At 42.7% G+C, this 72089-nt stretch overlaps 1 protein-coding gene across 1 annotated transcript; it reads right to left on the bottom strand.

Moving 5' to 3' along the window:
* Positions 1-15680: 15680 nt before the first annotated feature.
* LOC147626637 (uncharacterized) lies at positions 15681-49640 on the bottom strand. Its single transcript, XM_086816701.1, has 4 exons — positions 49162-49640; positions 16792-16872; positions 16447-16538; positions 15681-16229 (listed from the first exon to the last, which is right to left on the bottom strand). Exons 1-4 carry the CDS (start codon positions 49577-49579, stop codon positions 15948-15950), a joined length of 873 nt encoding a protein of 290 aa, XP_086672827.1. The 5' UTR covers positions 49580-49640; the 3' UTR covers positions 15681-15947.
* Positions 49641-72089: the final 22449 nt, after the last annotated feature.

Below are 72089 nucleotides of genomic sequence, written 5' to 3' on the forward strand. Positions count from 1 at the left end.
CTAATGGACCTACTCAACATGCAATCTCATCGTCTTTTTTGGCATGAGATTATCTCAACGCTCTTCCAAGATACAAGAATGATGGAACCACAACTCCAAGAGGTTCTGGAGTGCATTGATCAAACACTTAGCTATACGAAAGGTAGCAAACATTGTGACCTCTGCTCAAGAAACCTCGATGCCAATTAAGTCTTCTACCACAAAAGAACATCACACCTTAGTGCAAGAAGAACAGTAAGTGACAAACCCATCATATGCTACTTTTATCATGCCACCACTAGGCTTCCCAAAAAAACAAGCTCCAAAAACAATTCCACATGAGGGGGATGGCAACAAGATGCTCACTACTAATGTGGCTATGGCAGCCAGGGAGAGTGAGTTTCCTAGCTCAAGCTCACAAGCTCTGAAAATGAATGATATCCCTAGCTCAACTGAGAACTCCACCATGGAGCCACAAGGAGGATCAATTGGTAGTGCTAGGTGCTAGGTGCTCAAATGCTAGTTCTATTGGCACTTTGGACTCTTCCGTGGTGGACATAACAACTTCCCCTAAAGATAGCCCAAATTCTCCTCAATCACCTACTTCAATCTCTAGGGTTATTCAAAAAGAGACGATTGGTACCATAGAAATGAACCCTGAGCACAACCCTGAGCAGACTTCTCAAAAAGACCCTTGAGCACATGGACGGAAGGAATTCTAAAGGGACAAGATTGGGAGTATAACATAGCAACAAACATGCTTATGGATCTTGTCACCGAGAAATGGTATCCTTTGGTTTGGCAAGCACTTATGAAAGTAGCCATCAAGGACCTTGGAATCAAACTTAGTCTTCATTTGATGATATTGGGACTGGATCACTCCGTGAAGAAATGAGAAAAGAGCAAAACATTATTACTCATGCTAAGAAATGTCAAGATCTATCAAAGGCAGATGCACCAATCGTTGCTCAAGCCTATAAGGAAAGGGACAAGCCATTAGCCAATTCACGAATGGCATCTAGCATGACATCCTTGGGATTTTTAATAAAGCCATCAACTGCTCCTCCACAAAAGAAAGAAAAAGTCCAAGAACCATCCAACACAAACATGAATAGAGCTCTAGATGAAATCCTAGCTAGTGATCCATATGTTCCTCTAGCTAGTGGAACCATGGCCATGACCACATCTTTGAAAAATTACTGCAATGTTTCCACATCTTGGCACTCTAATCACACATGTCAGATTATTCCAAAAGCTTCTACTTCATGTGTTGAAGCACCCATGGTCTCAACTACAATAGCTCTGGAACCAAAAACAAAATGCATTAAATTAGCTAGTTCCTATGGGAAAGTTCTATTTATTGCTTTGATTGATGGGGGGAAGCCATGCACAACTTAATCTCATTTGCTGCTTGGTGCCAACTAGGAAAAACCAAGCTTGAACCAAGTGAAGCTAGAGTGATGGCGGGTAACAAGAAGAAAAATACAAAAGTGTTTGGTTTTTTGAAAATTGAGACCTATTGTGATAATGAGCACCTTGTCGGTAACTTCCTAGTCTTGCCTAAAGGTAATTTCAAAGGGCTAATCACCCTTGGTTACAATTGGTTGACAAGTGCAAAAGGTAAAAGTAACTCTACAAAAGAGATTGAACATATGGTAAAATATTCTAAATGCAAAACTTTGGTCTTTATGCAACCTTTAGTGAAGTTGCTAGCTCTCAACGATGATCACAAGGAGGAAGCTTTACCATCAAATTAGTTCCTCACACCCTTGTACACCATTGTCAATGGAAGATTCTTCGACCTCAACTTCTCCATCAACTGCTCCAAAAAAAAAAGAATCAAAGAGCTTATAAATGAAAACCAAAACGTTTTGTAGAGTCCACATATGAATCTACTAAAAGGAGCAAACTTCCCAAGAAGTTCCAATAGTTTGTCCAACCCATTGACTCCTCTCCACCAAAACCAAAACTTATAAGAAGTAGGAGAAACAACAGTAACAAATGGAGGAGGACAAGGCTACAGACTCCTACTCGGTGGATCCAAAAAGAGCTTTTACAAGCACAAGGCTATAATAAAGGAAATTCTTGGATTTGGGTCCCTAGGCAAAAGCAAACCACCATCTTACCCCAACCCAAGTACATCAAGGTTTCTTCATCAATGACCATGACCAATGTGTCCCAATTTCCAAATCACACTTAGAAGAGGAAACCTATCCAAACAAAGAATGTGACAACTCCACCACCAGTAGCAATTGCTTCACTAAGAGTAGAAAATAGCAAGGCACTTATGGATGTGTCTATAACATCCCCACCTCTCCAAACTTAGCTACCTAAAAAGATTTTGAGGGTACAACACATAGCTCAGGAAGGGGGGAGTCAAATCATGCTTCAACATCAAAAATCTGTAGACTTGGTTTCCAAGAGGCTTCTTCACCCATCAAATCATCTACTCATGCTATTGAACTCCAACTCTTTAGTGCAACACCCCCTCAAGAGGAAATAGACATGCCAATACATCATGAAGAGTACCTAAACCAAATTCACTCTTATGAAAGCACATTGCCACCTCTTTAGTTGGATGTAAGCACTCACATCTCAACATAGCATTTGGAAAGAATGGTTTCATCAAGCTTACACCAAAGTGAGTAAAGGAAAAACTTGAGGTGGATAGTTTCATCTTGCTTAAAACCCTCTACAACACCTTACTACCAAACATTTCACTATCTTCATTGGGAGGGAGCTTGTTGGACAATTTAATACCATAAAAATTGGTATTGACCTAGCATGTATAGCATTAATACTTTGTACACAACTTAAACATTATTTATTTCTTTCATAATCACAAAAATACAAAAAAAAAGTAAGAGAAGAGAGCACTAATCAATGAGACAAGCAGGCATATACTTCATAGTCTTGGCTAATCAACATGTGTAGAGCTTTTCTTAGGATTTTTACAAGTTTATCATGATGCAACAACAAAGTCTTCTACAATGGCACCTACACAAAAATCTTTATTCTCAACAAAGTAGCTACAAAATCTTGATCAAGAGCAAAACGATAAGCAATAACTTCACGAGCTTCAAATTAAACAGGTGTATTCGAAATTAGCTCTTTGTAGGTACTAGCTCTTTTTTGCTAGCATCTTTTCTTTTAAATCATCCAAGTCTTATAATTTTGTATCTAAAGATATAGTATGCCAAAGAAGTATGCTAAGTACTCCATTTTACATTTATTAAACCATCTTTAGCTATATTTTGGCCCTCTAGGTAGTGTGTGAGAAAAAAAGATGGTTTTGTTACATTATAAAAAAGCACAAAAAATTTGTTAAGCACTGTCGCGAAGACTCTGTCAAAGACTTCTATGGCACCGCGGTTGGCCACCACATATTTTTCACGTTCATTGGCCTAGGCACTAGAGAATTCATATTTCTCTTGTAATGGATTATTTTACATGTGCAATCGCTGCTTGTATATAAAAGGTGCACCATGGGATAATAAGGTTAGAGTTACTAGCTAGCACAAGGTGTTTGCACTAGTGTAGGTAGTCTTTGATGTACTAGGACCTCATTTTTAACATTGGCCAGCCAACAAACCTTGCCTATCTCTTGCCTTTAATGCTTGTGTGAGGGAGGGAGTGAGAGAGAGCAATGGCTACACTTAAGCCGTGGTGGTGCCGGCTTTGTTGAGCTACTTCAGCGTGCTTTTATTGACGTAGCTACCACGAGGAGTCCCCAATTTAAGAAAACGAGATAGAGGTAAGTGAGAGTTGCCTCACTAATGCATTACATGTTTCCCATGGCATATTGGTCGGGTTGGAGTTTAAGCTCCTCGAGGCATGAGAGAAGAGTCCCATTGAGTGGCCAAAAGGCCCAACACCCAAGGAGACAGAACTTCTCTTAGGTTGTACATGAAGAAAAACCATATCACCTTCATTAAACTCCATGTTAGATCTCCTTATATTTGGCATACTGCTTTTCCCTATCCTGAGCAGCTTTAATGTCATTCTTTATAGATCTCATCTAATGGTCTATCTCATCTAGCATCTTCTTTGATACTTCTACTTTCTCTGATGAGTGGATTGGGCTAATTTAATGGTGTTAGGGAACCTTATCCATATAGTACCTTGAATGGACTCATCTCGATGCTTCGATGATGAGAGGTGTTATAAGCAATATAGGTGGTCCATCAATCTCCTAGGTTCTCATCCACCACAGAATGCTCAAAGGATATCCCTAATCACCTAGTTTACCTTTTCTATCTGGCCATCCGGGTAATAAGCAGTACCCACAACTTCACAAAGAATGTAGTTCAAAATCATGATGTAAACTTAGCATGTCTATCGCTTATAATCCTTCTAGGGAACCCATGCAATCTATATATATCTTTGACAAATAATTTAGAAACATCCAAGGCTTTTTCATTGGGATTAGGGGAGTAACCTTTGTTAGATGATCCACCACTACTAGGATGGACTCATACCCCACATTCACTGAAGGTAGTTCCATGATAAAATCATGATTATACATTCCCATTTTGTTTGCGAAATATCTAAGGGATCTTTACTCTTTTAGCCTTGGTCTTTTATGGCACTAAGCATTGATGAACATGTTATAATGGGCCAAAACAAATTCTTCTTTACAGCCCATGAACATTTTCACATATCCAAGGTGTTCCATCATAGGGCTATCATGAGCCTCATTTAGAATCCTTCTCTTCAAATCTCTTCTTTCGAGAACTCACAACCCACTTTTTGAAGTGTAAGCCATCATCCTCTAACATATACCCTTTTATTTTCTTCATTTCTTGGGCCATCTTGCTTGCATGCTTAAGCAAGGTAATGACAGGGGCGAAGAATTTATCTAATTCAGTTCTCTACTTGATCTCGATGGGTAAGGGATTTGAAACCATCGTATTGTGAGTAAGGAGGCTTTTCTACCAAGTGCGACCACGTTCTCTTTCCCAATCTATATTTGTGAGTAAGGAGGCTTTTCTACCAAGTGTGACCACGTTCTCTTTCCCTATTGTCAAATCCCCACGGATCTCCTCGTGATCGTTCTTGGTTCGAGACTCGAATCCTGCAAACAAATGAACAAAACAAGCAAGGGGGTGCAGGCCTGACTCACCTCCCAACCATGACAGCCATGGGCGAGCCCACAGTCTTGGCTGTCCCCACCGAGCCACAAGCTGAGCTAACTAGGATGACGTACCGACCAACCTCGGCTGCATAAAGCAGGTGCACGTCTGCACTAGATCCAGGCTCCAAGACCATAGAGCTCTCATAAACTCGCGAGATTCTCTATCTCTCAATAACTAACCTTGGCCACCCTTTTATAGGCTCTTGGCCGGTCTCGATGGTCCACACTTGGGTGCCCGCCTGCCCATACTTGGGTGCTCGCCCGTTAGTATATCCCTAACTCAGCTCGTCAATCAGCCTGCCTAGTTCCAAGCTTCCCCAAGCCTCGAAACTAGTCTTGCATGCGTGTAGCACACGGTAGATACACAGTGTGCACATGACATACTCCCCTTCCTCTAAGAGCTCACTCCTGAGCTCACTAAAACACCAGGGTAATCTCTCTAAAGAGTAGTCAATGTCTCCCATGTAGCATCCTTCTCAACACGATCCTTCCACTTGATCTTGTATTCCGTGATAAGCGTATTATGCAATCTTGTATTCCGTGATAAGCGTATTATGCAATCTTCTTTCACGAAATCCAAGAATCTTTTCAGGTTTATGCGGAACAAATGTCATGTCCTCGACATCTATAATTTCTTGAGGAGTAACTGATCTACTCCACCCAGTACTTCCTTAAGTCTACTGACATGAAATACAGGATGAACTTTCACATGAGAAGACAAATCCAATTCATATGCAACTGAACCAATCCGTCGTGTAACACGAAATGGTCCACCGTATCTAGGGGATAATTTCGGAGATCGACCTGTCCATAAAGTCTCAGAATCTTCATCGTTCCTTCAGAGAACTCTCGAGGTGAACGATGTCTATTAGAATAAAACCTGTCTCGGTCTTGAGCACTTCTAATAGATTCCTTCGCAACTTGTTACATTTCCTACCTATCTTGCAAAAAATTACGTGCTGCATCATGCTGAAGTCCTAAGAATCCTACTGTAACAGGTGATCTAGGTTGAAAACCGTACATAAGCATGAAAGGACTAAACCCTGTACTCGTATGCTTAGTACTGTTATAAGCAAATTCTAACATAGGAAGATAATCCTCCCATGAACTCTATCTTTTGGATACATATGCTCGAAGCATATCCTCCAAATCTGATTCACTCTTTCAGTCTGGCCATCAGATTGAGGATGATCCGAGGAACTCAAATTCAAAGTTGTTTCCAACTTCTCAAAAACAAGTTTCCAAAAATCACTCGTAAACTTAGAGTCCCTATCACTGACTATGTCCTGCGGCGGCGGTAACCCGTACAGTCTAAACAATTGCTCGATAAACTGCCGTGCTAATTGCATAGCTGTAATAGTCTTTCGGGTCGGTAAAAATCTAGCCATTTTTGTCAAGCGATCTACCTCAACCCAAATAGAATCATGGCCTTGATGTGTTCTTGGCAATCCGGTAATAAAATCCATGGAAATACTTTCCCATTTATTACCTGGGATTTGCAAAGGATGCAACAACCCAGCCTGTCTAAAGCGTTCAGCTTTATTTGCCTGACAAATCTGACACTTGAGAACATAATCTTCTACATACCCTTTCATCTTTGGCCAATAAAAAGTGTGTTTCACTAATGATAACATCCTGTGTACCCCACCAGGGTGTCCAGCAGAAGGGGTGTCGTGACACTCCTTAAGAATCTTGGACCTAATGTCCGGGATATGTGGTACACAAATTTTGTCATTACGGAATAGTAAACCATTCCGAATCATCCACTAGCCTGCTGCCTAAATGGTAGACTGCTCAGTCATCGAGTCTTGGTCAATCAATGAGCTCCCGTCCTGGATCTTCTTCCAAAATGGACCAAAATAACTATTAGTCCTGCAAAGCCCTCTCAATGACTGAAATAAGTCAATAGAAATCTCGATGAACGACAAAGTATTCACCTCTCTAATCCGACTAAGCGCATCTGCAATACTATTTATGGACCCTTTCCGATAACGGATCTCAAAATCAAAATCTTGCATTAACTTTGCCCAACGAGCTTTCTTGCCTCTCAAATCATCTGCATCTCACACATACTTGATTGACTGATGATCAGTCAATACCACAAACTTGGAGCCATATAAATAATGTCTCCAAACCTTGAGAGCATGAATCACAGCATAAAGCTCCTTCTCAAGGGTTGGCCAACGAGATTGAGTGTCCTCTAGCTTTTTACTTTCAAAAGCAACCGGTCTACCATCTTGAAATAAAGCAGATAGCATAGTCACTGGCATCAGTTTCAAGAACATAAGGCCGACTAGGTGCTTCCTTGACTTTGTCTTTCAAAAGTCTGAAGGCCATATCCAAATCGTTATTCCAAGTGATAGGCTAATTTGACTTACGTCCACGACCTTTCAATAAGTCAGTCAAATCGGTAGTGTGAGCTGAAAGTACTCCCGTACAGATTTCCAAAGAAAAACAACAAAACCAAGAAAAGAACAAAGTTGTTTCACTGTTCATGGTATAGGCCAGTCCAGAACCTTCTGAACTCGGTCATAGTCAATGCTCAATCCATCTCTAGTGATCTTGTGTCCCAAGTAAATGATGTCGGTCATAAAGAACTCACATTTACTTAACTTAGCATATAGTCGATTCTGTCTCAAAAGAGATAAGATCGTGAGGTGTCTGACATGATCCTCAATAGTACGACTATATATCAAAATATCATCTAGGAACACCACCACAAATTTTTCCAAATGTTCACGAAAAAGATCGTTCATCATTTGTTGGAAAGTGGCTGAAGCATTGGTTAACCCAAAAGGTAATACGAGAAACTCGTAATGGCCATACCTAGTCCGAAAGGCGGTTCTTTCGACATGCCTTTGATGAATACGTATCTGGTGATAGCCAGTACGTAAATCTATCTTCGTGAAATATTTCGCTCCTGCTAACCGGTCAATCAGGTCATCTGATCTAGGGAGAGGATAACGGTTCTTAATGGTCAGCTTGTTCAATCTCTTGTAATCTATACACATTCTCCAAGTATTGTCCTTCTTTCTCCTAAGTAACACAGGTGCACCCCAAGGTGATTTACTTGAACGGATCTAGCCCATCCTCAAATAATCTTCGAGTTGTTTAGCCAACTCATCTTCCTCGGCTGGCTCATCCTATAAGGTGAAATACTCACAAGATGAGCACCAGGGATCAAGTCAATACGATGATCTACTGCCCGTTCAAGTGGTAAACCCGATGGCAGTTCCTTAGGAAATACGTCTTGAAACGAATCAAGTATCTTCTGTAATTATTTGCTTTCAAACACACTGAATTCATTCACATCCATGGAAGGGATGAGAAAAGAAGAAAGTGGAATCAATACACAATGGAAAGTGGTATACAAAGAAGAATCCATTATATTTCCAAAATCAATTGTATTTACAAGAGGTCCCTGAGAGGGATGAATACAATCACCTAAAATACTATACTTGGTGTCCTTATGCTGAAAAGAAAAAATATGACTAGACCAATCTATCTGGACTTCAAGAGTCTTAAACCACTCAATCCCTAATAACGTCTACATTTTCCAGATGCATTACATAGCATTCCAGAGTGTCTTCGTAGTCCTAAATCTGGATTGGAAGCATCTCCACCTTGCGATCCCAAACTTGTCTTCGCGCAGGTAGACGTACCTCATAGGTATGGTCGCTGAGTGTCGTATCAAGACTCAATTTCTGCACAAGTTTGTAGTTAACAAAGTTATGTGAACTGCCAGGGTCTAAAAGAATGTGAATTTTATGGCCATTCACTTCTCTATAAACTCAAAGAAGATCATGCAAGCCAAATACTTTAGAATTAAACAGACAATCAGAACAAGTACTAGGGCGAGAAAGTACAGTAATTGACGTACCTGTCAAAGACAACTGGTTAGCTGCCTTTGTCTTGGGTCCTGCGTTTGACTTGGTACCCTTTTGCTTTGGGCACTCGTTACGCATGTGTCCTTTTTCTTCGCAGATAAAACAATGTCCTTCCTTCTTGAGCTTTAAAGCCCTAAGGAGTCGTTTTTTCTTCGCTGGTGTCGAACTTGAATTCTTCGAAGGTTGGTCCGAAGACTTTCCTTCTGTCGTGTTAGCCATAGGTGCAGAGAACTTTCTTTTATGCTTGTTACCCTGCTCGGTAAACAGGTTTCGACTTGGAAGAAACCATTGTATCATCATAGATACGAGCTGAATGAATGGCCTCGTCCAATGTTTTACATTTGTTATTTTTAACCTGTAATCGGTACAAGTCTGGTAAACCAGCTACGAAAAACCCCAACAGAGTAGTGGGATCCATCTTTGTAGCTTTCATCTGCAAGTCACGAAACTTCTCGAGGTAGACCTCATAAGTGAGGTGCTGCGAGGTCATGGTCAAAGCTGAAAACCGGGCAACAACATCATAATCATCCTCTTTCTTGAGGAATTCTTTCTTGAAGACGTCTTCAAATTGTGCCCAAGTCGTTGGCTTAGGATTGAGTTCCTTCCACCAAAGCAAAACTTTGCCGGACAGGAAACCTGCTGCTAACTGGATCTTCTTTCCGTCATCATATGGATGACAAAAAGCTGCTGCTAACTGTATCTTCTTTCCGTCATCATATGGATGAAACTAAAAGTGAACTTACCACTTATGTAGTCACGTGTCCACGATCTCCTTGGCGCGCTGCTTTTGCTCGCCCTCGAACGGTTCCGGAGTAATATTGGGGCCTAAAGCTGAAGCCAAGGTATCCATACCCAAGAAAGTAGAGAGGGTAGTGGTCAATAGAGCAATGGAGTTCTGCAAAGCTTGCATCTAGGCTGCGATTCGTGCCTGCCGTTCCGAGACGAGGAATCTTCGAGAGATACTTTGAACTCTTGGAAATCTGATTTTGACACAAAATCATCAAAAAGATCGGCATCGATACCTTCCGTATAGCCGGCAAGCCTTCGCGTTCCACGAGGGGCTCCAACTCTGATTCTTGGGTCGACATCGTGAAGAGGGTATGTGGAGAGAAAATTCGATCTTTGCACAAGGAAAGTGCAAGGGAACTTGAGAGCTTGAGAGCTTGAAAACTTGAGAGATGTGGGGCAAAAAGCCCACTAGAGGGGGTTTATAAAGGTTTCCCAAAAGCTAAAAATCTCCAAAAGCTAGGCTTAGCTTTTGCTTTGCTTTTGTATTTTTTTTCTTGAATATATATATATATGGATATATATATTCAATTTTCTTTTTAAAAAAAAATAAAACACCTTTGAAACCTTGGAGGAGATGACTTTTAAACTTTAAAAAAAAATTATACTAAAAAAAACGAAAGCTTTTTTTTTCCTCCTGGATTAGCGCCGTCGGCGTGCTGGCTGCCATCTCGCTGGAACTGCCTGCGCTTGCTGTCCAACGTCTGCGCCATCCTCTCATAGGCCTGACCATGAGGCCACGTGGGCCTGGGCTGGCTACGCAGGACTGGCATGGGCGCTGCCTAGCCTGGCTGGGGTACCTGCCCGCCTAGCGTAGGCGCTGCCTGGGCTGGCTGTGCAGGCCTGGCTGCATGCCTGGCAGGCCTGGCCGCCTGGCATAGGCGCTGCTGCGATGCCTGGGCTGGCTACGCATGCCTGGCCGCCTGACTTGGCAGGCCTGTGCGCCCTCCGCCCGCCTGCAGTGTCGCCTACAACACGTCAACCAGCATCACCCACCAGTGCACAACCTGCCAGCGAATATGCGATCCAACACTTCTCTCGCTCTCTCTCTCTCGTTCGAACCAGAAAAGCATCGTGCTTTTTTTGTCTTCTGCTTCTCACCCGACTTGCTCATGCGTACGACTACACAAGCAACTCTCCTCTTCCTTGCAAAGCAAGCGACCCTACCATCTACCATCTCCCATCAACATGGGTGTCTTTGATGAAGAAAACAACACATACTGAATCTGAAAACAGCAGTATGTACAGAAAAAACAGCAAGCTTTTTTACACATACCTTTCTTCCACCTCTTCTTCTCTACCTACCGACTTGCTCGTTCACGAGGTATGCTCTGATACCACTGTCAAATCCCCACGGATCTCCTCGTGATCGTTCTTGGTTCAAGACTCGAATCCTGCAAACAAACGAACAAACAAGCAAGGGGGTGCAAGCCTGACTCACCTCCCAACCATGAGCTAACTAGGATGACGTACCGACCAATCTCCTCCTCGCGTCGTCCCATACCGCCACGAAGCTACCCTCGCGGGCCTCGAGACTACTGCTGGCCTCGGCTGCATAAAGCAGGTGCACGTCTGCACTAGATCTAGGCTCCAAGACCATAGAGCTCTCACAAACTTGTGAGATTCTCTATCTCTCAATAACTAACCTTGGCCACCCTTTTATAGGCTCTTGGCCGGTCATCGGGCATCCACACTTGGGTGCCCGCCCGTCCATACTTGGGTGCCCGCCCATTAGTATATCCCTAACTCAGTTCGTCAATCAGCTTGCCTAGTTCCAAGCTTCCCCAAGCCTCGAAACTAGTCTTGCATGTGTGTAGTACACGGTAGATACACACTGTGCACATGACACCTATCTATATTTGATCTCAAAATCAAATATTTGAAGATTTTGCATCCTCCTTCTTTGCCTCATATTAAGATCTTTTTTTTGGGTATGAAATCTATATATTGCCAAAAAATAGGTAACTATACAGAAGTATAGACCCAAGGTAAAATCCCAGAGGAGGTAAACCCAAAAAAAAGATGATACCAAACAGTTATACAAAGCAACAAAACCCCACCAATTACATATGTTTCAGGAAGTTAACCAAAATGATTATCCAATTATGAAGGTAAGGTTTAGAAGTACCCATCCTTTCTACCTTGAATGACATCCTGGCTTTAACAACAAACCAACAAAATTTCCCATTGACCCCTTTGAAAAAAATGCAATTACCTAAGTCCCGGATTTCACGGAGAACCACAAGCCTTAGAACCATAAAAATTATTTGCATAGGTTCAACAAGAACATGGAAATCACCCAAAACCTAATCTTTGAGATGTAGGAAAGCCTAGTACCCTTTTGACTTTACTCCTAATATCCCTCCATATGCATGCACTATGTTGAGGATCCACTTTAAGCTCTTATGATCAATTACCAAAGTGATAAGCATAATTTCTCTCACACATCCTCAATTTTTGGGATTCATATGCTATGGAGTGTCCTTCTTGTATTAGGATTCCACCATAGCAAATCCACTAGCATCAATGACTTTGAAAGGCTTTTTAAACTCTGGTAGCTTCAACACATGATTTGTCTCACTAATGTAACCTTTAACTTATCAAAGACACTCTAACACATAGGAGACCATCAATATGGAATATCCTTCTTGAGAGCTGCACTCAGAGGAGAAGAAATCTTGGCATATCAAAGGATGAAAATTTGATACCACCCTATTAAGCTTAAGAATCTTCTAACTTCCTTTATTGTGTTTGCATCGTGCACCTTTGTGGGATCAGCTAATATTCCATCCTTTAACGCTATGAATCCTAGATATTTAATACGACCAGTGAAGAAGGTACCTTACTCTTCTTAATAAAAGAATTTGTCCTTCCAGGTTTCTAAGACTTTGTACACATGCTTCTCATGATTGGCATTATTTTTTGGAGTAGACCACGATGTCATCAAAGAAGCCCAAGATGAAATCATCCAAGTGTTCCTTGAAGATCTCTTTCATTAACCAATTGAAGATAGCAAGGGAATTTGTTCATCTAAATGGCATTATCAAATTCATAATGTCCATATCAAGTATTAAAGTCAATCTTAATAATATTATGCTTCTTCATCCGAATTTGATAGTACCCTAATTTCAAGTCAATTTTTGTAAATATCTGGGTACCATGTAGTTGATTCGATCTAAAAGCTCATTTATCTTAGAAATAAGATATTTATTTTGTATGGTTAGGTGATTCAACCCTCAATAATCAATGCACAACCTAAGAGTTACATCCTTCTTCTTTTAGAAAAGTGCGGGTGCAACCCATGGAGATATAATAGGTCGAACAAAGCCTTGCTCTAAAAGTTTTCTCATCTGTTCCTCGAGCTCAATTGCTTCCAGAATGACCATCTTATATGCCCTTCTTGTAGTAGGCTGGTATTAGCTCAATCTCATGATCCACCTCACGAGTCGGGGAGAATTTTAGTTATAGGCATTTGATTCCTTGCATGTAGGTTCAGCTTAATAAAATAAATTGCCTGCTTCTTTCTAATTCGCTTCAATAGCCTAGATTCCTTTACAAGTTATAAGGTAGGAGCACTAGTTACTCAATTCCTTTGCACCTTGTTTCCATGAGGAATCATGAAAAAATAGTCCTAAACAGAAGTCAGAGCCAAGGCTCTAAGACCAATAGACCCAGAGGACAAGATCCTTACTCCAAATTGTTATCAGAATTGTAGTATCAACTCCTGAAAGAGTGCAATGCTTGAGATGCTAGTATCAATAAAACTGGTCCACATGACAAGTGATTTCCTGAACGCTCCTGTTGTTGCTACTTTTCCAACTCCAACTACCCTAGGATCCCGATACCAAAACTAGTCCACATGACGAGTGATTTCCCGAACGCTCTTGTTTTTCCTACGTTTCCAACTCCAACTACCCTAGGATCCTGATACCAAAGGCTTGTAGCTTCAATATGCAGAGTAATCACGACCCCCACCTCAAAACTAGAGAAATTAGACTAGGAAAATTCCAACCCAGTTAGCTTTTTCTACTACCATTATAGTTGCTGACCATGAGGAAGAATAAGAGGAGAATTCACCCCCGCCACCATTGAGCATCAAGGTCAGAATCATCAATTTTTGGTAATTCAGACCTTAGCCAATTACCGAGGTAAAACTTTTAAGATTTTGGTTGATTCAAAAAGCCCTTCATTCATTTTGCCTGGATACTTGCGTAAGTTAATAATCGACCAAAAGTAGGGTAAACCAATATAAGTAGAATTGACCAATGGGAAGATTCTTTTCATGTGCCATGATATGGGCATGATTCAGTTCTCCTTAGATGGAAACTTGACGAAACGTAAGTTTAAAATTTTTTCCTTAGGCATATATGGCAAAATTCTTGGGATGGATGGGAGATGCATTAGCTACTCAGAATCGGGCTGACATCCATTGCCATAATTATTTGTCGAGATTGAAGCTCTCTTTGGGGAAGGGAGCGGTAAGGATCTCTGTTAAGTTATTTCCTTTGGAAAAGCTTGTGTAAAATCGTTAGCCATTCTTATACTTCTAATATAGGGTTTTAAATTCTTTACCAATCTATCTAGTGGAGGATCCAATCTTTGTACGAATCGATGAAGAAGTGTCTCACCATTGCAAGAGCATAATGGAGAAGACTTGCACAAGATTGATGGTACCTCTCAATAGATTTTCTTGCCTAAGATAATTCCAAGAATTCATTCGCATTTCCTCCTAGAATCCTATAGGACAGCATCTTTGAGGTACACCTAAGTTGATCTTGATTCAAATGGTTGGAATTCTCCAACTATTTTGGGCAATACCGGTTATCTTAAGCTAAGCAAAGACCTTCTTGCTACAGTCGTGTCGTACCTTGTTATGTCAAAGTACTCATCCATGTTACTAGTCCAATTCAAACCTTCTTCTCCATGGCTATTCCCTTATCCTCGGAATGGACTTGGTTGGGATCTATGGAGTGCTTCTTTGACATCATTATCTTCAGGTACAACATTATGTGTTTGACGTCCACACCTCAAGATTTCTTCTAAAAGGAAAGACTCCTTTTTTATCAAAATCTTTATGAAGACAAGAAAAACTTCTTTTATTTCTTCAAAGATTATTACATTGCCTGTGGGAAATCTCCACCCCAAGATCTAAAAAAGTTGGAAACGACAGTATGGCCTTTGAGTGTAAATTTTCTATAAGGAAGATACAAATCGAGATCGAAAATCCTAGCTAAGTATTCATCCAGGTAAAGAGGCTTCTACCAAACTTTCTATAATCATGGCTGAGCTTAGATTCAAGGCCTAATACGGAAGGTAGTCTATGTCTCTCTCCACGATAAATTTATCTTCATCTCCATTCCACTAATAAATAAGGGTGGTAAAGCTAATACTCTCTATAATTAAGATAGAAGGTTACAGCCATTACTCTTATCATTGGGCCTATGCTCAAATCGAACCTGGGTGGCTTGTTGTTCTAGGGTAGAACATAAGTTTTGGGTCATGTTACATTATGATTTACACAAGATTACTTAGGAAATAAAATTTGTATATACATAAGTTGAAAATCAATTCCAAAAGAGAATTTATTTAAGTACAATGAAGTATGCCATCAGTCTTGCTCTCATAGAGTGGTGATACATACAGATAGATATGCCATCAGGCTCCATCAATGATCAACTCTTTCTCTCATAGAACAGAGATACATATGGATAGATATGACATAGTAAACACACTCATAGGCATGCTTTTGGGTAGTTGGAATCCTATGGCAAGGAATAAGGTTCCTAAGAGTTATACGCATCTGACGATGGACTCTAAGATCACTCTCACATTTCAACCCAGGCCTATAGAGACTATTTACATGTAACGACACACAAGTGCACACCCATACCAAAGTCCTTGAACCAATGTGATTAAGAAAGTTAGATTTTGTGACATGCTATGACAGCAAGGATCCATAGAGTCAGACAAAAGCCCCTTCAAGTTTATTGATAACATGCACTAGCAATTTGCTAGTAATTACTTCTTACAATACAAACTCTGTTGGTAAAAAGTTTTGGTTTGCTCAGCAGAAGTCAGTTCTATGCATACAGTGTTGGCCAGGAATGTGCATCTGGCAAGACTGCTATTGATTTCTGAATTGACCCCATCTGAGACCAGCTTCAGGGGTAATGTACATGTGAATCTATCAAAATGGGTTTTCGGGGGCGCAATTTTGATTTTGTTCGAAAACCTGGAGCAGCCTTTCTGCCCACGTTAGCTTCTGAATCATTGGTTGTGGATGACAACATCCGCTCTGCTTGTGAGGCCTGACTGAGAGCTTCTCCATCTTTGAAGAGCCATGTGTTTCCTTCACGAAGGAAATAACTTTTCTCCTCTAGCACTTTTCTGTCCCCCCTTCCTCCTTTCCTCAGCCCATAGACAACTCGAAAAGAAACCGTTGACTGCAAACAGGAAGGCATATGTCACATTTAAATGCTGAGGTGCTTGTTAGATTGGACACACATCCAGCCCCTGCCCATAAATAGGGGCCCATCCAGGCTTCCTGTTGGTGAGTGCCCATCCAAATTACCGTCATCACATGGGTGGAAAAGGTTTGTGTATCCAGCCTTTATGTAATACGCCTAATCAAGAAGTCAAGAAAGACCCTGTCCTACTTACTTCATGATCGCTGACAACATCATGATGCATGATATGGAGCTTGTAGAAATTTAGCTGGTCACAAGTTGCCTGCACATCTGCCACAAGGTTATCTGCGGCCAAAGGCAGCACAACACACCTCAATATCTCAAAATGCAGGTAAAAATCATTGAATGTCATGCATCCTACTCAGAGTAGGATATAGCAATGTCAGCAAAAAGATGGTGTACGCCTTGATAGAACTGTAAACAATTGACTGCTGCAAATAAAAGAGACATAGTACTAGAGCCAAATTATTTGTGAGCCAAAACCTGAGAATGCAAGGTCTTTGGACCAAAATGAAAGAGAGCTCTTATAGTCTTGTACCTCCAAAGTCTGGATTCTCCGGATGTGTAGTATTCACCACATAACCAACAATTCCCCGTGCGTAAGCGCTGAAACGTGCCTCTGCAAACACGCATCAGTTTAGCATACCTTCATATGCCATTGAAACCCTATGTTGGCAGCAAGGCCTGGATTTGTTTCAGGAAACATCACACGTCATCAAAATTCTATTTTAGTTGGTTCTGCATGTGGAAAGCTAATTCACACATACTTTTCCTTTATAATGCTGCCTGCATCTAATCTCCTCTCTCTCTCTCTCTCTCTCTCTCTCTCTCTCTCTCGCTGTGTGCAAAAGAAGATCACCTGACTGCGGTGGGAATCCGCACAAAAGCATGGATGCAACACAGGCGCAAGCACAACAATCCTATCTGAGGTAAAAGAGGCGGAAGCCAATTTTTCAGAGACCACCCAAACCCTCAAGGAAGATGCAACTCAATTTGGCGATCTCACAAAAAGTTGAAGGCCCCATTGCCTTTGAACTTCATATACAGAAACAGAGGCGGCCCTATTATTGAAGATGAAGTGGGAGGAAGGGTGGTTCAAGCCAACATAGTTGCATAGAAACGCGTTTCTTACCTTATGAAACCGTATGAAACATTTCATACGTACAAAACATTTTTGAGCCCTTTTTCTTGAGTTTTTTTTTTGGGAGTTACTTGATTTTTCACATCACGTGCATCCCACACTTGGATGCCACGTGGACATATCTGTGCAGCAGGTGCAAGACCTGGAGTGGTAATTGGCCCCTTGTGAGCCCTAGTCCAAGACTAGTCTGCCAAGGTTCCACTCTAAGCATCCAACGTCAGCTATAATGGGTCCTCATTCACTTGCACATGTCTAAGAGAAAGAAAGCAAAGCAAATAAATAATGGGTCCTTGTTTTTCCTAGGATACTCATCATGAATACGACTATCAATATATTGGGTCCTTGTTTTTTCTATAACTTACTGTGCCTGATAGGGATGTAGACCTACACAGTGCACACGTTCGAGAGAGAACGATACTTGCGAGAGGAAGAGAAAATGGGGCAGATCTACACATAGGGGAGAGAGAGAGAGAGAGCCGCACGTCTAATGCGATTAAAAAAAAAATGGAGGCATGTGTGATGGAGAGGGTAGAGAAATGCAAGGAAAAATTATGAAATGATGTAGTGGTCGAGTTAGCACGCACACATGGTTATGAACGTGACATTTGATTACTCATATTTCAGTCGCCTATACACATCTTAGCAAACTAAGGTTTTGTAAATAGGAGAGCCTAACTAACTAATTAATTTTCTTTCCTTTTTTACTCATTGTAGGCTCTTATATTAGTTAGGGCCTGGGTTATGTTACCGTTGATATGGGAAATGCTTGGGTACCACCCACCGTACGTGTGGGGAGCTTTCTGTACACGCTTGTATGGCATAAGGCGGAGGCATAAAGCGGAGGGGAAGGCTTATGTAAGGACATGATTTTCTTGCTCCCAGTTGGCTGGACGGCGGGGATCTTTGCCTTTCATGTTATCTGCTGAAGGAGGTGGTAGATGAAGAGTAGAGAGGGCTATCGTCCCAAGTGGTGTAGTGGTACAAGCTCTGGTGACAAGGGTGTTGCGTACCTGAAGGGTGCAGGCTCTGGTGACAAGGGTGCTGCATACCTAAGGGGTGGTGTGTGGGACTGCTAGTCGGCCAACCTAAAGGCTGTCGACCAGCAGCAAAGACACAAAAATCCCAAATAAAACCAATAAAGCCCAGTAAAATCCCCCTTTTTAGGGCTGGGAAAAATGCTGTTTTCACACACTCTGGTATGTGGGCACGTAGGCAAAAGGGGCCACCCCAAAAAGGGCTTAAGGGCCTTGCCTACAACGAGGGTAGCCCTTGTGGGCCACCCTAGAGGCCAAGGAGGCTCCATGGCCAAGCACAACAGCCCATGGAAGGGCTGGGCATCTAGTCAGCCAGGCCTAGAAGGCCCGGGCAGCAAGGCGGCCAGCTCATAGGGGCTAGGGCCTTGGTCAGCCAACCCATGGGAAGGGCTAGAGTCTAGACCCAGGTAGAGGGTGCAGAAGCTGGCCATAGAGTGGTTTCTTGTCTCTATATATCTCTTGGTCGATTGGTTGCAGCAGAACCTGATTTTCTCTTTCTGGTGGCTACGATTGAGACAGGCTGTACAGTAGTGAACTTTCTCTATCATGTGGCTACCTGTGAGCAGGCCGTACACTGGCTGTTCTCACTTCTTAGGAAGGGTGGTTCCTTTGGTGGACAGTAAAGGCAAAATACAGTTGTGAATTTTCTCTATCATGTGGCTACCTGTGAGCAGGCTGTACACTGGCTGTTCTTACTTCTCAGGAAGGGTGGTTTCTTTGGTGGACAGTACATGCAAAATACAGAGTCTTTCTCCTCTTCTGCCTTTGGTACAAGCAGAAAACTGTGAGCTGTTTTGGGACAGTTTTGGGGCTGACTTGGAGATAGTTTTGGGACTGTTTTGTCTTGTCTCTGGAAGAGAGCTTGGTCTGAATACTGTTGCCGCTTTGTGGAAAATCTAGTGCTGTATACACCCGCACCTTGGTATTGTGAAGAAACAGCACTTTTTCCAGCCCTAAAAAGGGACTTTCTGGAAATTTTATATTTTTGGGGTTTTTTGTCTTGGCTGCTGGCCCACACCTTTATGGTGACCGACCAGCACCCCCCCTATACCTCATCATTCAAGTACCACTTCATCATCATATCAGGTACCATCTGGCCGCCTACAAGCATAGGGTCATATCTGCGTTTTCCTCTGCTGGTCTAGGCCGCCTACTGCAGGGCTCACATCAGCCAACATCAGGCTGTTTCTTGGCATTTACATCAGGCTTTCTTCTGCTCCACATCTGCGTTTTACTTCAGCACATGTCAGCGCCTACATCAGAGCATACATCAGCGTTTATACATCAACTTACATCAGCGCTTTGCTTCAGCAATCCTCTGCGTTTTGCTGCAGCACACCAGCCCTATACATCAGCCCACATCTGCACTTACATTGGGCTTACGCCAGGGCTTATATCAGCGTTTATCTCAGCCTTCATCAGCGCATACATCAGGCCTCACATCCGTGCTTACCTTCAGCATATCCTGTGCGTTTTTGGCACAGCCCTTGGGACAGCAGCCCTCTGTGCTACTTCGGGATAGCAGCCCTTTGTGCTACACATCGGGACAGTAACCCTCTCTGCTACATTGGAACGGCAGCCCTCTCTGCTTAGGTACACAGCACCCGTGTCACCAGAGGTTGCACCACTCGGGACGGCAGCCCTCTCTGCTTCAAGTACGCAGCACTTGTGTCATCAGAGACTGCACCACCATCATCGTCATCGACGTTACCTTTTTCTGCTGCCACTATCACCTCAGAGTGCTTTGCCTCACATCGACGTGAGCCTTCATCATTGACCGTGCTTCAGCTCCGACTTCTTCTCTGCTTCAGCATTGGTCTTCTTTCTGCTCAGAGTCACCTCTCATATGAGGGCTCTTGTACATATTTGCACTCACCCTTTTATATATATTCACTCACATATTTCATGCTGTGTGGTTTTACTCTCATCTCTCGTATATCTGGTCCTCCGGTCCTTTTGCCCTCACATGGTATCAAAGCAATTGTGAGTGAAACAAATCCCGTCAAGTGACAATTTGAAATGGACAACTTAATACAACTTGAAATTGAAATGAAATGAAATGGAAAGATTGACACCAGCATTGGGGCCGGAATGGGCCGAACCCCCCCTCAATATATGATATATTTATTGGGAGTATTTAACAAATACAATGCTCCATGGGTTCCAAGAACCAGATGATGTCCATGTACATATGAATACAATACCAAACAAATAGGTTTGAAGTCGATGTTCGAAGTAGATGCTCGAAGCAAAACGACCACTGGCGTGGTCCAATCTCTGCGGTCCTGGGCTTTCACTGGACTCCGCGGAGAGCACCTCACTGGTGTTCCGAGACCACGCACAAACAGGCGCTCTCGTACTAACGCCTGGCTCTCCCGATCTCAGCACCTTTGGACCGAGGTTCGCCAATAGAGCTTGGACTACCCGGCACCGAACGGGTGTTACCGTGGGGAATGAATCCCTTATCAGATTTAACACAAAGTACTTTATTTAAATCTGAAAATTCACTTACTTGTGGTTGGCAGATAGAGGACCAATACCCGTGGTATTTGTGTAGAAGGTGTAGCCACCCAGGAGATGTGAAGTCCTCTTGTAGCCGCCAGTGGAAAGACGTGCAACCTCTTTCAAAGAAGGAAATAGAGAGGCAGCCTTAGGAGAGGTAACACCTTGACACAGTCGCCTCGTAGAGAACTTAGTGCAGCCACCAAGATAAGTATAAACGCAAAGACCACAGCCACCTGCTGTGAAAGGAGGAGCACCCACTTGCAAGGGAGGAGTTGCCTGGCTGCAGCGTGGAGGAACCGGCCTGATGGAGCACAAACACAGTCGCCTGAGGGCAGGGTTCTGCTGGCTGGATAACAGGCGCAGCAAGTGAAGTTTGCAGCCGCCAGTAGATGGTGGGCAGCCGCCTGAAGATGGTGGGCAGCCCTGCTGAAAAACAAGCGCAGCCTGTGGAGTTTGCAGCCGCCTGGAAGAGAGTCACGCAGCTTGCGCTTGCTTGCAGATGGAGCGCACAGCCTCCTGGAAGAGCATGCGCAAACAGCTCAGCCGCCTGGGGGAGAGAGAGAGTACACCGCCTGTAGTGCAGGGAGTGCAGCCGCCGGTTGGAGGAGGATACACAACAGCCTGCGCAGCATGTAAGGAGTAGCAGCCAGTCGCCTGCAGGGGAGCACGCCTGGTTGCAGCCGGTTTTGGCCGCCTGCTGGGATCACCTCGCCTGCTGGGAAAACGCGCCGCTTCAAGAAACGATCGCCGGTGGTTTTTCCTATGAAGGGTGGTCGCCTTTTTTTATGAATATTGAAGTGGAGTTCAACCTTAGTGATTTGGCTGGCCCCCCCACGTTTGCATGTGGGTGGCCAGTTCCAAAGGGATGTGGTAGGTGACCATGCCTACTTCCACACACACTTAAGTGGGGCTCCCCACCTTGGCCCCTGAGTGGGTGCCCACTTTTAAGTGGGTGTGAACATGTAACCTTATAAATCAAAAGGTTAGAAATAAAGTATTAAAACAACATGTGCGATATACTTACCACCTCTTCACATGCACCAAAACTTGTCAGAAGACAGAGCAGACTTCACGACTCACTGGCAGGCGTCCCCGCTCAGTAAGTGACACGTCAAGCAGGCAAACACAAAAATACATGTCGTGCGAAAACAGTTTCAAACATGCAGAACATGAGTGCATGTGCAAATAGTATCATGGAACAAGTACAAAATATCTGTCGGCACAAAAATGGCACGACGTAAAACATAAAAACCTGGTCTTCCTATGGAATGACAGTCCCATAGGTAAGACACAGTTCCAGGCACGAGTCTCTCTATGGTGTGACAGTCCCATAGGCAAAACACGGCACGAATACTGGCTCTTCCATGGCGTGACAATCCCATGGGTCGAACACAGTCCAGGTCATACACGGGTGGCACCAGTCTGGCTCCCGTCCATGTCAGCAAAATACTGGCCTCTTCACATGAGACACCGGCCTGGCCTCAAGTGAACGAGACACAAAAACTGGAGATGGACCAAATGGTCGGCCAATTGGTGACATCCCTCCGGGCTTCTAAAGAGTTGTCCTCAACTGAAAAGCCTCAAGATATGCCTGCAACAACTGTGGATAATCAACAAAATAGTCCTCATTTACCCACTTGGTATCAATAGGCAAGTAATTCTTAAACTTCACAAGGTATCTCCTAGAAAGCTTTCCTGCAGGGAGCTTTCTCTCCTTGTGAAAAACAATCTGTTCTGGCTGGAGGATCTCCTCAAGCTCTTCAATCTCTGGCGGATCTTCTGTGACAAGCTCATCAGGATCTGGCCCCACATATTTCCAAAATAGACTCACATGAAAAGAATTGTGAATCTTCCAATGACTAGGTAAAGCAAGCCTGTAGGACACTTCATTGATCTTTTAAATCACCTTGAAGGGTCCATAATAGCGAGGAGAAAGCTTAGGATATGATCCTTCTCGTCCTGGCCTCTTCCGAAGCCTAGCCTTCTCAAATTTTAGCAAAACCCAATCACCTTCTTTGACTTCCATGTCCCTTCTATGCTTGTCAGCAGCCATTTTTTGCTTATCCTGAGATCGTGCAATGGCTGTCCGCACCTGACCAAAGGCTACATCTAAGTCACGAACATATTCATCAGCTCATCCTTTGTACGAAGGATGGGTGGCAAGACCACTCTGCCATAAATAATCTCAAAGGGAGCTTTTCCTGTGGAGGCATGGATTGTATTGTTGTAGGCAAACTCAACAAGTGGAAGATACTTCTCCCATGCAGTCTTTTGATCTGCCACATAACATTTCAACAAATCCAACACGGCTGAATTTGCAACTTCACTTTGGCCATCCGTTTGGGGATGACAAGCTGATGAAAACTCAAGTTTAGTATCCATATTATCAAATAAAGCCCTCCAAAAGAGACTTGTAGTCCTGAGATCTCTATCCCCAACAATGGATTTAGGCATACCATGATGCTTGAAAATATTAGCAAGAAAAAGCTTTACCATATGATCAACTTTGATGGTTTTCTTGACGGGCAAGAAATGAGCTTGCTTGCTAAACCTGTGCACAATGGTCCAAATAGCATCATTCCCATGCTGGGATCTAGGCAAATCCGTAATGAAATCCATAGTAATACTTTCCAAGGTTGTGAGGGAATAGACAATGGCTGAAGCAAACCTGGAGGTTTTTGCCTATCAAATTTCACCTTTTGGCAAGTAAGACATACACGTACATAAGCCTCAATGTCTTTACGCACGCTTGGCCAAAAGAAATATCTCTGAATCATGCGAGTAGTGGGCATAATACCTCTATGACCAGCATAAGGTGGAGCATGACATTCGTCCATAACCTTTGGACGCAAATCCTTCACCACACATAGGCAATTATCCTTCATAAGATAACCCTCGTTGATAACATAAGAGGCATCTGAATGACCAGCCATCAAATCAGTCCATATATGGCAAAAATCAGCATCCAAATGATACAAATCACGCATAGCAAATAAGTCTCCATGAGAGGCCACTGAGACTGCAGCTGCATAAGGCCTCCTGGATAGTGCATCGGCCACCACATTTTTCTTTCCTGCAGTATGCACAATCTGAAAATGAAACATGGAAAGAAAGTTGGCCATTCTCATCTGCTTCTCTGAAAGCTTTGTTTGAGATAGAAAATATCTCAAGCTTTGATGATCTGTCTTGACTACAAATTCAGCCCCAAGAAGATAATGTTTCCATATCTGTAAGGCGTGAATTACAGCCAAGAGCTCTTTCTCATAGATATCCATATGAAGCTCGGCATCATGCAAACGACGGCTCTCATATGCAACTGCATGCTCTTCTTGATTTAGGACAGCTCCTATGCAATCACCACAAGCATCACATTCAACTACAAATGACTTGTGCAAGTCAGGAACAATCAATACTGGACCACATATAATAGCATGCTTGAGCTGCAAGAAAGCATCCTGTTCCTTTGAAGTCCATTTGAAAGTGATTTTCTTCTTTGTTAGATCATGTAGCGGAGTGGCAATCATGGCGAAATACCTTATGAAACGCCTGCAATACGAACATAATCCCAGAAAACTACGTACTTGATGTACGTTTTGCAATTCGGGCCAATTCCGAATAGTCTCTATCTTTGTAGGATCCATTGTAACTCCATCTTTGGATACAATATGACCCAAATAATGAATCTCTGAAAGGAAAAACTCACTTTTCTTGGCATTAATGAACAGTTTATGCCGCCGCAACTCTTCGAACATTGTGACCAAATGAGTTCTGTGTTCCTGCTCATTCTTGGAGAAAACCAAGCTATCATCAAAGAAGACTCCTGTGAACTTGCGATGGGGTCGGAATATCCTATCCATCATACGATTAAAAGTAGCAGGAGCATTGGTGAGACCAAAAGGCATTACCAAAAATTCATATAATCCGAAGGTTGTCCTGAATGCAGTTTTATGGACATCTTGTGGCACCACTCGTATCTGGTGATAACCACTCTTCAAATCAAGTCTGCTAAAACAAGTTGAGCCATCAAGCTTATCCAAAATATCATCAATTCGCGGAATTGGGAATCTGTTCTTGATGATAAGCTTGTTCAAAGCTCTATAGTCCACACACATACGGAATGATCCGTCCTTCTTTTGAACAAGAAGCACAGGGGAGCAGTAAGGTGAGGAACTGGGCTGAACCAAACCTTTCTCTAAAAGCTCGTTTACCTGCTTCATGATTTCTTCTTGTTGTGCAGCACTCACTCGGTATGCAGGTTTGTTAGGTGGAGAACTACCTGGCACAAGATCTATGCGGTGATCTTCGGGCCTTTGGGGAGGTAATTCTCCTGGCAATGAATCAGCAAAACAGTCATTGAATGCATAAAGAAAATTCAGCCTATCATCAGACATAGCATCCACATTTTGATGATTTGGCACAAGGCTATCACGCACAAAAACCAAGTATGCAGAAAGACTCTTTTTCATTGCTTTATTAATTTGGATGTGTGATCCAAGTGGGATGGAATCCCCTTCTTTGCCAGCATCAATAAAATGCATGCGGCCTTTATGCATAAAAGCAATCATATTGGACTTGTAGTCTTTGCGAGGCTCAAGCCTATGGTGCCACGGCTTGCCCAACAATACATCACATCCATTTAGTGGAGCAACTAGGAAATGTTCATTATCAAGGTAGCCTTGGATATGGATGCGCAACTTCCCTATCAAAGGGATAACCTACACCTCTTTACCAATAAATGCAGCTTCGGCTTCAATCTGAGGTCCCATGTTCTCAACCTCAATACCCAATGCAGCTGTCGTTTGCATAGAGATGAAGTTATCGGTTGCACAATCATCAAACATGAATAGTGCGGGCTGATCCTTGATTTGTCCCCAAGCCTTGCAAACCATTCGCTCTTTTGCATCATGACTAGTATTTCCTTGCACATCAGGAACTGCATGTACATTAGCCTTGGTCTGCTTGTCCTCGTGCTTTGGTTTGCGATCTGGGCATTGTCGAAACATGTGGTCTTTGCTACCACAAGAAAAGCATTTTTCATCCTTGGCATATTGCTCTCTTTGCTCCGGGGTTAAGCCGAATTTGTTCTTCCTTGGGCCCTGATCTTTAGATGTGTTATTTTCAGCTTTACCACCCTAGTAGGTGTCCCGGAAGTTCTTTTTAGGTGGCTGTCCACCCTTTTGCAAATTTGGGACAGCCTTGTCCTTCCCCTTTGAACCTCCTTGATCCTGTTTAATCTTGAGCACCAATTGCTCCGTAGCAAGAGCAGAAGCTGTGAGCTGTTGCAAAGTATGTTTCGGGTGCAATTCAAAGCCCGAACGATATGCTGGTTGCAGTCCAGAACGAAACTTCCTCTTTCTTTCATCCTCAGTGATTTGCATAAAGGGAGTTACTTCCAGCAACACTTTCCAGAACTTGTTAACATACTGTTGCACACTTTCATTATCTCTTTGCTCTAGCCTGTCCCACTTTTGAGTGAGAGTTTGCTCCACATTTGGTGGCAAAAACTGAGCATAGAATCTATCCTTAAATTCCTTCCAAGTGAAAATGGGATCCTTGGTGATCTTTTCAGTGATCCACCGATGAGCAGCAGTCCCTTTCAAAAACATGCTAGCAAGGCGTAATTTTGACTTTTCAGTAAAGTCCTCATCGGTAAAAGCAATGTCGAACTGTGCCACAAATGCTAACACTTTAGAAGCATCATGTTCACCATGAAAAACATCAAATTTAACAGATTTGTCACCTGCTTTGAATTCCTTGAGCTTTCTGGCATGAGGCTCATGGTCTTCTCTTTTTCTTTTCCCCTTATCCAATGGGGCAGCCCTATCTGCATGGGCTCCATGAGCCGTCATAGAAATTTCGTGAGGCACGGTGGCATGTGCTCCACGAACTTGAAACTCAGATGCATGTGACTTACCTGCACATGGCATTGTCTCTTCATGAGACAACTCACAAGGTAAAATTTTTCTAGAAGCAGACCTGTCACCCTTACCATGAGATACATGTCTTGCATGCATGTGACTTTCATGCTCTCCATGAGCACTAGCATACATATATCTGTCAGGCTTTGTGCCTTGTGGAGAAGATGCATGACGAGAGGTGACTGTCACCTCTTCCTTTTGCATAAAAGATTTCAGCCTTTGAGACGCGGGATCTCCATGCTTCAAACGAGGTGGATTTCTAAATTTCAGCTCTCCGTCGTCCCCCTCTTTGATATCACCTTTGCGGAGGAGGTAGGCAAGTGCTAACTCCCTAGGCTTCTTGCCCACTTCCCGTGCCATAGACTCAAAAGTTACATCTACCATTGCATCAGCTTTCCTAGCTTCAATGGCACTTTGCAGATGGGGATCTTCATGCAAAAACTTTAACTCTTGCTCTTGTGCCTGCAAAAGTTTTCTCATATGTTTCATTTCAGCCCTCGTTGCATCAGGCTCTTGTTCAAGCATAACTGTCTTTCCTGGAGACAGTTGACCCTTTGATTCACTATCATTAACCCTTTCAAGGGGCTTGTGTCTTCCTCGCAGAGCATCAGAGCCACGGGGGGCACTAGATGGACCCCTCGAATTAGGCACTTCCAAAGGGTTGCCTTGGCTGTCCATTGTGTTTAAGTGTGCTAAAAGCGGGATGTCCAGTACACAGGTTCGTTTCCCCACTAGAAAGAGGGAAACAACCATGCTCTGATACCAATGAAACCGATCCCGTCAAGTGGGAAGACTCCATTGAACACCCACACGCTTAATAGCACAACTTTAAAACCACAATTTGAAATGGACAACTTAATACAACTTGAAATTGAAATGAAATGAAATGGAAAGATGGACACCAGCACTAGGGCCGGAACGGGCCGACCCCCCCCTCAATATATGATATATTCATTGGGAGTATTTAACAAATACAATGCTCCATGGGTTCCAAGAACCAGATGATGTCCATGTACATATGAATACAGTACCAAACAAATAGGTTTGAAGTCGACGTTCGAAGTAGATGCTCGAAGCAGAACGACCACTGGCATGGTCCAATCTCTGCGGTCCTGTGCTTTCACTGGACTCCGCGGAGAGCACCTCACTGGTGTTCCGAGACCACGCACAAACAGGCGCTCTCGTACAAACGCATGGCGCACCTTTGGACCGAGGTTCGCCAATAGAGCTGTGACATGTGAGAGGTTAAGACCGTAGTAATCACAACCTTAGTCTAACTAAACTGCACTTAATGTTGTTCAAGAGATAGACAGATATGTGTCAATGCAATGCAGCTATATTAGATGAATGAATGATGTTACAATGATGATCCAAATGGATCTATACTGCTGAATATGCTGAATATACGCTGAAAATGCGGGATGAACTGCTGTCCACTCTTTCCCTTGTCTCCTGGAAGGAAACGCTGAAGGGAGGCTTTGGGAACAGAAGCTGAATGCTGATGGGATGATGAAACGCAGACCTGATGGCTGAATCTGAACTGAATATTGCTGCGTTTGCTGAAGATAATGCTGATGGTGATGCGTTAACTGAATGCTGCTGATGATGATATGCTGAAACGCATGATGATCCAGAGGAGGCTGCGTTTGCTGATTATGCTGCTGAGGATGATCCTAAATGACTGAATGGAGAGGCGCCTGTATATATATGCCAACATGCTGCTGGTCGGCCAGCACTAATGTAGTCGGCCAGATGTCATGTCCACAAAAGGCTGTCGGCTGCCCCATAAATGCCAGTAAAATACCTATAAAATTGCATAAATGCCTGAATAATGCCTGATGATGCTAATGAAGCCATAATGATGCCATGTCACTGTACACCTGACTGGTGTGCACGTGACATTCCCCGCTGCTAAACTGTTGCTGGGTGGATACCTGGCAACCTGCGACTCTTCTGCGATCCTTCTCCTCCGAACCACTGCCCCCTTCTGTCTTCTGCTGGGACTGAGGTCGTCTGCAGGAGAGAAATCCTTTGAGCCAAGACGCTATGTACTGCGGGAACTGAATGGCAAATACCTGAGTCACCCCTGACCTGCCTCTGGAAACCTTTCACCTACCATCTCCGTCGTACCTGAAGCTCTGAACCTCCTAAGGCGATGTTGGAGCAAACTTCCGTCTTCTGTGGAAGAGAAACCCCCTGCTGCTGCCAGTTGAAGCCCAAAACTTATGTGCTCCTTTGATGATGGATGTCCTTCTTCCCTGAGAGTTCATGGGTAACATGTATGCAGGACTGACTGCTAAGATGACTGCTAAGATGTCTGATATGCAAGCCATGTGCAACCCTATATGCTGTGCAAGAATGCAGATGGATGGGTTACTGATGCAGACCTAAGGGAAAATCCCTAAGGGTGGCTTGCAAAATTTTGAGAACTGGGTTCAACTGTGCAGAAGCGATTAACATGATGTCTGACTGAATGACTGATGGAATGAACATGCTCTAAGGCTGGTTACCCTGTAACGCTCTGATACCAATGTGACATGTGGGAGGGTTAAGACCGTAGTAATCACAACCTTAGTCTAACTAAACTGCACTTAATGTTGTTCAAGAGATAGACAGATATGTGTCAATGCAATGCAGCTATATTAGATGAATGAATGATGTTACAATGATGATCCAAATGGATCTATACTGCTGAATATGCTGAATATACGCTGAAAATGCGGGATGAACTGCTGTCCACTCTTTCCCTTGTCTCCTGGAAGGAAACGCTGAAGGGAGGCTTTGGGAACAGAAGCTAAATGCTGATGGGATGATGAAACGCACACCTGATAGCTGAATCTGAACTGAATATTGCTGCGTTTGCTGAAGATGATGCTGATGGTGATGCGTTAACTGAATGCTGCTGATGATGATATGCTGAAACGCATGATGATCCAGAGGAGGCTGCGTTTGCTGATTATGCTGCTGAGGATGATCCTAAATGACTGAATGGAGAGGCGCCTGTATATATATGCCAACATGCTGCTGGTCGGCCAGCACTAATGTAGTCGGCCAGATGTCATGTCCACAAAAGGCTGTCGGCTGCCCCATAAATGCCAGTAAAATACCTATAAAATTGCATAAATGCCTGAATAATGCCTGATGATGCTAATGAAGCCATAATGATGCCATGTCACTGTACACCTGACTGGTGTGCACGTGACAAGAGCTTGGACTACCCGGCACCGAACGGGTGTTACCGTGGGGAATAAATCCCTTATCAGATTTAACACAAAGTACTTTATTTAAATCTGAAAATTCACTTACTTGTGGTTGGCAGATAGAGGACCAATACCCATGGTATTTGTGTAGAAGGCATAGCCACCCAGGAGATGTGAAGTCCTCTTGTAGCCGCCAGTGGAAAGACGTGCAACCTCTTTCAAAGAAGGAAATAGAGAGGCAGCCTTAGGAGAGGTAACACCTTGACACAGTCGCCTCGTAGAGAACTTAGTGCAGCCACCAAGATAAGTATAACCGCAAAGACCACAGCCACCTGCTGTGAAAGGAGCACCCGCTTGCAAGGGAGGAGTTGCCTGGCTGCAGCGTGGAGGAACCGGCTTGATGGAGCACAAACACAGTCGCCTGAGGGCAGGGTTCTGCTGGGTAGAAAACAGGCGCAGCAAGTGAAGTTTGCAGCCGCCAGTAGATGGTGGGCAGCCCTGCTGAAAAACAAGCGCAGCCTGTGGAGTTTGCAGCCGCCTGGAAGAGAGTCACGCAGCCTGCGCTTGCTTGCAGATGGAGCGCACAGCCTCCTGGAAGAGCATGCGCAAACAGCTCAGCCGCCTGGGAGAGAGAGAGAGTACACCGCCTGCAGTGCAGGGAGTGCAACCGCCGGTTGGAGGAGGATACACAGCAGCCTGCGCAGCATGTAAGGAGTAGCAGCCAGTCGCCTGCAGGGGAGCACGCCTGGTTGCAACCGGTTTTGGCCGCCTGCAGAGGATCACCTTGCCTGCTGGGAAAACGCGCCGCTTCAAGAAACGATCGCCGGTGGTTTTTCCTATGAAGGGTGGTCGCCTTTTTTTATGAATATTGAAGTGGAGTTCAACCTTAGTGATTTGGCTGGCCCCCCCACGTTTGCATGTGGGTGGCCAGTTCCAAAGGGATGTGGTAGGTGACCATGCCTACTTCCACACACACTTAAGTGGGGCTCCCCACCTTGGCCCCTGAGTGGGTGCCCACTTTTAAGTGGGTGTGAACATGTAACCTTATAAATCAAAAGGTTAGAAATAAAGTATTAAAACAACATGTGCGATATACTTACCACCTCTTCACATGCACCAAAACTTGTCAGAAGACAGAGCAGACTTCACGACTCACTGGCAGGCGTCCCCGCTCAGTAAGTGACACGTCATGCAGGCAAACACAAAAATACATGTCATGCGAAAACAGTTTCAAACATGCAGAACATGAGTGCATCATGAGTGCAAATAGTATCATGGACATATCTCCCGTTCATGGAACAAGTACAAAATATCTGTCGGCACAAAAATGGCACGACGTAAAACATAAAAACCTGGTCTTCCTATGGAGTGACAGTCCCATAGGTAAGACACAGTTCCAGGCACGAGTCTCTCTATGGTGTGACAGTCCCATAGGCAAAACACGGCACGAATACTGGCTCTTCCATGGCGTGACAATCCCATGGGTCGAACACCGTCCAGGTCATACACGGATGGCACCAGTCTGGCTCCAGTCCATATGACACCATCCTGCTAACACACGGGTGGCACCAGTCTGGCTCCCGTCCATGTCAGCAAAATACTGGCCTCTTCACATGAGACACCGGCTTGGCCTCAAGTGAACGAGACACAAAAACTGGAGATGGACCAAATGGTCGGCCAATTGGTGACAGTAAGCAAAGGGATTGCCTTCATGAGAAAAGACTACATGGAATTGTTTTCAGGAAATAACAAGCCGTAGAGGCTGCCGAGAGCACACAGCATGGATCGTCTACCTGCACTCCTAGAGAACAGATTCTTCTCACCAGAAGATGCTTCTCCAAAGTCTGATCTGGACCACATAGGGAATGGGATTTCTTACTCAAGGGAGAATCCTGTTCAAGATCATACTTTGGGAGACGATCAACCCATGCACATCACCTCATCCACACCACCTTTGCCATCACGATCGCCCTCTCTGATTTTATCAGATTTTGTTTCCAGAGGGGGATACCATTGTGTTTGTGTGGGACCCTGGCATACTTCATCTTCTCTCATGGTCCCTTTTTGGCCTGAGAGGGGGTGTGAAGAAACAACACTTTTTCCAGCCCTAAAAAGGGACCTTTTGGATATTTTATATTTTATATTTTTGGGGTTCTTTGCCTTGGCTGCTGGCCTACACCTTTCTGGTGACCGACCAGCACCCCCCGTATACCTCATCATTCAAGTACCACTTCATCATCATATCAGGTACCATCTGGCCGCCTACAAGCAGAGGGTCATATCTGCGTTTTCCTCTGCTGGTCTAGGCCGCCTACTGCAGGGCTCACATCAGCCAACATCAGGCTGTTTCTTGGCGTTTACATCAGGCTTTCTTCTGCTCCACATCTGCCTTTTACTTCAGCACATGTCAGCGCCTACATCAAAGCATACATCAGCGTTTATACATCAACTTACATCAGCGCTTTGCTTCAGCAATCCTCTGCGTTTTGCTGCAGCACACCAGCGCTATACATCAGCCCACATCTGCACTTACATTAGGCTTATGCCAGGGCTTATATCAGCGTTTATCTCAGCCTTCATTGCGCATACAGCAGGCGTCACATCCGTGCTTACCTTCAGCATATCTTGTGCGTTTTGGCACAGCCCTTGGGACAGCAGCCCTCTCTACTACTTTGGGATAGCAGCCCTCTGTGCTACACATCGGGACAGTAACCCTCTCTGCTACATTGGGGCGGCAGCCCTCTTTGCTTCACGTACGCAGCACCCGTGTCACCAGAGCTTGCACCACTCGGGACGGCAACCCTCTCTTCTTGCGGCACTTGTGTCATCAGAGGCTGCACCACCATCATCGTCATCGACGTTACCTTTTTCCGCCGCCACTATCACCTCGGAATGCTTTGCCTCACATCGACGCGAGCCTTCATCATTGACCGTGCTTCAGCTCCGACGTCTTCTTTGCTTCAGCACTGGTCTTCTTTCTGCTCAGAGTCACCTCTCATATGAGGGCTCTTGTACATATTTGCACTCACCCTTTTATATATATTCACTCACATATTTCATGCTGTGTGGTTTTACTCTCATCTCTCGTATATCTGGTCCTTCCGTCCTTTTGCACTCGCATGGTATCAGAGCAATCGTGAGCAAAGGGATTGAAGACCTCGAGAGCACAAAGCATGGATCGTCTACCTGCACTCCTGGAGGGGCACAACCCTTGGGACAGCAACCCTCTCTGCTACTGCGGGACAACAGCCCTCTCTGCTACACATCGGGACAGCAGCCCTCTCTGCCTGCTACATCGGGACGACAGCCCTCTCTGCTTTAGGTACGCAGCACCCGTGTCACCAGAGCTTGCACCACTCGGGACGGCAGCCCTCTCTGCTTCAGGTACGCAGCACCCGTGTCATCAGAGACTGCACCACCATCATCGTCATCGACGTTACCTTTTTCCGCTGCCACTATCACCTCGGAGTGCTTTGCGTCACATCGACGTAAGCCTCCATCATTGACCGTGCTTCAGCTTCGACGTCTTCTCTGCTTCAGCACTAGTCTTCTTTCTGCTCAGAGTCACCTCTCATATGAGGGCTCTTGTACATATTTGCACTCACCCTTTTATATATATTCACTCACATATTTCATGCTGTGTGGTTTTACTCTCATCTCTCGTATATTTGGTCCTTCCGTCCTTTTGCCCTCCCAAGTATCTTGTAAAAGCTTGTGTGTGAATAAAGAAGTTCCTATGGGGAGCCGGCCGTTCCGGCTCAGTACGGTATTATTGTATTGTTTATTGTTCTTCCGCTGTGTTTTCCATGCTTTGTGTCTGGTATTTGAAGTGTTGGTCTATTATTATTGTTTCCGGTCCCCTACCAGTTACATACTCTGTGGAAACTAGTTTTTGAATGTGATGTAACATGCGGAAGCTTACAGACAGGATTATACTTTGATAAGGAATATTCAGCACCTTGGTTCTTGACGATTGTACAATGTAACGGAGTTAAGAGTGCAAGAGAGAGAAAGAGTAAGACAGAAGAAGAACAAAGACAAGTACACCCGATTGGGTCCCAAATACCCTTTGAAGGGCTCCCACCTAGTGTATTTGCTTTATTGAATGATGAAATAGATTGACTTCTTGGAGATCTTCCTTGGCTGTAAATCTGCAGCCTAAAGATGACCTAAATCCTTGACCTTCAAGATCACCTTTGCTTTAGCTTCCCTGTGGCTGTCCTGGCCCTTGGAGTCTTCAGCACTTTGTGAATAATGAGATGGTTAGACCCTTGACAAGCCCATGCTTATATATGACCCAAAAGGGCTGGTCAGTTTGCACAATAACTTGTCAGCCTGTTTCCATGTTTCCCACGATTGAAAATAATCATGTAACATGAAACGGAAGTATTCGTATTGGAGGATCTTGTTACACAAATGCTCACACTGTCTTCTGTATCCTGAGTTTCGCGTGTTTAGCAATCCACTTTAAGACTTCAAACTTTTAAGAGATTTGAGAGAGAGAGAGAGAGAGAGAGATGAGAACTATACACCGTATGAGGTCCCGAATTACCCACTGAAGGGCCCCCTATCCCGTTACCGAGAGAGTATTTGCTTTATTATCTTTGAAGAGATTGGCGGTGTGACTGACGATAAGCCAAACGCAAGACCTCTGAAGACCGAGAGTTGGGCTGAACTGTACAATACTGTAGAAGCACCAATGATGTCCAATCTCGAGCCTATGCACTCTTCCCAATGGAATGAGGGAGGGATGCAAAGCTGAGGCTAAGAGAGGGGCTATTTGGGACTGTTCTAGACTATGTATGAATGCTGTAAATGAGTATGAATGCTGCGTCTTACCTTCACCAAGTGGCTGGAGCAAAACGATGAGTAGATGAATGCTAAAAACTGTACGGATGCAGAAAACGCAAGATGGACTGCTGGCTGAATGCTGAACTGATGCGTTTTGCTGATGCAGTGGGGCTGAATACTCATGCGTTGAGACGCCTAGTGCTGTAGGAGGAAAACGCTGAGGGATGATGGCTGAAACTGCAATCGCTTATGCTCCTTATGCTGAAGATGCCAAGCGCTTGAATGCTCTACTGCTGAATATGATGAATGAATGGATGAGTAACATGCTGATCTATTTATATGGACCAAGTGAGCCAGTCGGCTGGCTACAGAGCTGGCCGGCTGCTCATGTCCACAATAAATGCATAAAAGATGTATAAAATGCTGAAAATGATGGGAAAATACCAAAAAATTCCTAGTAAATATCCTGATAAATACTAGATGATATCTGGGGTTTTTGCAATGGTCTAGATGCATGAATGAATGATGTGCAATATGCAGAATGCTTTCTAATGCAAACCCTAAGGTTTCTACTGATTCTACATGCATGAATGTGTCTCTTCAAGTGGGTTAAGGGACTTGGACTGACTGACTGACTTGCTATGGCTGAGAATAACCTACGTAGCTCGTGCCTGACTTATCTTGGACTGAGGATTACAATGGGATCACGGCGTACGACAAATATCATCCTGAAAGGTACTAGTACTGATACAATGTTGCACTAATGATGATGAGCCAGTTTGTCACCATGCACTATAGTGTAGAGTGCATGTGACATTCCCTCCTGCTTAGCTTGGCGGCAGGTTCATGGCTTCCAAGTAGTCGGCCAACAACTAGGGGTACTCTTGAAAGAATTCCTCGTCTAGCCATACGGCTTCGTGTGTACCTCGATCTTGGAACTTCGTATAGAACTGACGTATCCTTCGACCAGAACCATGCTTCCAACGATGAAGAAGGATCTGCTTGGGCTCGATGACTTCGGCTTCGTCTACCACGTCTGGCTGCTGTTCATCTTAAACATCAAACACTTCTGGTCCAACATATGGTTTTAGCCAAGAAACATGGAAAACATCATGCATCGTCCAACTGTTAGGCAATCTTAACTTCATGGAGACATCACTTAACTTTTTAACTATTGGGAAAGGTCCAAAACTACAGAATGAAAGCTTGGGACAACGTTTGCCCACTTGTTGCAATCTTTGTTTCATGATTCGCAAATAGACCCAATCCCCTTCCTTGAAGTGGACACCTCGTCTTGACTTATTTACATGTCTGCTATAGGCTTCATGTGCTTTGGTCAAGCGGTACTTGACTGACTCAATGATTTCGAAAAATGCTTCTGTGGTTTTATTAGCCTCTAGAGATGGAGACACCAATCTCGTCAAAAGACAAGAGAAACGGCAACCAAAGGCTGCTTCATATGGAGTCCGTCCAACACTGGATGAATGAGTGTCGTTCAAGATAGTCTAGACCAATGGAAGATAATGTTCCCATTTGGACTACTGGTCATAACAATATGACTTGAGAACATCAAAGGCCAACTGGTTTAAATTTCTGCCTGGCCATCTGTCTGTGGATGGAATGCACTAGACAACTACAACTGAGTTCCAAAGTTTTCAAATAATGCCCTCTAGAAATGCGAGGTAAACTTGGAATCTCTATCTAATGTAATGGTACTAAGCAAACCACAAATTGGATACCAATGCTTGAGAAAAAGACGGGCTACGTCCTCAGCTGTGGCCGTATGCTTGCATGAGATGAGCATGCAAAATTTACTGAAGCGATCCACAATGGTAAAACACTGAGTGTTACAGGATCCGGTGAATGCTGGTAGAGACCCTACAAAGTCCATAGATATGTCGATGAAAGGTCCGTCGAGGATAGGCAAAGGTTGAAGTAAACTAGCCTTCTTTGTATGTGGAATCTTTACTTTTTGGCAAATCTTACAGGCTTGAACATGTGAATATACATCACGCCTCATTTTTTGCCAATAAAAGGACCGTTCCAATTTCTCAAGGATACTGTTGATACCCCTATGTCCTCCAAATAAGGAATCATGAGCATCATGGAGAAGAGCTCATCGCTTTTCCCGGATAACACAGAGACGGTTCTTGAAGAACAACCAACCGTTCAGTACTAAATAATGGCCACGCTCAGAAGTGAGGGCCAAATTATTCTGAGTACCAAACTCAGGGGAGTCCACATATTGGTCTTTCATGCTATCTAAGTCCTTCCCCATAATTTCGAGCATGGTAGATTCTTGGACTACCTGGATGCTAGCCTTTTGACTAAGAGCATCTGCTACTGGGTTATGTTTACCAAGGATGTATTCAATCATTCCTCCAAACAATTGGAAGAGTTGACTCCACTTGGCCTGCCGATCACTCCACTGGGCACTTGGCATGGTTTAAAGCCACTTAAGTGCTTGGTGGTCTGTTTTGACTGTGAAAACCTGTCCATAAAGAAAAGGCTTTCAATGTTTAAGCGTTGTGATCACACCCAAAAGCTCTTTGTCATACACCGAATAATTCTTTTCAGCAACATCCAACTTTCTACTGTAGTATGCCACGGGTCTATTGTCCTGGTGGAGAACTGCACCTATGGCTACAGTGCTTGTATCGGTAATGACCTCGAAAGGTTCATCGCAAGATGCTAACTTTAATACAAGCGCTTTTGAGGCAGCTTTCTGGAGTGCATCAAACGCCTTGCCTGACTGAGACTTTTTGCATTCGAGTCTTCACCCCCTTAAGCAAGTCGGTAAGAGGTGCTGCAAGGTTAGAAAACTGATAGACATGGGTACTATAGGCCTGGCAAAGACTTACGAATGAGCAGATCTCTTGGGCGGTCTTAGGAATGTCCCAATCTAAGATTTCCTGAACCTTTGATGGATCCAATCTAATCCCATCAGAACCGATGATATAGCCCAAGCATTGAACTTCCTTAACGCCGAAGACAGACTTTTTGGCGTTTGTGTAGAGCCCATTATCTCGCAACAGTTGCAAGACTTTCTCCACATCTTTCTCATGCTGCTCCGCAATGGCTGAGAAGACTAGTATGTCATCAAGGAATATGAAAACACACTTCCCAATGAGGATTGCGAAAATCTTGGACATCATTTTATTGAAGGTTGCGGGTGCATTTGTAAGACCAAAAGGCATGACTACAAACTCATAGTGACCACGCTCTGTTCGGAAAGCTGTTTTTGGAATGTCAGCTCCGAAAATGCGGACCTCATGGTAACCACTCTTGAGGTCGATCTTAGTGAAAAATTTAGCACCGTCTAAACGCTCCAAAATGTACTCTATCCTTGGCATAGGAAACTTATTCTTAATGGTGAGTTTGTTTAATGCCATGTAGTCTACAAAAAGGCGTGCAGACTTGTCCTTCTTTTGGACAAATAGGATAGGTGCAGCAAATGGTGAGGAAGAAGGCCGAATGAATCCGGCTCGGAGGAGCTCAGATAATTGTTTTTCTAACTCGCCCTCTAGAGTCTTGGAAAGACGATAGGGAAACCTGCTAGGAGGATCCGATCCAGGGACCAAATCAATGTGATGGTCCTCGGGGCGAGAGGGTGGGAGACTGGGCGGGAGATCGTCCCTGAGCATAATGTCCTAATGTCTGGACAAGAGGTCTGCTAACTAAGGGACTGAAGATGAGATGGATGCTATCGATGAGGTAGAGGCTGTTTGAGCACGAACATAAAGTAGTGCTTCTTCTGCTCCCTTGCGGATAGCTCGTCGGGCTTGGAGATGCGAAATCAATGGGATACCAAAAATGCTTCTATCCCCACGAATCATGACAAGCTCATAAAAACCTTTATAGATAGTAAAAGTGTCTTGCCCCCAATCGAGAATAGGCTCACACTGACGGAACCCCTAAGATCATGTCACAACCCAACAGAGGCGAGAATGAAATCTCGTTGGAATGAGGCCTTCTGAACGTCAAAGGCAAATTGCTGTGCCTTCTGAGAAATGTGGGTGCGGAGACCAGGTGTGAGCCCGGCCACATCCAGATGATATGGGACTAATGTGCAGCTCATTTTGTTAGCCAATTGAGGACAGATGGCGTCCTCAGAACTGCCCATATCAAAAAGGACAACAAACTGTCAGTCCTTGGCAGAGCCGTAAGCTCGGAGGAGGCTTTTCTGCGCAGCATCACTCTCACCCTCCTGCTTAGCATCAAATACCACGGATGGCATAGGATGCATAGAAGATAAAAGTTCAACTGCATTGGTGGTAATAGACGGGACTGGAGGAGCTGGGATGTTGTGGCAACTGTGGCAGAAGAGGCTTTGGCAGCTTGTTCCACTTGCCATTTGTGGCAATCCTTCTTACCATGCCCAATGATGTGACAGAAAAAACATCTGTTTTCTAACTGGTATTTCTTTTGCTCCTCTAGAGGAAGATAACCTCCAATAATGCCTGCTTTAGCCTTTTCATGGGGGGTTTTCTTAGGCTTAGATTCTTTATCTTTCTTACCCCCTGAACTGGAGCTATTACTGTTAGAAGTCATCTCCTGTCTTGATCAGACACCAGGGCCTCTGTTGTGGGTGTGCCCGCCCTGTATAGGTGTTTTATCATTTTTCCTCACTCCCCGTATTTTTTCCCCATTTTTTCATGGTGTGGATGGATGCCACATGTTGGCAGGAGCCCATGGTGCTGGCCGACTGCACCTCATGTGCTCCTGGTGGCCGGCCGACTGCCTATGATGCAGTCGTGGAGCCTTTTATGCCGGCCGACCTGTTTTTATACAGTCGTGGAGATATTTTGCTGGCCGACTACTTTATGCAGTCATGGAGAGCCATCACGCGCTGGCCGACTGCATCCATGGGGCATATAAATAGGCCCCATGCTCCTCACCATTTACACATTCAGTTTTGTACGGGATCTTGTGTATAGAGAAGAGTTTACACGCCTATCTCTCAGTGTTTCTTGTGCTGTCTATTTTCTGCACTCTACTTGCTCTTATGTACCCAAGTTTGGTTATCATTTCCGCTGCGTATTTTGACAATTACTGCCGTCCTTCTTAGCATCTTTAGAAGATGCATTACCTTTCCCTGGTTGTGTAGCAAATTGTTGTTGCTGGGGTTTGGTACTGGACTGGGATGACTGCTTGGGCTTGCCTCCATTCATCTTCATTTCTTCATTCTGAGCAAGAGTCAAAGCCTGGGTTCAAAGTTACGAATTATGAACCGAATGTTGGGATCCAATCCACGAATGAATTGCTCCATCTTGGCCTGCGCAGATAGCCCTAACTGTTGTGCTAAAGTAATAACCTTGCCGAAAAACTGAAGCACTGGGGATCCGTTATGTCTGAGTCCATAGAACTCATCTGCCAGACCGGTCATGTACTGGGGCGAGAGGAATCTGGTCTTCAAGTCATGGACAAATGTATCTCAGCTAAAAGCTGTGATACCTGTGGTCTGGTCTGTATAAAGATTAGACCAATGCTGCCACCAAGTGACTGCCTCACTAGTGAGATGGGGAGTCGCTACATGGACTCTATCATGAGGATATGTGATCGTAGCTAACGGGAAATGACCAGTAAATTGATGAATGAACTGATTAACCGCTAAATGATCACACTTACCATCATATTTACTGAAATTTGGTTGATTGCGAATGACCGTAGTTGATGCTGCAGACTGCTGGCTGGTGGCACCTGAGGCAGGGGAAGCTGAAGGGAGGTGTTGGTATCTAAGATGAATAGCCTCCTTTTCCCTTTGGTGCTCGAGTAACATACGTTCTCAATCGAGCTCTCGTTGGTGCTCCCGAGCGGCAAGCTCAACCTGACGCCGGTCTTCATCGATCCTACGTTGGGCTTCCTCATAGTCCCGTCTTTCTGCTTTCTCTTGTTGTTTTCTTGCTTCTGGTCTGCTTTTTCTTCTCTCCGTCTGGCCTCGTCTTCTCTTCTTTGTTGTTCCATCTGAAAGAAGAGGGAGATATAGTCAGGGACTCCTCGAGGCGAAGGAGGACGTGCTGTTGTTGCCTCCAAGAGTTGGAGACGCTCCATGAGCAGTTGGTTCTGAGCTCTAAGAAGAGCTATGGTGTTTGCTGTAGTCGGAGGAGCAAGGTCTCCTTCGGGGGAGACGTCTTCCGGCTGATGAGTACTCTCCTCTGTAGACATAATGCTGAAGTCGGTGGTCGTGCCAAAATGTAAGATCCCTGTTCCCACCGAGCAACGGATTCGGGGTACTGGCAGCGGAAGTAGCGCTCCTCGCGCGGGACAGGGGTCCCACACTCGGGGCCTCGCCCACGGATATCCGGATAAGAGACTAGTCCGTCGGTTGTTCCAAAACCGAACCCGGAAAAACTTCCTTTACCGGAAAGCACGGGCGATTCCACCAGGATAACTTTTTACTCTAACGTAGTCAAGATCATTTCTGATCGAGATGATCCAGTTACATCTATAAGGTACTTAGTCAGTTCAAGGAAGAAACTTGCACTTGGATCATTGGGATCAACGCTTTTTTCCCCATTCAAGAGGCACAGCCGTTGATTCCTATCCATAGAACAGTTACTATCCGGGATTTATTTTTTTTCTATCGTAAAAACAAAAGTTTGAGTCTCGATTTACGGATCCATCAGTCCAGCCTAACCCCATCCGATCCCATGGGTTAGCCAACCGCCCAACCACTGTAGTGATGGGATCCAATTAAAAATTTGGTTAGGTTTTGTCCCGGGTACCAAGGAAAAGAGTTCCAAGGCCCCCTAGCCGGATGTTCATGCAAAATAAAACTAGTCACACCACTCACACACCCAATATGAAATTGCCCTTTTTCAATCAGATTCAACCAGTTTAAAACAATCCTTTAATAAAACCATAGTATCATTGATCACCATCTTCCAATTTATCCAATTGATTCTTAATTTCCCATCATTCCTTCATCAGAGTATCTATGGCATCATTGGCAACTAGAACGCTCAGGAGCCGTTTCGATAGTTCCTAGCCCATAATACGTGGCAATATAATCACTTAACAAGATGGACTCTCGTTGAAGATCAGCAAGATCAACCAACAGATCCATATAAGGAGCCATGGACTCATCCATTGAAGACCAGCAAGGTCAATCAACCAGATCCATGCTCGATTTCAGAAAACAACTCCAACTCTGTTCCAATATCTTCCTCGACGCACGCGTGGGTATCCTAGGCAACCCAGAGCCCGAGCACCGTATGGTCAGCACCCTCTAGGATCCTTCGCAGGTAACCTAGCGCTTCACGCATAGGCCGCTTCCTTGGCCCCTCATCCACCGTACCGGAAGCTCACCATTTTAATCGCACCGAGGCTGGTCAAGACCTCGGCCGACCTTGCTACGCGAGACGTCCTTCATTGACTCCCCGTCAGCAGTTGCAACTTTACCATCACGACTTTAATCACAAGACGGTCAAAATGCTCCCCCCAGCATTCTTGACATAAAACAATCATTTACAAACAGCATTTACAAACAGTATTTACAAACAGTTTACAACACAATTTCTATTTTAACTTTAATTTTTTCACATTATCCCTCATCAATCTACATTACTTATTCCATATTCCATTTATATGTATACTCATCCCATCACATCATTTCTATCTCATCACTTCAGATTCCCTCACATCGCATATCGTATATTCACATCCATACATCCACATCTATATGCGTACATTCACATCTACATGCATACATCTACATCTCTATGCATACATCCACATCCACATTCACATTCACCTCCATACATCTACATCTACATGCATACATCCACATCTCCATTCACATCTACATTTATACATCTACATCTACATGCATCCATCCACCTCCACATCCACATCTACATCTATACATCTACATCTACATGCATACATCCATATCTCCATTCCCATCTACATCTATACATCTACATCTACATGCATCCATCTACCTCCACATCCACATCTACATCTATACATCTACATCTACATGCATCCATCCACCTCCACATCCACATCTACATCTATACATCTACATCTACATGCATACATCCATATTTCCATTCCCATCTACATCTATACATCTACATCTACATGCATCCATCTACCTCCACATCCACATCTACATCTATACATCTACATCTACATGTATACATCCACCTCCACATCCACATCCGTATCTATACATCTACATCTACATGTATACATCCACATCCACATCTATACATCTACATCTACATGCATACATCCACATCTCTATTCACATCTACATCTATACATCTACATCTACATGCATCCATCCACCTCCACATCCACATCTACATCTATACATCTACATCTACATGCATACATCCATATCTCCATTCCCATCTACATCTATACATCTACATCTACATGCATCCATCTACCTCCACATCCACATCTACATCTATACATCTACATCTACATGCATCCATCCACATCTCCATTCACATCTACATCTATACCTCTACATCTACATGCATCCATCCACATCTCCATTTACATCCTCATCTACACATCTATTTCTACATGCATACATCCACGTCCCATGCATACATCCACCTCTACATTCACACTCACATCCATACATCTACATCTACATGCAACATTCACATCTCCATGCATAATAAAATTCTTTTAATTAATCTAGGATGATAGTTCCTAGAATATGGTAGGAATTCCTCTTTTTATGCTTTGAATGAATTTATTTTATGCGTAATTTTTATAAAAATTTTGCCATAGCTCCGCTACTATGACTGATAAATCTCAATTTTTTTCTAAGGGATAAAGCTCATTATTAAAGAAATAATTAGAATGGTCTCTAATTGGATCATCAATCCATAATGGTCTCTAATTGGATCATTAAGAAAACAATTAGAATGGTCTCTAATTGGATCATCAATCCATAATGGTCTCTAATTGGATCATTAAGAAAACAATTAGAATGGTCTCTAATTGGATCATCAATCCATAATGGTCTCTAATTGGATCATTAAGAAAACAATTAGAATGGTCTCTAATTGGATCATCAATCCATAATGGTCTCTAATTGGATCATTAAGAAAACAATTAGAATGGTCTCTAATTGGGCCATCAATCCATAATGGATTGAATCATCAATGTGCATAAACTAAAAGCATAGCAAAGAGCCATTAATTTGGCCTCAAGCATAGCTTAATCTTGGATTAAGGAAAAGCTTTATGAAAAGCTTCATTTGGATTGAGAATGGTTCATGAGTATGACCATTTCTTGAGTGAGAGAGAGAAATTACATAAAAACCATTAGAATTTTAAACATAAATGGAAATTAACTTCTATAGCATTTATTAAATTATGTAACTCTTCACTACTATTCACCAATTAACTTCAATAGCATTTAAAAAACCATACTAATTAAACTTCTCAAGCTTGAGAGGGGTTGAGAAGAGAGAATCATTGAGAAATTATAGAAAGATCAAAATTCAATATACTTACCTTATAATTTGCTTGATTCTTTAGTCACGGTAGAGGCCCCCAACCAATCAATTGGTTTAGTATGTTGATGGAGCCACCAATGGGGATTGAAGAAAGAGAGAAGTATCAAAAACTAGTGAATTATTAAAGAATTCACAACTCTTGGCTTAGGTAGAGTAGAGTAACAATGCATAGACACTCTATATTTTGGCTTAGGTGGAGTAGAGTAACAAGCATAAGACTCTATCTAATTTGGCTTAGGTGGAGTAGAGTAACAAAGCATAAGAGACTATATTTTGGCTTAGGTGGAGTAGAGTAACAAAGCATAAGAGACTATATTTTGGCTTAGGTGGAGTAGAGTAACAATGCATAAGACATTATATTTTTTTCAACAAGGGGAGGCTTCTATTTATAGGAAAATTTGAGCTCCTAACCAAACAAACTGATTCTAGAATTTTCCAAGTCAGTTTGGTTGAATTTGGACTAGATTTGGACCTAGTTTGGTTATTTTTTGATTCGGTTTGGTTCCATTTTGATTTGGTTTGGTTCAAGAGAGATGAGAGATAAAAATATCACATTATTTTTGAGTTTAAAACTCATTCAAGCATGTGAAATATGCACCTCCTTTAAAGAATTCCCCTTCCTTACATATGTGTCAAAATTTTATTGCTCATAGTTTTTTACTAATAAACCTTGTACATTTTCAACTCTTCATCTTATGTGAAATATGCACCTCCTTTAAAGAACTCCTCTTCCTTACATATGTGTCATAGTTTTTTTACTAATAAACCTTGTACATTTTCAACTCTTCATCTTATGTGAAATATGCACCTCCTTTAAAGAACTCCCCTTCCTTACATATGTGTTTATTTACTAATAAACCTTGTACATTTTCAACTCTTCATCTTATGTGAAATATGCACCTCCTTTAAAGAACTCCTCTTCCTTACATATGTGTTTATTTACTAATAAACCTTGTACATTTTCAACTCTTCATCTTATGTGAGCATTTACTCATTTTTGGGTATCTTCTTTTACAAATTGGATTTATCTCCTCCCTACACATGGATTGATGCTATTGGCCCATAGGAACCTTAATTGGACCATAGTCTAAAGATTTATGAAAATCTAGACCCTTAGGCTAAGGTTCTTTATACCTCTTTCCAATTAATTCCAATTGCACATAGGAAAATTCTTTTTAAATTTCTGTTTCAGGGGAACTCATCTGAATTATAAGAGATATTTTTCTATCCAGAAATATTCAAAATCTGAATATTCTCTCTCTAGAATATTTTCTCTCTCTAGGTTAAAACAGTCACAAACAAGATCTCTTATATTTCAGAAAAGGAATTGATTACAGGGGAATATACTAGACATCAAAAAGGGGTTGAGGGAGGAATCTTACACAAAACGCAATCTGACCATCCAAGGATGCCCTCACGCTAGGATACGATGTGTGTGGACAAGCTGAATCTGATACCCATGTAACATGCAGCGGACGTATTCGTATTGGAGGATCCTGTGACACAAATGCTCACACCGTCTTCTGTATCTTGAGTTTCGCGAGTTTAGCAATCCACTATAAGACTTCAAACTTTTAAGAGAATTGAGAGAGATAGATGAGAACTGTACACTGTATGGGGTCCTGAATTACCCACTGAAGGGCCCCCTATCTCATCACCGAGATAGTATTTGCTTTATTATCTTTGAAGAGACTGACGGTGTGACTGACGATAAGCCAAACGCAAGACCTTTGAAGACCGAGAGTTGGGCTGAACTGTACACGACTGTAGAAGCACCAATGATGTCCAATCTTGAGCCTATGCACTCTTCCCAATGGAATGAGGGAGGGATGCAAAGCTGAGGCTGAGAGAGGGGCTGTTTGGGACTGTTCTAGACTGTGTATGAATGCTGTAAATGAGTATGAATGCTGCGTTTTACCTTCACCAAGTGGCTGGAGCAAAACGATGAGTAGATGAATGCTGAAAACTGTATGGATGCAGAAAACGCAAGATGGACTGCGGGTGGCTGAATGCTGAACTGATACGTTTTGCTGATGCAGTGGGGCTGAATACTCATGCGTTGAGACGCCTAGTGCTGTAGGCGAAAAACGCAGAGGGATGATGGCTGAAACTGCAATCGCTTATGCTCCTTGTGCTGAAGATGCCAAGCGCTTGAATGCTCTACTACTGAATATGATGAATGAATGGATGAATAACATGCTGATCTATTTATATGGACCAAGTGAGCCAGTCGGCTGGCTACAGAGCTGGCCGACTGCTCATGTCCACAATAAATGCATAAAAGATGTATAAAATGCTGAAAATGATGAAGAAAATACCAGAAAATTCCTAGTAAATATCCTGATAAATACTAGATGATATCTGGGGTTTCTGCAATGGTCTAGATGCCATGAATGAATGATGTGCAATATGCAGAATGCTTTCTAATGCAAACCCTAAGGTTTCTACTGACTCTACATGCATGAATGCGTCTCTTCAAGTGGGTTAAGGGACTTGGACTGACTGACTGACTTGCTATGGCTGAGAATGACCTACGTAGCTCGTGCTTGACTTATCCTGGACTAAGGATTACAATGGGGTCACAGCGTACGACAAATATCATCCTGAAAGGTTCTAATACCCATACAATGTTGCACTGATGATGATGAGCCAGTTTGTCACCATGCACTACAGTGCAGAGTGCATGTGCAAATCACCACAAAGATGGCACTTTTCACATATGGCAGTCTTCAGGCTGCTGCCCAGGCGGAATATAGAATCAATCAACGGTTGTCGGCTAGTTTTCAGCAGGCAGCCAGCAATAACATGAGTAACACTATTGTCAACCTGCTCAAAGGCGACAACCGGACAAGAGAGAGAGCACTGCGTAGCAACAGTACGACCAACCTTGCAAGAGGATGCAACTGTACAGCCAACGCTGAGTAGAGAGAGTGTTCCCGACTGCTGCCCCTTCTTTTTTTTTCTACGAATTCAGCCCATCCTCTCTTTCGTTGGAGTCAGCCAGCTCTTTTTGGCCCTTGCTTTTCCCCCTTTTGCCAAAAGTGGCCTTAGCTGCCAAAAATAACTACTTTTAAGCTTTTTTCCAAACTTGCTTCCCAAGCTGGAGCTAGGCGCCTTCTTTTGTCCATATATATCTGTCCAATACTAATAATATGTCTAACCCTTTGTTAATAATGTGTGAAAACACTAACTTATCATTTTAATGATGAAAATCCCATGCTACTTTTGTCCAGATGCCATCTTTCAAGCCAAAACTTTGTCAGTTCATGCTCCCGCTTTCTTCTGTGGAAAAATCCCCGTTCATACCTTGGTTCCACCCAATGTGTGAAACACAGGTCAAGACGGGTGAAGGGACCAAATGGTGACAGAGTCTAAGTCCAGATGTTTTTGTGATACTTTATTCTTTATTATGCAATATGTAGCATGCTATCATGTGCATTCCGCACTTGGATGCCACATGGACATATCTGTACAACAAGTGCAAGTAACTAGCCCTTGTCCAAGATGAGTTAGCCAAGGATCCACTATAGAGCATTCATGGTCACATGTACGAGAACCGTACATGGTCAAGTGTGCATGTCCCACACATGAAGTTAGTGCATGTCCCACACATCTTTGTAACCCTTTGGAATGATGTAGAGGTGTACCAGGCATTTATGAGGTTTCCACTCGGATGCACGGGCACCAGTCTAGGTTCATGAGATAGGCTTTGAAGAGCCTTGAGCATGGGGTTTGCCCAAGGCGCAACCAAGGGCTTAATACCCAATCGGCCAGCCCATTGTTGCATGCGCAGAAGCCTTGTTGTACTTGATCCAACCCTAAGCCTATTGATTACGAACACTAATGCAAACGCAATGAATAGATAGCACAGAAAGAGAGAGATGAACTGTAGTTTTAGCATATTTATATGGTACAAAAAGATGCAGATGTCTATACAACTTCTATGGCCTTTGGCCTTCCAAAGGAGAACTAAATTCTTGATGGTAACAAACTCCATGATGGAATCCATGATGTTGGCAGTATCCGAGATCTGCAAGTTGGCAAGTTGATTCTCCAAGGCAACCTTCTGAGTAGAGTTCTCTCTATGATACCTCCTTTGATCTGGGGTAGGGACAAAACACACAAAAAAATGGATGCTGACAAAAAAATTGTGTTAAATTGCGAGGGAGGGCTTGAAAAAAAAAACCTTGGGCTGATAGTCTTCCTGCGGAGAACCTCAGCGCTTTGATACCATTGGAGGCAACATGCGGAAGGAGAGGCGAGACTTGGAGCAACTAGCAATGATCCAACACTTGAGCAAAAATGATGAATGAATTAAATGGCACAAATCCTATTCTTATATACATCATGAAGGGGCTGGTCGGCCAGCACAAAAATCCATGATTGAGGACAGAGTCCACGACTAGGAAAAACGCCTAATAAAAGGTGGGAAAAATACCCAAAAATATCATATAAATATGATGAATAAAAGGGGGCAAACGGGGCTGGAGATGATCATTCCAACAAGAAGGTTGCAAAATTAGCTCAGGTTTAGGAAGCTCACAAAGAGGGAAAATGGGCAGTATATTGTGATGGAAGAGCCCTCAACAAGAATTTTTGCAAACCCAAACCAGGTTTTTTCCTTTCTGATGTATCTGTACTACAAACTAATCTCAAGACCTCTATGGTCTTTGTTGTCACTGTTATCATCAACACATCATCATCAATACGAACATCTTTATTCTCCTCCCCCTTTCCTCATGGTAGTTGCTATTGCTGTCGTAGTCACCATTGCCGTCATTTACATTATCGTGGAAAAATCGAGAAGGGTAGAGCTTCAGAATTTTACTTACTTAGAAGAGAGAGACCATCAGGCACAACAGCAGTTCCTTGATGGTAGGGCATGCAGCATTCGCCATAGCCAAGCTTGTTTTCGCCTCCGCCACACGGACAAGCGGTCTGCAGATCATCATCTTCATCTACAACATCTTCATCATCATCGCCTTCTTTGGAGGCCACGCCCTTCTTCTTCTGCGCGTCTCCGAAGCCTCTGCCAGGGGAAAGAGGGGAGATTACGGTCTCGTCTTCCGTGCCCTTGCCCTTCTTCTGCTTCAGAAGCTCTCCAAACCCTTTGCCGGACGCTGCAACAACAGGAAAAAACGTGTGGCGAATACGCGAAGTTGCCGGCCATGGAAATGCTGGTGTAGAAGGCAAGGGCAGCAAGCCGGTGATAGTTGCAGGAGGGCTCAACCCCTGCATTGCTGCTACCATGGCTCGAGAGCTTCGACGATATCTACACAAGCTTTGTGGCTTCAGACAAGCACCAGCCCGGTCAGTGTTGTCAAGGGCGGCCAAACATATAATAGGCGTTTTACACCGTGCGTGGTGTTGGACCAATTAATGCAGCATTAGTGCCTTACACACCGCCTCGCGCCTACCGTGGCCTCCACCTCCTGCCCCTGTTTCGCCTCTGCGTGGGCAGCCGAGCTTGGCTGCCCAAACTTGGGCGCACCTATCTCGAGCCAATCGGCAATTCGGTGGACCATGCAATCGTTCTTTCCCGCCATTCTGCAATGTGATAAGTCAGGTTCTATGCTTGGGGGCTACTGTGCAGACCGATTTCCAACACACCAGATCAATTTGCAGAGCAATCTCCATCCAGGTATGTTCTGCGTTTTTTTTCTTGCTCCTCAAACTTCGTATCTTCTGTATTTTCTGATGCATGTTGTATATTCTGCATGTTGTAAAGACATGACAAGGTTCTGTGTTTATGCATGCTGTATTTTCTTGCGTTTCTGCATGCTGTATTTTCTTGCGTTTCTGCATGCTGTATTTTCTTACATGCTATATTTTCTTGCGTTTTTGCATGTTGGAATTTTTGTTGTATTTTCTACGTTTTTTTCTGTTGTATTTTCTACATTTTTTTCTATTGTATTTTCTGCGTTTCTGCATGCTGTATTTTCTTGCGTTTTTTTGTTTCTGCATGCTGTATTTTCTGTTGCAGAAAATACAATAGAAAGAGCAAAAAAAATATTGAAAAAATATAGGAATCATAGCATGTTGTATTTCTCTGCGTTTTTTGCTCTCATCCTTCAGCACTTCATAGGAACTCTGCATCCTATACGGAAAATATGCAACATGAATCATAACATGCTGTATTTTCTGTATTTTTTCTATACAACAGGAACCATAGCATCCTATACATAAAATATAGGAATCATAGCATGCTGTATTTTCTGTGTTTTTTTGCTCTCATCCTTAAGCACTTCATAGGAACTCTACATGTTGTTATGCATGTTGTATTTATAGGAATCATAGCATGCTGTATTTTCTACGTTTTTTTGCTCTCATCCTTAAGCACTTCATAGGAACCCTGCATGTTGTTTTTTTGCTCTCATCATCAGAGTCTTATCCTTAAGCACTTCATAGGAACTCTGATTGGCCCAACGCCACGCGTTTAGGTGGGCGCGAGGCAGTGTGTAAAGCACATGTATCGTCTGCATGTTTTGATTTGCATCTTCTTTGATTATTGTTAATCATCATTGGATGCTTTGATTAGTATCTGATTGACCCCTTTATTTTGACGTTCCATTAATCCCCTAATGGATTCCCAGAACTCATAAGACAATGAGTACACGCCTTTATACTCCCAATATTCTCAGGCATCCTACTTTCCTGACATGCATGTGCCAGTCACTCCAACCAATAGTTTGACACCACCCCATCCTCATCCTCAGCATTTGCATGTCCCTCACTTGTTCCAGGGACTTTTCCTTTGTCCGCTTTTGGTGGTTCACCGTTTGCGTTTATGCCATACCAACAGCCCAACCCAATCGGCTACCAATCTGTGCATCAAAGTCCACAACCCTCACAAGTAGAGACAGAGATCTCATCTTTGCCTCCATAAGGGAGAAGTGATGTGGATGGGGTTTCTGCCCCAGAAAAGGTAAAAAAGCTTCCAGTAAAACGTAGAGTCCAACAATCAGATGATGCAGAGGTGTAGGAGGTTGAAGTTTCCAACAAAGCCCCCATGACCAAGAGAGGTAGAAAGGCCTCAACACCAAAGACCAATGTAGATGAACAAACACGGAAGAGGGAGGTTTGGAAGGATGCATGGATTGTTCAGCTCATTCACATTCGGGGCTCAATGCACGATGAGTTTGGAAAAACTCCAAAGCAAGGGGTTGATCTATGGTCTAAAGTTGCCACTGAACTTGCAGGGCTATTCCCAGAGTGTGACAAAGACTCTGAAAGTTGCAGAAAGAAATGGGGTCATGTGTATGCAAACTACAAGAAGGACAAGGCCCATAATTCGATCTCTGGAAATGATCGTAAGATAACATGTCAATGGTTTGATATCATTGATGAGTATATGCACAATCGGGCAAACGTGGTTAGCTACACCCATGCTTCAGCTGTGGGTGGTAACACCGATGGCCCAATTGGAGAAGTAGATGAAGGAGAGGGTACACAATCCTTATATGCCTCGCAGGCATGGGCAGTTGGTATGTAATGTGGTATGCCCATTCAAGAGTGCACAAGGCACTTTTTGGCTGCCCACATGTTGGGCAGTATTGTGACACCCTTGGGCGGTCTATATCCAGCCTAAGAACTGTCAGTTAGGTTCTATTTCCATGGCTAAGATTTCTCCATAATGTTTTTTTAAAAAGTTTATTGTGACGGTTATTTTAGAGACGGAATTGACGGACCACATGCCATTAGGCATGCGAAAGCCCAGGTTCAATACCCGCCCCCTTCTCCATAAATAGCCACATATGTATAAAGACTCTTAGTTCTCCCATTTCTCAGAAGACCGATCTCTAACCTACTTGGCTCTTGTACCAAACTGATCCTAGGCCACTTACAAAGTTTCTTGTTCCTTCGCACCTAGCCTTTTTCACATCTCTATTTATGCATATCACAAAGTTGTGGAGCATTCAACCCACATCTCTATTTATGCATATCACAAAGTTGTGGAGCATTCAACCCACATCTCAAGGTATGAGGTGTCCACTCTATAACATCTCCCAATATGATATATCCAAATAGGAGGAGCTAGATTTATTACAATCTACAGCAGGTGTAATGAAGTAGATTTGGTTGCACATGCACATGGGGGATGGGGCCTATGCACTTGGGCTTCTGGTCATTTACTTGTGTACTTTTGGGGGCCTTGGGCTATATTAGGCATAGGGCTCATGTGGGCATTGTACCTTTTTATCATATTTTACTGTATAGACATCTATATCTTCATGGTGGTCATGCCCAAGCTTCCATCGTCATCTTGGCTATTGCCTTAGGATGGTGACCTACACCCATGCTTACTCCATGCCTTGCGTATTACCTTAGGATGGTGACCTACATCCATGTTATCACTCCACACTTACTCCATGCCTTGAGTATTACCTTAGGATGGTGACCTACAGTGGCCAACCTTCTTGCAGTACGTGTGGCCAAGTGAGGATGACCACTCTCCCAAGTTTCACTCAATTAACGAGCCTTTTATACAAATCATGTCCTCCCATGTTTCTTCTCAACACTAGAGCACACTATTGGAACCCATTCTATCCCTTTGCTTTTCTACCACGTTAAAATCCCTTGCTAAGATCCAAGTCTTTTGATTCTCCACTTGTCTCAGCCAACTCCACATTTCTCCTCTGTTAAGGTTCAAAACACATTAACTAGCCAAAATTGCTCTTCTCTACTACTCATATTAACCACTGGCTTGAACCACTAGCATCTTATAAGAGGAGTGATTACCAACTGTGAAAGGGTTCCAGATTTATAAATTAGGGACATGACTCCATGGGATTTAAATCCTTTGATGTTCATGAGTGTGCACCACTGGTATAATAATTCCTCTTATTTGTTTTCATTGACCATCATTGCTACCATCTAAAGAGCATATTTGATGATGAGCCTGTAATACTAGTTAATGCTTGAAGTATACTTTGAATAATTTTTAGGAGCAACCTAGCTCAATTCAATCCAATCAATCTACTGAAATGAATAATTGAATCAATCACAAACACAATTTAATGTGTTGGGACGATATTAAAGAAGACTCAAAATGCTTGTATTATTGTAGAAAGATGACTAAAGTTAAACTAAGCTTACACTTGGGAAACTTGACTCAACATTGCTACCATCTAAAGAGCATATTTGATGATGAGCCTGTAATACTAGTTAATGCTTGAAGTATACTTTGAATAATTTTTGGGAGAAACCTAGCTCAATTCAATCCAATCAATCTACTGAAATGAATAATTGAATCAATCACAAACACAATTTAATGTGTTGGGATGATATTAAAGCAGACTCAAAATGCTTGTATTATTGTAGAAAGATGACTAAAGTTAAACTAAGCTTACACTTGGGAAACTTGACTCAACCTCAATTCTGATAATCTCACAAAATCTTGATTATATACTCCTTGATTATCCTTTGTTACCTCTTTAACTCTCTTAAGTGTATTGTATTTATGTAATCCTCCATATAAATTTTAACAACTGAAGCTCCTAGAGAAAGGTTTGGTGGGTGGTAGACCACTACGGTAAGGATAATGGGAAAAGAGAGAGAGAGAGAGAGAGAGAGAGAGAGAGAGAGAGAGAGAGAGAGTTAGATGTTTTCAACATGGGACAATGCCAAACATGGAGCAAGGTGAGCATTGGACATACAAGAACAAAATGACCCCCTCTCAACCATAGGATAGATGACAAGGTAGGTAGCCTTTATAAATTAGGCTTTTACAAAAGTGATGAGTTATAGAGAAATGTGGTTCACTCCTCAACTAGAAGAGTTGTTTGGCATGTGAGGAACTTACAAAATTCCCATCAACCTTAGTAGCATCTTTGGTACCATCTCTTATATAGTGGCTTTGTGCACCACCCTTGTTGGTCCTTCTCTTTGATGAAACCATCTTCTTGCAAAAGACAATCTTCAAGTGGAATTTGGATGTACCATTCTTCACTACATTGGCTTCATTGGTTACATCTTCTATAAAGGTAGCCTCAGCTGCACGACACTCTTCTCCAAGGCAAGGGTGTTGAGATCTCCTGGTTCTCCTCCCAACCACAGCCAAAATTAACTCTGGACCCTCTATACAAGGACTCCACACTTTTATTAGCTAGTCAGCTCTTCACATGTGCCCGGTCACTCTTGAGTTCATACTTGGTCTTTTTGTCTCCCCTAAACCCTGCCCGTGCCTTGCCCGGACGGTCAAGCTCTCTAGGCTCCCGATAATCCCGTTGTCATGACATTACTCCTCCCTTAAGTGGAGTTTTTGTCCTCGAAAATGAAATTCGAGAACCTCTTTCTAAGTGTACTTACCTTTTCCCAGGTAGAACCTTCTTCTGGTCTATCCTTCCACTTGACTAAACACTCCTGTCATACAGAGTGTCGAGTTTTTTTCTCTTGGAAATCCAATACTTCTTTTGGTTCATGTGGTAAGGATGGGGGTTCAATAAGTTTTACTAGGATATCTTGACTGACGTGAATATTAGATCATCACCCAACTTCTTTTTTAGTCTACTAAGGTGAAAAACTCAATGAACTTTAGAGCTTTCTGGTAAAGCTAACTTATAAGCGACACTCCCTACTTTTTTAAGTATTGTAAATGGACCACAATACCTTGGAGATAGCTTCGAACTTCTCCCCGTTTTCAAAGATTCAGAGTATGCGGGAACCTTTAAAAACACTTTATCACCTTTCTCAAAGATGATTTGTCTATGATCTTTGTTCGCATAATGTTTAGCACGGTCATGTGCTCTCTTAACATTATCTTTCATGATTTTCATCATCTCTTAGAGATATTGAAGAAAATCTTTAATCTTTTGTATCTTTTCTTGAAGAAAATCTTCAATCTTTTGTATCTTTTCTTTCTCGAGTCGTCCAATGGCCACTAGAGCTCGTGGTTGAAAGCCATACATCAATATAAATGGACTAAATCTCATTGTTGAATGTTTGGCACTATTATAAGCAAATTATAATATGGGTAAATATTCTTCCCAATTGGTTTGCTTTTTACATAAATATGCTCGTAGCATATCTTCCAAGACTTGGTTAACTCTCTCGGTTTGACCATCACTTTGAGGATGATCAGCAGTACTCATACTTAGCATGGTGTCCAATCTCTGAACACAGCATGCCAAAAATGACTATTAAATTTTGTATCTCTATCACTAACTATATTAGCATGTAAGCCATATAATCGATAGATATTTTCATTGAATATTGCTAACTAAGGCGTAGTCATTGTCGTTTTTGTCGAAATAAAACTGACACATTTTAGGCAACCTATCCACGATCACCCAAACCAAATCGTGCACTACAAGGGATTGGGCTCATACCCGCGCTCCTAGCCGCTAAAAATGACTTGTGAAAAAAAGTAGCGGGCCCGTGTATCAGCGCGTGTATCATTGCGGCCAGAGACATGCGTGTAAAAGCGCGTGTATGGCACCTCTCAGACGCGCGTATACACGGGTGTATAGCCGCGTTTTTTTTAACAGACGCGTTGATACATGTGACTATACACGCTTTTTTTTTATTTAGACGCGCTTATACACGGGTCTATAGCCGCGTCCTATTCAGTTCAAATGTGTCAGACGCGTTTATACCTGCGTCTATACACGCGTTTCTTTCATTTAGATGCTCTTATACACGCGTAAGTACCAGTTTTGATGCATTAATACACGCGTATTTTCCAGGGTATCCGCGTAGATACACGCGAGTTTTAGCAGTTCTGACGCGTTTATACACGCGAACAGAGAGCAAAAAAAAAATCCAGAGAGTGCTATTTGGTGCCTGAATACTGTTCCAGCATTCCAGCACCCAATAGCACTCTCTGGTTTTTTTTTTTGTGCATTAGACCATCCCATTAGACCATCCACGAAGAACATATGCACGAGGGAGATTAAGACAAGAACGACATGAATGCATACATTGTCAATACACGATTCAAGACAGACATGAATGTAATACTATCGATCAATCAATTCAATATTACTATCAAAATTTCATACATGTATACAAGGGAGTCCATATCTCGAAGTAGCCCATGGCTTGAGTTTACAAAAAAATATATACAATCACATCCTCAATATGGAATGTGATACTATAAATCTGAGTACTACTCAGACCCAGATGATGACTCGGTGCTCCCTCCATGCTCAGATGAGCTCACATCGGTCGGAATGTCCGAGGAGTAGTGCTCACGTCCACCCTCTACAGCGGCGGCCGGTGGATCATCAGCAGCTTGTGCCTGTTCAAGTAATATATAGTATATAAGTATATATATATGCAATTCAATAAACCAAAACCATTCGTTTAGAATTTTCAAGTACCTGTCGACCGTATGGTCTCATGGCCATCTCAAACTGCGCGTCCGTAATACGTCCCTCGGCTCTGAAGATGGCCCACGTGTCACGTCTGCTATGCCGGCGAGCATACGCAGTATCGTGGGTTGTGGGCTTCCTCCCCGTAACCCGTCGCTGTATCATAATCAACACAATTTGTAAGATTAAAACAATCATAGAATCAATGAATTAAGTAAACAATCAAATAAAGTGGCAAGATACTTACGAACTCTGCCTCCCATGACTCGACGCCGCCAGATCCGAAATGCGAAGATCCAATGGTCTCCATCTGGATCCGTCGTGCCTCCACATGCTGCCTGCTCTTCACGCCACCCTCTGCTCGTTTCTTTGCCTCCTTCCACTCGCGTTTGTGTGCAGTGGGCAGGTTTCTCGGCAGGATAGCCACCCGCAGCTACATTTAGCCGGTCATCGTATGCGAGTTTTTTAAGGTGAGATCTTTTATTACTTAAGATCTCCCTTATTCGCGTCCTTCCCCATACATCCGAGAATGTAGCATGTGGGGGATTGGGGTACCGACTATGTACAGCCTCTATCACCTCCCCAACTAATCGGCTGTTTTGATCTTTAAATTTAATAAAACAATTTCTATATGAGTTTGATACTACCCCACGCATGTACTCCATTACCTCCCTCCCCCTCGCATCCATCACTATCCCGCCCCTATCCGTCACATCATAGCAGACCACTCTCTCTATCTCTCTCATCTCCTCCTCTTCCGAACTGTCTCCTCTAACTCTTCTCTCTCTATCTCCTCTCTCACCGCGTGCCCTACTACCTCCCCCACCTCCCCCACCAAAGCACCCGCCGCATCCTCCACTCCCACTCTTCCTACTGCTGCGGGTGGAGTCACGACTGGGGGATTGTCTACGTGACGGTGGCTGTGAGCCCTGACGTGACGGTGGCTCTGAGGGAGCACGTGATGGTGGCTGTGAGGGTGTACGTGAGTGTGTCTGGGACGAGGTATGTCTCCTCGGTGGACGTGGAAGAGGAGAAGCTGCATGCCGTCTCGTCGGACTCGGAGGAATAGACGGCACTGGAGTGCCCTGGATACTCGCGGTAGGGGTATAGACACCAGGCAGGGAAGGAGGGGGATGGGCATACATATACTCTGTAAGCTCAACCGGACCAGGTTGGCGCCCAAAATGATTCATCATCTTCATCAGCCAATTGCTGTACGCAAATGGATCAGATGAAGAACCTGGAATATCCATAAAGAACCTGCAACAAACATCTTCATGTACATCATGGGCTGTCTCTTGACTCACACGAATATCATCATTCAAGTCAGTTGTGTTGCCTGCAAATCATGAAATCTGAAACGCCGCAGTCTCGTGCAGAAACGCGTGTATACACCCGTCAAGAAACGCGTGTATACACTCGTCCAGAAACGCGTGTATACACCTGTCAAAAAACGCGTGTATATTCGCGTGAACAGACTCTGCAGACAGGTTACACGCGTTTTTACACGCGTTTCTACACGCGACCTGCGAAATTTTTTTTTCGAAAAGACCGACCCCCGACAAAGACAGACAGAATGTCCTTATAAAAGGAGCCCCTGTCAGGATGCAGTAACCCAATCGTGTGCACAGAAGCAAAAGGACAAACCCAAAGAGCAAATAGCATAAAGAAATCTGACAAAAGAGACAAGGCACAGGACAAAGTGACTCACCTCTGAAAAAGTGAGTCCTCTCTGCTCCTTCTCTGCTCCCTCCTTCTCCCGTGTGTGTGCTCCTTTCTCTGCTCCCTCCTTGTTGTTGGAAGAGGCGAAAACAGGCGAAAACGCAAGCAGAGTCGATTGCTTAGTTCAAAATCTATATTTGGGGAAGGCGGGCTATTTTTAGTTTAAACATACCGTCGCGTTTATATTCGCGTGTATAAACGCGTGTATTTTTGCGTGTGTATATTTTAGCTGCGTTTATACACGCGTTTTGCAGAACTTACCCGCGTTAATACACACGATTTTTAGGAAGTAGCCGCGTTAATACACACTATTTCTAGGAAATAGCCGCGTCAATACACGCGATTTTTATGCTTTCATTAAAAACATATTATGATTTTGTGTTTTCTGATTTTTACACAGGATGTCATCAACCTCTTCAAGCAGTTCTGAGGAAGATGAGACAATGCGTCATCGTAATCGCGATGTGTGGTTGGGACAACGGATCAAATGTATGTGTAATCGATGTCAAGGGTGCATTGTACGAGCACGTCGAATTACCATGAATCACATCTCCATGTATGGAGAATGGAATCAAACAGGTTTAGAGGTGAGTAGATGTAAATTGATGGTATTCAAATGAATCATGGTATCCAAATTAAATTAATAGAGTTGTAATATATAAACTCTAATTGAAGCAGGATGTAGTACCACACCCTAACATGGTACCCTACGCGCGACGAGAGCACGTAAAGCGTCAACGAGATGATGCTGGAGCTTCGGGATCTATTGTCAGAGATGAGTGGGAAAGGGATGACAATAGCCCTGCACCCCACGAAGTTGTGGAAGAGGAGGTGCTTGATGATATGGTGCGGAATCTTTTTAAGGATGATCCCAAAGGTATGGACGACGATGATATGGAACAAGAGCATCTTTATAAGGCTTCATCGACACCGGTGTTTGAAGGGTGCACATTCTCAGTTTTACGTGCTTCACTTGAACTACTTAATATACAAACAGTTTATGGATGGAGCAATGCAAGTCTTGACGCATTGTTGAAGTAAGCATTCTAACTTACAAATTTGAATTAGTGGTTTAAGGTTTAGGATTTAAGACTAATTATAATTGATGATATTGGATGCAGGCTATTATCAAATATGCTTCCAAAGGAAAATAGGCTTCCCACCTCAAGAGACATAGCGAGGCGCTATGTGACATCTCTTGGAGGACTGGATTATGATAAAATACATGCATGCGTCAATGATTGCATTCTGTTTCGTGGGACGCATAAGGAGGCTCTACATTGTCCCACTTGTGGTGAAGCAAGGTACAGAACAGATATGAAGAGTTTTGATGTACCTCGTAAAGTCTTGCGACACTTTCCTATAATTCCTCGCATCAAACACATGTTCAGGTGCAAATCCATAGCAGAGCTCATGTCATGGCATTCCTCACATCGATCGGATGATGGCATGTGGAGAATTCCCGCAGACACTCCTGCTTGGAAGCATATTGAAGATAAGTGGCCCAGCTTTAAAACAGAGTCCAGAAACTTGAGACTTGGCCTGGGTATGGATGGAGTGAATCCATTTGGTTTTAAAAGAACCGCATACAGCGTGTGGCTAGTTGTGTTGGTGAATTATAACCTTCCACCATCAATGGCGATCAAGAAGGGACATCTTATGTTATCCCTTCTAATTCCAGGGAAACATAAAGTGAAGCATATGGATGTTTATCTTGAACCACTGATTGATGAGTTGGAGGAACTATGGAGAGGTGTTGCGGTGGTGGACATTAGTAGGCCTCCCTCCTCTCGACACTTCGACTTAAAAGCAGTGTTGATGTGGACAATGCATGACTTTCCAGGATACAGCGATTGTTCTGGTAAGAATTCTAATTACCTCCCTACTCTATTACTATTGGCTATATATATTAATTAGACGGTTTGACTTTATTATTCTAACTTTTATTTATATTTTAACAGGTTTGAAAACATCGGGTAAACATGCATGTCCTGTTTGTGGTCCTTCGTTAGTACATGAGTATGCTGACGGTTTGTGTAAGACTATATTCGATAATCATCATCGATTTCTCCCCTCAGATCATCCTAAATATGTTGCTAGTAAGAGTAACATTCCTCCACAAACACTTCGTGCAAAAGATTGGAAGCGTATTTGGGAGTCTACAACTATTCTTCCTCCAGATGGCATGAACAAGTATAGTGATGTTTTTTCAATCTTGTTTTGTGTAGTCTCTAATTGGATTAAAGGTCACATAGAGCAATCCCTTGTGTAGGTACTCCATTTTTTTTCGGCTGCCATATTGGACCCATCTTAAGATCAACCACTAAGAAAAGAGGCGTTGAGCAACTATATGGGTTGAAGTCCCACGATTGGCACAAGATGCTTCAAGTAAGTGTTTTTCAAGTCTTGTACGTACGTTGAAATTAAATTTTGTAATGCCATAAACCATAAATGTGCTCTTATGTGCGCAGTTCATACTACCTACTAGCATCGACCATTGTGCAAATAAGAGTTTGAAAAAATGTATTTATAAGATGGGCGAGCTTGTGAGGTATGTAAAACCCATGCTCAGATCACCCTTCATTATACCTTGCAAAATGAACGTGCATGAGGTATAACGTACTATTTATTTATTTTTCAGATATGTTAGTTCCAAAGCAATTGATCTAGCCACGTTGGATGATGCGCGTGTTATGGCAATGGAGGTGGTTTGTTTGGTAGAGGAGACTTTTCCGCGAACCATTCTCACAAGTCAACTACATCTCATTGTGCATTTAGTGGACGAAATTGCTTTATGTGGTACTGTGCATGCACGCTGGATGTTCTTCCTAGAGCGCTTCATGAAGACCTTAAAAGACTTTGTGAGGCAAAGTGCAAGGCCTGAAGGAAGCATGGCCGAGGGTTGGTTGATACAAGAGTCTCTTGTATATATTTCAGAATTTCTTGGTCAGGTGGACAGCTCTTTGCCACGACTATGGAGCAATGAAGAGGACTTGAGGATGACCTCTAGTGTGCCTCAAGAAAAAGGACAGAGTAAAGTAATTGATAGAACATTGATTGATGATCTCAATTTCACTTGTATCCTTAATAGTGATGTGATGAGCAGATGGGTTACAAGATATGAGGATGCAAAGACAAACAGGCAAGCAGAAAGAGCTCTCTTTCGGAGGCAACATGGCTCTCGGAAGGCGTACCCTAAGCATCTAGCAACACTTCCGAATGATATCCATGTTGATTGGTTGCATGAGGAAATGGAGAGAGCAGAGAGCGACGAGGGGCTGCATATCACGGCGGAAGAATGGGAGTATACACGAGGATGCATGTCAAAGGTACATAGAACTAATGTTTTGCATTAGTTATAAGTGATTTGCTTTTAATATTTATTCACATTGCTTACACAAATATTGCTTCTATTTTGGTCCAGTGCACTATGTTCAATGCTATATGGTGTGAAGGCAAGCATTTTCGAACACAAAGAATTGATGAAAAGAGAAATACACAAGATTGCGGTGTCATTAGTAGCTTTGAGGGAGCTAATGGAAAAATGGATGATTATTGTGGCATAATCCAAGACATATTTAGGCTTGACTTTCGTCGCTTCTTTGTGTATGTTTTGGATGTCAAATGGCAAATGAACGTGGTGGAAAAAGGGCCTGATGCAACGATAAAACGCCATGCAAGTGGATATGTAACTATTGACTCTACAAAGTTCTGGCAAACAAAGAAAGATAGGCTCGTATTGCCACAACAATGTGAGCAGGTATGCATTTTTTTACTAATGTGTTTCATGTACATATATATCGAAGCTCGCGTACCCCTTGACTTTTGATATGCTAATTAATTACTGTACTGTGTGTATTTGAGTAGGTTATCTATCTACCAATGGTGCATGACATCAAATGGTGGTACGTCATCCCTATTGCACCACGTTCCAAAGTGATGTATAATACATTCACTGATATGGAGCATATGGAGGATGTAACAAGCCGCAATGAAGATGATGTCGAACATGCCATTGAAGATGTTGTGATGATCAAGAAATAAGAGATGATCATGATAATGAGGATGAGCATGCCATTTCTCATGATCATGAGAATGACCCTACCATTGAGGATGATGGTGATGTTGATGAGGATGATCAGGACATCGATACCATTATCAATGGAGTACAGAATATCGAGAGTGGAATAAATTTAATCGTAGCCTTACCAATTGATCAAATGGATATTGATGTTGATCGTTTGGCAAGGATGGATCTTATTGAAGATGAGATCGAACCCTAACCAATCCGTCACTGTATGTTCTAAATTGATGACATTTCCATCATCTCATATGCATGATTTATTTTTGAATATATTTCATTGTTGTAAATGCATGTAGTGGGATTGTGTAATGATGTATACTGTAATGTACTATGAGATGGTTTAAGGAAAATAGTTTTTAATTTTGTAAAGGAATTCAGTTTTTTTTCAGTTTTTCTCTGCCATGCGTGTATTAATCCGTGTATAGTAGCGTGTATTTATCCGTGTATAATAGCGAGTATTACCCCGTGAATATTATCGTGTATAGGTGCGTGTATTACTGCGTGTATATAGACGCGTTTATACACGCGTTGATTAATGCAAACATACACGCGAACTTAAATGCAAAAATACACGCGCTCGATTCTATTCAAATACAGGCGCGACCATACACGCGTTCGTAATTTATCGCGTGTATGAAACGCGTGTATGGCAGCATTGTCTTGTAGTGGTGGCCTCTGTTCGTTTTAGGTAATCCAACTATAAAGTCCATTAAGATAACCTCCCACTTGCCATTTGGGATCTCTAGTGGACTTAGTAAACCACCTACCTTTAGGCGTTCTACTTTATTGAACTGGCACTTTTGGCATTTTAAGACATAGTCTTGGACGTCCTTAGTTAAGCCAGACCAATAAAATTGTCTCTTAACTAGTGTATATGTCTTCCGTATTCCAGAATCCAGGATGACCAGCATCATAACATTCATATAAAATAAGATGCTTAATGTCTGAGTCCGAAGATATACATTCTCTACCTTTCTAAAGTAGGCAACCTTTATCGATGGAAAAATTCTTCCAACAATTTCTTTCATCACTTATAAAGTGACATGTCTCCTTGAGATATCTCTCGGGACTTATTGCTAGTGGAAGTGTCTCTCATTAACAGGGCTATCTTTATTTATAGTCAAGGGATCCCTCTTCTCTAGGACACTCCACATGTGGGCATAATGCGGATCATCAACGCACTTCCCCTTAAGTGATTCCAAAAAATCACTCTTGATTTAAGTAAAACTCAACTTGTTAACCATGGACATGCGACTTAATGAATCAGCTACCACATTGTAATGTCCCTTTCTATATCTTAGTTGAAAGTCGAACTCTTGGAGCAACTTTGCCCATCAAGCTTTGCATCCTTTCAACTCTTTTTGACTAGATAGCTATTTGATACTCTCATGATTAAAGACTATCTCAAATCTTGCACCATATAAATAATGCCTCCACTTCTTTAAGGTATGAATAATAACATATAACTCCCTTTCATAAGCTGAATAATTTTGTTGAGCTCGGTCCAACTTTTTACTTTTGAATGCAATAGGTTTTCCCCTTCTTGTAAAAGGACTACGCTTATTGCATCATTACTAGCATCCATCTCTACCACAAAGGGTTGATTCGAATCGACAACTTGGAGAATGGGAGCTGTAGGTATAGCTACCTTAAGTTTTTCAAGACTTCTTTGGTGGGAATCCCCCCAAACGAAGGTATTTCCCTTTCCTTTAAGCTGGTCCATCATAAGAACAACTATCTTAGCATAATCTCGAATATACTTTCTATAGAATCCAGACAAACCAAGAAAAATTTGTAACTCTTTTAAGTTTGTGGAATGTGGCCATTTCAATATGGCTTCAACTTTCATGGGATCCATATGAATGCCATCTTCTGAGATTATGTGGCCTACGTATTGGATTTCTTTTACAAAGAATTCACATTTACTCTCTTTGGCATAAAGTGAATACTTACTTAGTAACTCAAATACTTGCCTCGTAAGTGTTCGAGATGTTCTTTCTTTATGACTGTAGATCAGGATATTGTCTAGGAAAACCATGATAAAGTTTCCTAAATAGGGTTTCAAGACACTATTTATGAGTGTCATGAATGTGGCCGGAGCATTAGTCAAATCGAATGGCATGGCTAAAAACTCATACTGACCAAACTTAGTTCAAAAAGCAGACTTTTGGACATTCGCTTCCCGAATTCTCACTTGATGATATCCGGATCGTAAATCAATTTTTGTAAAGTACTTTGACCCTTGGAGTTGATCAAACAACTCATCTATTCATGGCAAAGGGTACTTATTCTTAATCATGTTTTGATTCAAACCACAATAGTCTACACGCATAGTCACATAGACCCATCTTTTTTCTTCACCCCAATAGAATTGGTGAATCCCAAGGCAAAGCACTTGGTCGAATGAACCCACTTTTAGGGTATTCCTTTAGATATCATTCTACTTCTTGTGCTTCCTTAAAACTAAGCCTATAAGGAGGCTTACTTACTGGCTTCGAGCCAATATTACTTCAATTAGATGCTGAACATCACGGACATGAGGTAATCCTTCCGATAATTCATTTGGAAACACATCTTTAAGTTGTTGTAACAATTGCTTTAAGGATTCATTAACTTTTTTACTGTTAACATGCTTGGATTGAAAATAAGTCATGTAAACACTATTCTCACTCAAACCACTTATGTTTTCACATGTAGAAAAAAGAAATGACATCATCAAGAAGCATGTAGCACAAAAAGATATTTTCTACTTCATTAGCTTGTACAAGGTGATTGAGTTCCATAGAGCATATAAGAGGTGAGGAGGGTACATCATGTTCACCTTGCAAGCACACTTGCAAGCGCACTTTCTTACCATCTACTTCAAACTCAAAAGAATTATGCAAATAACTTCTAGACAAAGATGGACCAATGTTATATAACCACTCACGACCTAGAATAACATCCACTCGAGTGATATGCATAACTTGAAAATCCAAATGCATCTCATGAACTTAAATGAGTAATGGAACATCACAAACTACTGTATCCCAGACATCTTTATCATAGCTGTTAATCAAAGAAACCACATACTTATGATCACTTGGACTTTGCGGCAACTTTAATTTCTTGACTAAAGAATAGTTCAAGAAATTGTGCATGGCACTATCATCAATCATAACTTGCACCTTGTGACCTTTAACGTGACCATGCATTCGAACCAACTCATGTGGTCTAAATGTTGGCACCCACATCAATGATGTGACACAACACGCATGAGTAGAATCAGCATGATAAACTTGAACCTCTTTAAACTTATGAGAAGTCTCTAGAGGGAGCACTTAAATAGTGTGCACTTGCTTTTCCTTGCTTTGATCATGCTGGTTCTTCTTCTCATTTTCTTTTAGCTTAGGAAACTGTAGTTTACTATGACCCTTTTCCATGTAGTGAAAACATAAATTTTCTTTTTTAGCTCTTTCAAAATCCTCATGTTTTAGAAACTTTTGTGGTCCTTTAGACTCCTTATATTGGTCATTCTTTTGGTTAGGTCCCTTTCTTTTATTTTGACTTTGATGCTTGGAACCCTCGGACACACTAGATGTCCCTTGTGTATTCTGTGCATGCTTTTTCTATTTGCTAGTGAAAATCTGAGCACGCTTAATTGCTTCTTCTAAAGTTTTCAGCTCATTTTGCTTAACTTGATTCTTATAGTCCGAGTCTAATCCGCGAATAAATCCATGAATTTTCTGAAAGTCATCCATTCCTTTTAACTTGAGAATGATTTCTCGATAATTGGAGATATACTGAGTTAATGTGAGATTTCTCATCTCACAATTGTCCCATGCTTCCCAATTACGATCCATCTCATTCTTTGGAAGAAATTCTTTCATGAATGCACTTTCAAATTCAACCCATGTAGTAGGCCAATTTATGGACTCCAAGCTCATCCACCACTTGTATGCTTTACCTCTCCTAGAGTTAAGCTCGCTCAAGTGCACGTATTTCCTCTAGAGTGTGATGCAATTGATGTAAATCTTGCCACTTGTAAAAAAGTGTTGATCGCATCCTTATTGTGTTCCTTCTCCTCCCCATGAAAAGTCGAAGGTTTCATATCTTTAGAATAGCAGCAGCATCTCTGGAGTGAGATGTACTGACATTCACGTTGCCCCCTTGGGTGGGAGCCACTGGCATCCCTCCCACTAAAGCACTTACAGTGGTAGAAGTTTGCATATTATCCCTTAACTCCTGAAGAAAGAGAAGTATCTTATCGGACTTGGCCTCAATGTCCAAAGTACGGAACTCTAGAGCCTTAAACTGTTTGGTGTTGACCAAATATCATCAAGAAGATCATTGTCGGTCATCGTGACATCAGGATCGAACACTGCCTTTTCTGTGTTTGACAAACGATTGGGATCTCCACTTACAAAATCATTAGGGTTATTAGACTCCATATGAACCCTCTAAATGCGATGCAAGAGAATAGACACAAGCACCAACCTCAAGTCCAAGCTCTAGGAAAGCAACCGAATTGTTAGCTTGAAGTGAAATCACTAGTGCGGTATGAAAAGCTGAGAATTGTCGTGGCAAAATACCTCTCAATCGTCGTAAAAAGGCTCAAAATTCCACTTCAGTAATTCCTCTGTGGGAACATGCTCTTGGGTACAAAGGTTTAAACCTTCATAAGGTATAAACCTTTGATTTTTTTTTAAAAGAAATCTCTGAATCTTTTGTTAAAGCTTTAGCGCTCTCTGCAACGTGGCGTTTCTTCGGAATTCGGCAACTCGGCCAAGTCAAAAGTGTTACTAGCCGATTGCACTTCTGTGCTTCGGCTTTCACTGCTGCAAACATGGCAAGGTGCTTTCGGTGCAGACAAGGCAAGGCGCTATTTTGAAATATAACATACACTAGACAATAGCCACACCAAGAAGCTCGTGGTTGTTGTGTCAACAATGGTGTAGCACTGTTGGTCAACAACTCTAATAGAAGCGAATGCACACAAGAAAAAAGTGGTTGCCTCCCTTACGCATAGGCTACCGTATGCAAGATTTTATTGTCTCTCGGTGGTGACAATATAATTTTTAGGTGTCGCTTGGACGGCTGATTCAAACACATAATTGGTGGGGCCGGCATACTCACAGCGTGCAACGCTCATAAGATGAAATCGTGAGGCACTGCTGACCGTCTTGCTCTGATACCAATATAAAGGCAGCCTCAGCTGCACGACTCTCTTGTCCAAGGCAAGGGTGCTGAGAGCTCCTGGTTCTCCTCCCAAAACCACAACCAAAATTAACTCTGGACCCTTTATACAAGGACTCCACACTTTTATTAGCTACTCAGCTCTTCACATGTGCCCAGCCACTCTCACTAGTTTCCGACCAATCTTGAGTCCGTACACTTGGTCTTTTTGGCTCCCCTAAACCCCGCCCGTGCCTTGCTTGGACTCTCAAGCTCTCTAGGCTCCCAATAATCCCATTGTCATAACATCTTCGTGCTTCTCCAATCCTTCCTTGTGGTAGACACGCTTTATACGTACATGTCTCCTTCCAATCATGCTAGCTTCCTTAGTCTAGTTGCCACATAGACTAATGCATGTCTACCACCCATATTTTAATAGCTTATGCATGTGCTTCTCAATATGCTTCTTGCTTCCACCTTCCACTTCATCATGATGCATAAATGCATACACCAATGTGAACATTGATTTAGGAGAGGTCTTACCACTTGTAAAAATAAGGGTAGTGTCTAACCTTGTTTACAAGGTGGAAAATAATTCAAGGTTGACGAGTGATCTTCAATAAACAAGAGCACCTCTTGATTTTTTATGAATAATAGCCCTCTTGAATCCTTTGGCTTTGTAAGCCTTGGAGGAAAAACCGGTTGAGAACCTTAGAGCAAAAGGTTTAGAGAAAACCTTGTAGAAAGGTTGAAAAAAGGAGAGGGTTTTGAAAAAAGGAGAGGGTTTTGAAAAACCTTAGAAAAGAGGTGGTTTTCTTTTCTCTTTTAAAAACTTTGATGGAAAAAATAAAGGTTTTTAAACCTTTAGAAAAGATGCATTTTTTGTGTGAAAAAACGAGACTGTGTTTTGCTTACTGCTGTGCGCTATGCGGCAGATGATGCGTCTGTTGAATGCTTGATAAATACTTTGGTATGGTAGATAGGCTAGTGGTGGAAAATAAAAGTGGGCCTTCATGCTCACATGGATTTTAATTGTATTATTAATATAGTATTCACCATAAGGCTACAAGTTGGGGAGTGTGGAAAGCATGTGGAGGAGTGTCATAATTGAAAAAGATTCTTCTAGAATGCCTACATGGAAGAGGAGAATTCAGCCATGTGTAAGTGGGATCTCCACCTACATGCCACTTAGACTTGGCTATTATCTCATCACACTTTCAAAGTCAAAAAGTCTTCAATTTAATAATTAATAAAAGACTTAGCCTAAGAGGACAATTGATGGTGATATCTATCCTTATGTCACTGAAGGGTTGAAGATTTTTATGTTGTAATTTGTAACAATGGAAGAGAGGGTGATTCTCCACCTATAAAAGGAGCCCTCCTCTCCCTTTCAAATCAATGAATGAGCCTCCTCAATTGAGCATTTTGTGTCATTGCCATTCTCTTATCTTCAAACCCTTATTCAAACACTCTCTTTACATGTGAATGTCTCATTTAGCATTAGCTCCTCACATGCTCAGTCCAATTTTGGACCTCTTTGATGGTGGGATAAGGAGTTATTATCTTGGCGGGCCTGTGACTTCTCAAGGTAGCCCTTGCCTTATTGCCGCCCTCCTTTGGAGGTACCAAGGAGGTACCAATGGTTTTAGCGGTAATGAGCATGTGGAAAGACTTTGGGGACCATAGGTAAATCTTTACGATTGTCCGCTGAGCAATGCTAACCCTTACCCTCTAGCTTGAATCATGAAGGAGATGAGAGGCAAGAGGCTATGTGAAAATTGAGGTTTCATGCAAAGAGAGGGAAGTGCAGTTTTTGTGGTCCAATACCCAAATTTCAACCGGTAATTCATCACTCGGGTATTGGTTTCTAAAATTGATCATTTGTCTAGAAAGCTCTTTATATTCTCTTTCCACTCATATAACTAATTTCTTAATCCTTTACTTCATTGATGATCAGAATTTCTCCCAAAGTTACAGTTTTATAGTCTTGTAGTAAAATGCTCATAACTTTTCGCTCGGTTGCCCGTTTTTGAAAGTTTTTATATAGGCGCGAAGCTCTCTTTAAGCTCTACGCACCTATGTAATCCTCTTTTACATAGTCTATATAGATTTAAAACTGCAATTCTCTGTGTATCTCTATTTTTATAGACTTTTGGCCATTATTTCTTCTTAATAATGACTAATTACTCTTAACCTCTTATCAAAAGGCCAATCCCATGTGTCTTATCCTCTTGTAAGTGATTGCTATATTCTTTTACTTTAATATGTTCCGTCCAAATCGCCCAATTCGAACGAATGAACCTTATCAATATTCCTCGTATGTTTCCGTTCACATAATTCTGAGTCGGAAGATTTTCTTCCAACAAAGAATTGCCCTCTTGTTTGGAGCTGCCAGACTGGCAGAAATTCTTGCTTCTCTAGAGCCTTTCATCTTTCCTTCCATGAATTATGATCTCACCTTTGATGTGTATATCTTTATCTTAACCTAGGGAGAGAAAGGGAGGTGAGGAGGCTGTGAGGTTTCATACAAGTGTGTTTTGATTCTAAGAAGTGACCGAAGTCAAAACCCCAACTTTGTGTCACAGCACCATAGAGAAGTGATGCAGGTTAATCCCAAAATTAATGGTGCTGCAGAGGCTTCAGTATTGGTGCAAGAAAATGATCTTGCTGAAACCCCTAAATTTCAGCAAATATAGAAGCACTAATTTGATAATTTTACCATGTATGTAGGAAAGCCCCTATTTGTTGAAGTCGCTTATGGGGGGGGGGGTGATGCCGTAGAGGCTAGTAGAGCTGGTGAGAAGCAGGCAGGAGGGTAGAGATGCTAGAATGGCTCTACTGGTGCCACCAAAGCAACAGTGCCGTGAACAGTAGGGTGGAAGTGGTAGAAGAAGCCGGCACATAGAGGAAGTGGTGGGAGAAACATGTAGCGAGATGAAGCAAAAGTGGGACATGGCAAGGAAACAGAGTCGGCGGCGCGCAGAGGTTCGCAGGTGGCTGACGCCAAAAATGCGCTCCTGGGGGGAAGAGTACACAAAGGGAAACGCCACCCACATGGGAGGCGGGCAGCTCACGCAAGATCCCTTTGCCCCTATCCCCCCATTCTCCCCACTTGGTTGAGGCGGTGGTGCTCATCTCAGCCCCGCCAACACAGCAAAATGGTCAAAATTAGGCAAGATCGTGATGCCTCTTTTCAACCTTAGATCCTTCTTGATTCATGATGTCTCATTTAGTCCCATGGGTGGCAGAGCTCTCATATCAATTGAAACTCCCACATAAAGTTTATGGTGGGTGGTAGACCATCATGGTGAAGATGACGCTCAGAGAGAGAATGTGAGATAGATTGCACGACCTAAGTACTGATTTGATTGAAGTACAAGCCCTTTTTATATAGGCCTTTCTCACACCAAACCATTTGACCCTTATTTAATACATGCTTATCCACCCTCCTAAGAGGTGGTTTACACACAAACATGTACATATACACACTACAAAACTTTTAAGGGGCTGTTCATACATTGTTACGCACATATGAGCTTTGACTTATCCCAACAACAACTAATATTTATTGTATAATTAGGGTTGATGAGAAAGTTTATATCTCACTAATTATGATGTTGGTGGTGATGAGACTTCCTAGTCCAATAGTTCTCTATATTTTCTACTTTTGACCAGTGCCAAATTCTCCACCTATCTAGTTTTAGGCTCTTAGCTCATCATTAGATGCAGTTTTACAATAAGCTAGAAAATACAAGTTAATTCTCATTTAAGAGAGAGCTAGTTCATGTGAGCTTACCCTTTTTGGGTAATTACATATATTTAGCTTTATTGGGATTGAATTCTTCCATGAAAATAAGTGTAAGTGAACAACACATAGACCTAATGCGAAACCAGCTTGGACATTATTGGACCTTATTTGAATACCCTAATATATGCTTAATGAACCGTACACAATATTCTTAATGAACTGTACACAAATCACTCACACCCTCCCCTTAAAAAAAAAGATTTGCTTCCCTTTGGTTGATGTAGAGAGGTGGAATTCTTCCATGAAAATAAGTGTAAGTGACCCTTATTTGATAAAGAATACATAGACCTACTTGGAAATAATTGGACCTTATTTGACTGCCCTAATATATGCCTAATTAACCATACACAAAAATGATAATTGCTCTTAATGCCAGTCTTCTTTCTAAGCATGACGAACTTATCATGTAAGAGGAGTTTTGTGAATATATATACACAAAATTGTAATTGCTCTCAATGCTAAGCAGCACGATAAACTTTTCATGAAAGAAGAACACCAATCTATGCATGATGAATTCATCATGGAAGAGGGGTTTTGCAAATATATATGCAAGTTGATGAGTGAAACAATAAACCAATTCTACCTCTTCATCCATAACCTTGCCTCTAGTAAAGTAACCGTGCATCTCAATATGCTTTGTTCTAACATGCAAAACTATGTTGTTAGCAAGATATATGATAG

This window comes from Cibotium barometz, chromosome 22, assembly GCF_041138505.1.
Source record: "Cibotium barometz isolate CiBa-2024 chromosome 22, ASM4113850v1, whole genome shotgun sequence".
NCBI classification, from domain to species: domain Eukaryota; kingdom Viridiplantae; phylum Streptophyta; class Polypodiopsida; order Cyatheales; family Cibotiaceae; genus Cibotium; species Cibotium barometz.

Coding starts and splice junctions, on each gene's coding strand:
- LOC147626637 (XM_086816701.1), bottom strand. CDS start 49,579: ATGGTAGCAGCAATGCAGGGGTTGAGCCCTCCTGCAACTATCACCGGC. Junction 16,873..49,161: donor TGATGGTCTCTCTCTTCTAA/GTAAGTAAAATT, acceptor GCGTGTTTGCAG/AGGCACGTTTCAGCGCTTAC. Junction 16,539..16,791: donor GGAGAATCCAGACTTTGGAG/GTACAAGACTAT, acceptor CTTTGGCCGCAG/ATAACCTTGTGGCAGATGTG.